The sequence below is a fragment of the Mesoplodon bidens genome, assembly GCF_964165515.1.
Source record: "Mesoplodon bidens genome assembly, chromosome: 13".
Classification (NCBI taxonomy): Eukaryota; Metazoa; Chordata; class Mammalia; order Artiodactyla; family Ziphiidae; genus Mesoplodon; species Mesoplodon bidens.
The window spans coordinates 57,863,048-57,935,136 of NC_138169.1; the positions used below are offsets into that span (position 1 = coordinate 57,863,048).

Consider the following 72,089-nt stretch of genomic DNA (forward strand, 5'->3'; position numbering starts at 1 on the left):
TATAACAAAGTGAATCAGCTATACATATACATATATCCCCATATCTCCTCCCTCTTGTGTCCCCTCCCTCCCACCCTCCCTATCCCACCCTTCTAGGTGGTCACAAAGCACTGAGTTGATCTCCCTGTGCTATGCGGCTGCTTCCCACTAGCTGTTTTATATTTGATAGTGTATATATGTGCATGCCACTCTCTCAGTTCATCCCAGCTTCCTCTTCCCCTTCCCTGTGTCCTCAGGGCCATTCTGTACATCTGCATCTTTATTCCTGTCCTGTCCCTAGGTTCTTCAGAACCTTTTTTTTTTTTATATTCCATATATGTGTGTTAGCATATGGTATTTGTTTTTCTCTTTCTGACTTACTTCACTCTGTATGACAGACTTTAGGTCCATCCACCTGACTACAAATAACTCAATATCATTTCTTTTTTATGGCTAAGTAATATTCTATTGCATATATGTGCCACATCTTTTTTATCCATTCATCTGTCAATGGACACTTAGATTGCTTTCATGTCCTGGCTATTGTAAATAGAGTTGCAATGAACATTGTGGTACATGACTCTTTTTGAATTATGCTTTTCTCAGGGTATATGCCCATTAGTGGGATTGCTGGGTCGTATGGTAGTTCTATTTTTACTTTTTAAGGAACCTCCATACTGTTCTCCATAGTGACTGTATCAATTTACCTTCCCACCAACAGTGCAAGAGGGTCCTCTTTTCTCCACACCCTCTCCAGCATTTATGGAGATTTAGATTTTTTGATGATGGTCATTCTGACTGGTGTGAGATGATATCTCATTGTAGTTTTGATTTGCATTTCTCTGATGATTAGTGATGTTGAGCATCCTTTCATGTGTTTGTTGGCAATCTGTGTATCTTCCTTGGAGAAATGTCTATTTAGGTTTTCTGCCCATTTTTGGAATGGGTTGTTTGCTTTTTGATATTGAGCTGCATGAGCTGCTTGTAAATTTTGGAGATTAATCCTTTGTCAGTTGCTTCACTTGCAAATATTTTCTCCCATGCTGAGGGTTGTCTTTTGGTCTTGTTTATGGTTTCCTTTGCTGTGCAAAAGCTTTGAAGTTTCATTAGGTCCCATTTGTTTATTTTTGTTTTTATTTCCATCTCTCTAGGAGGTGGGTCTAAAAGGATCTTGCTGTGATTTATGTCATAGAGTGTTCTGCCTATGTTTTCCTCTAAGAGTTTGATAGTGTCTGGCCTTACCTGTAATCCAGGTCTGTAATCCACTTTCAGTTTATTTTTGTGTATGGTGTTAGGGAGTGTTCTAATTTCATTCTTCTACATGTAGCTGTCCAGTTTTCCCAGCACCACTTATTGAAGAGGCTGTCTTTTCTCTGTTGTATATTTTTGCCTCCTTTATCAAAGATAAGGCGACCATATGTACTCGGGTTTATCTCAGGTCTTTCTATCCTATTCCATTGATCTATCTTTCTGTTTTTGTGCCAGAACCATACTCTCTTGATTACTGTAGCTTTATAGTATAGTCTAAAGTCTGGTAGTCTGATTCCTCCAGCTCTGTTTTTCTTTCTCAAGATTGCTTTGGCTATTCAGGGTCTTTTTTGTTTCCAGACAAATTGTGAAATTTTTTGTTCTAGTTCTGTGAAAAATGCCAGTGGTAGTTTGATAGGGATTGGATTGAATCTGTAGATTGCTTTGGGTTGTATAGTCACTTTTAAAATGTTGATTCTTACAATCGAAGAACATGGTATATCTCTCCATCTGTTTGTATCATCTTTAATTTCTTTCATCAGTGTCTTATAATTTTCTGCATACAGGTCTTTTGTCTCCTTAGGTAGTTTTATTCCTAGGTATTTTATTCTTTTTGTTGCAATGGTAAATGGGAGTGTTTCCTTAATTTCTCTTTCAGATTTTTCATCATTAGTGTATACGAATACAAGAGATTTCTGTGCATTAATTTTGTATCCTGTTACTTTACCAAATTCATTGATTTGCTCTAGTAGTTTTCTGGTAGCATCTTTAGGATTCTGTATGTATAGTATCATGTCATCTGCAAACAATGACAGCTTTACTTCTTTTTCGATTTGGATTCTTTTTATTTCTTTTTCTTCTCTGATTACTGTGGGAAAAACTTCTGAAACAATGTTGAATAAGAGTGGTGAGAGTGGGTAACCTTGTCTTGTTCCTGATCTTAATGGAAATGGTTTCAGTTTTTCACCATTGAGAATGTTGTTGGCTGTGGGTTTGTCATATATGGCCTTTCTTATGTTAAGATAAGTTCCCTCTATGCCTACTTTCTGCAGGGTTTTTTATCATAAATCGATGTTGAATTTTGTCAAAAGCTTTTTCTGCATCTATTGAGATGATCACATGGTGTTTATTCTTCAATTTTTTAATATGGTGTATCACATTGGTTGATTTGTGTATATTGAAGAATCCTTGCATTCCTGGGAGAAACCCCACTTGATCATGGTGTATGAACCTTTTAATGTGCTGTTGGTTTCTGTTTGCTAGTATTTTCTTGAGGATTTTTGCATCTATGTTCATCAGTGACATTGGTCTGTAGTTTTTTTTACTTTGTGACATCTTTGTCTGGTTTTGGTATCAAGGTGATGGTGGCCTTGTAGAATGAGTTTGGGAGTTTTCCTCCCTCTGCTATATTTTGGAAGAGTTTGGGAAGGATAGGTATTAGCTCTTCTCTAAATATTTGATAGAATTCGATTTTTGCTGTTCTTTATATTGTTTTGCCTGTCTGCATTTTCTGATATTTTTGTAATGATTATGTGTGCTCAATTTTTTAATAAGAACATGATGAGAAACACAGGCATTAGAAAATATGAAAATGGAAGAAAACTGAACACAAACAACACAGCAAGTAGGAAGGGCTGGGTTAATGAAGGGTAAACATGGAAGGGCACAGGCAGACATAGGATGTGGAAGTGTCACAGGCAGAGATAGGACGTGGAAGTGGCACAGGCAGAGATCTGGGCACTGGGGCAAGGGTGGGGAGCATCTTGTGTTGGGTGTTTAGGAGGAAGGAGAAGCAATGAGCAGGACTTTTTCTGTTATACCTGTTTTGGGTCATCAGCATTTTAAATAGTAAAATTAATTTTATTTTGAAAGGAATTTTTAAATGAAGATATATCAGTAAAAAGGCAGTGACTTGGGCTAAGAGGGGTTAGGACAGGTTGAGACTACAAGAAAAGGTCATAGACTGAGGTGGACGTTACCCCTTGAGTGGAGGCCACTTCCTTTGTCACCTTGCTCTTGACTTTGAGAGAAATACAAAACCCAGTGACAAATTGAAAGAAATCATTTAGAATGAGAGACTGAGAATCAGGAGCCACAACAAAAGGGGTGGAAGCTCTACCAGGGGTTTGTTAGGAAAACAGATCAATCGCCGAGTCTCCAGAGCTTAAACAACGACTTGGATTGCTGGAAAGGAAGTGCGTCTCTTTGAATGTGACTGATGGAAGGGATCAACAGCAAGAGTTACCAGAGGTTTGTGAATCTAAATAACCTGCTGAATGTTGTTGAATACCAGAAAAAAACCCAAACCAAAAAACAACCACAAAACCTATTTTAAGCTTGTTTCTTAAAAGTTCAAATAGAGAAGAAAGGCAAATTAGCCAGGACAAGTTTCTGTGGACTGAATAAGAGCATGCTAACAGTGATGGGAAGAACTGAAGTCTTGGCAATAAAATTCTCTATGTAAGATTAGAAAAAAAAAAAAAAGGAAAATTAAAAGCTTAAAATGTTGGAACAGCCTTTGAATGTATATCCCTTGGAACTGGTGATTATGCAAACCATGTTGTAAAATCTACAAATTATCTGTCAATAGTAGAATTTCATAAAATGTTTACTTTGGGGTCGCTTCTCTAATTGTGGGTTAGGAAAAGCACAGGAGTGCTTAACTGAAGAGAAAACAGAATTTGAGATTCAAAAGTGTTAAGTGAAGAGTCTGTGATATCAGACTGTTAAATGAGAAGATACTATAACGTTTCTTAGCACTGCACAATTCCATAGTCAGGACAAATCCCTGCTGAGTTAACAAGGTTGGAATCTATGTAACTCTTGATGGGACCCAGAATTCCCTTCCTCCAGCTACTGCCCCACCCTTCATTTTCTATGACTCAGACTTAAGTCCAAGCCCTTGTACTTGTGCCTACTCTTGGGAGACAGTACTACTGCTCCACTCATTTGCCCTCTTCAGACCCTGTTATGCGAGACACTGTTTTTGTCAAGGGACACCTGTGGTCACGCCCCTCTCAGTGCAGTTCAGCCTATCAGGTTCTCAGCTGGCTGCCCAGAGACTCTGTATTTTACTCCACAACAAAGGACCTCCACATGCGGACAAGAATGCTCTTGCTCAAATGTCCACTGTTGTATTCTGAGTACTTGTTCAGATCAAACTGCTGTTGTTTGCTGGCTGTCAGGGGTTTTTAAGACCCAGAGAGCATGTTTTTCTGTTTCGTTTTCTCTAAAGCAGATCAGGAATTTCCCCTTTTTCCTTTCTTACACTCTCTTCTGCCCATCACACCTCAAGAGACAAAGTTCTGGAGTCACAGCTTTCACCTCCTTCCTCCCTTCGGTACATGATCCAAATCTCCCATCTAGTTGGTTGCATCTGTAACCAGTGCAGCCTGTTGCACCCTCAGGCAGAGAAACCCCATAATGGCACTAAGAATTTTGCTCTTTCATGCCCATCAGAACCTTAAACCTGGTGGTTAGGTGGTTAGGTGTGGACCAAACAGCTGACATCCCTGTAAGTAGAGAGATTCTCTAATTCAGCCAAAAATGGTGTGGAAATGGCGGAATCTACACTCTGAATAGCAAACGACCTACACCTTATTGAGCATAGTTGATATTTAAGAAATTATAAAGGGCCCTACTGGAACAGGTGATAACCCTGAATAGGTGTGTCTGAGGGAGCAGTTTTTGATATGTTTATTTTCCTTTGTAAATTCATGATGCTCTTATCATACTACTTATTGCTTTAGGGACTTGTACCCTTGCTAAAAATATAGCGCTTAAACACTGGTTCTCTCAGGTCACTTCTAGGGAGGTTTTGCTTTTTTCACCGTGCTTCTCAGAGTGCTGGCTGCAATTGTGGGGTACACGGTGTTTCGTTTTCCCCCCTCCCTAGCTCCCTCCCTCCACGCCCCGGGGTAATTCCCACCCTCTCTCCCTAGGACAAATGTTCTCTGCAGTTGTGTTATCTTTGCTATGATATTTACCTTCTGATAGTCTGATAGAACCTGATAGCCAGGAAGAGGACAGTTGGAGGGATCCTTATCCATCTTCTCTATACACCTCTCTTATCCCCACTTGCTAAAATATGTTTTGAACCCTTCCAAGGTAGGTAAATGGGGAGGGAACAGAGTCAAGAGCCCGGGAAGTCATTACTTGAATGATCCTGCCCTGAGAGAGCTTTGTGATTGGTGGGCCCGTAAGTGGTTTTTTTTTTGTTTTTTAACAACTTTATTGGAGTATAATTGCTTCACAATGGTGTATTAGTTTCCGCTTTATAACAAAGTGAATCAGTTATACATATACATCTGTTCCCATATCCCTTCTCTCTTGCGTCTCCCTCCCTCCCACCCTCCCTATCCCACCCCTCCAGTCGGTTACAAAGCACCGAGCTGATCTCCCTGTGTTATGCGGCTGCTTCCCACTAGCTATCTACCTTACGTTTGGTAGTGTATATATGTCCATGCCTCTTTCTCACTTTGTCACAGCTTACCCTTCCCCCTCCCCATATCCTCAAGTCCATTCTCAAGTAGGTCTGTGTCTTTATTCCTATTTTACCCCTAAGTTCTTCATGACAGTTTTTTTTTCTTTAATTCCATATATATGTGTTAGCATACGGTATTTGTCTTTTTCTTTCTGACTTACTTCACTCTGTATGAAAGACTCTAGGTCCATCCACCTCATTACAAATAGCTCAATTTTGTTTCTTTTTATGGCTGAGTAATATTCCATTGTATATATGTGCCACATCTTCTTTATCCATTCATCAGATGATGGACACTTAGGTTGTTTCCATCTCCGGGCTATTGTAAATAGAGCTGCAATGAACATTTTGGTACATGACTCTTTTTGAATTATGGCTTTCTCGGGGTATATGCCCAGTAGTGGGATTGCTGTGTCATATGGTAGTTCTATTTTTAGTTTTTTAAGGAACCTCCATACTGTTCTCCATAGTGGCTGTACCAATTCACATTCCCACCAGCAGTGCAAGAGTGTTCCCTTTTCTCCACACCCTCTCCAGCATTTATTGTTTCTAGATTTTTTGAGGATGGCCATTCTGACTGGTGTGAGATGATATCTCATTGTAGTTTTGATTTGCATTTCTCTAATGATTAATGATGTTGAGCATTCTTTCATGTGTTTGTTGGCAGTCTGTTTATCTTCTTTGGATAAATGTCTATTTAGGTCCTCTGCCCATTTTTGGATTGGGTTGTTTGTTTTTTTGCTATTGAGCTGCATGAGCTGCTTATAAATTTTGGAGATTAATCCTTTGTCAGTTGCTTCATTTGCAAATGTTTTCTCCCATTCTGAGGGTTGTCTTTTGGTCTTGTTTATGGTTTCCTTTGCTGTGCAAAAGCTTTGAAGTTTCATTAGGTCCCATATGTTTATTTTTGTTTTTATTTCCACTTCTCTAGGAGGTGGGTCCAAAAGGATCTTGCTGTGATTTATGTCATAGAGTGTTCTGCCTATGTTTTCCTCTAAGAGTTTGATAGTTTCTGGCCTTCCATTTAGATCTTTAATCCATTTTGAGCTTATTTTTGTGTACGGTGTTAGGGAGTGATCTAATCTCATTCTTCTACATGTAGCTGTCCAGTTTTCCCAGCACCACTTATTGAAGAGACTGTCCTTTCTCCACTGTACATTCCTGCCTCCTTTATCAAAGATAAGGTGACCATATGTGTGTGGGTTTATCTCTGGGCTTTCTATCTTATTCCATTGATCTATCTTTCTGTTTTTGTGCCAGTACCATACTGTCTTGATTACTGTAACTTTGTAGTATAGTCTGAAGTCAGGGAGCCTGATTCCTCCAGCTCCGTTTTTTGTTCTCAAGATTGCTTTGGCTATTCAGGGTCTTTTTTGTTTCCATACAAATTGTGAAATTTTTTGTTCTAGTTCTGTGAAAAATGTCAGTGGTAGTTTGATAGGGATTGCATTGAATCTGTAGATTGCTTTGGGTAGTATAGTCATTTTCACAATGTTGGTTCTTCCAATCCAGGAACATGGTATATCTCTCCATCTATTTGTATCATCTTTAATTTCTTTCATCAGTGTCTTATAATTTTCTGCATACAGGTCTTTTGTCTCCTTAAGTAGGTTTATTCCTAGATTTTTTATTCTTTTCCATAGGTGTTTAAGGCTATCTCTTTCTCAGGTGCATGCCTCAGTGGTCTTCTCAGAGGATCCCTTAGGGACCACCCTAATAGTGCCTTCCTCCATCTGCTGCCTTGCCCTCAGCCCTTCTTTCTTGGCAATTTACTTCAAAGACACTCAGTCTGCTGGAACGCATTATCTTTCCTGACTATATTCTTTTGTGGGATTTCACATGGCTCCCAGCCAGCTCTCCTTCCCGTTTGGACCACTTCTGGTCCATGAGAAACTCTTATGCAGCCTTTACCCCAACAAAGCAGTGACTCCCTGTCTCTCTCCCTCCAAAGCTGTGAACTGGCCATATCTCATCCCCTGAGCTTGCTAGAGTCAGACACTAGGCCACTGAGTACTCTTCTTACTGCAGGGGACCCATCAAATTTTTAGTTGTAGTTTCTTCTCCTTAATGCTTAGATACAGGGCTGGACCACAGGAGAAGCTGAGTGAGAAATACAGCTGGGCTCAGAATCTCTTCCTTTCAGTCCTGAGTAAATGTCATTGTACTAAGAGTTTCTTCTCTCCCCTTTCCTGAGACTGTACTTCCCCTGAGCAGGCCACTACAGAGACCCTCTAGACATGTAAAACGAGGATAATAATAGTTCCTACCTCATAGGGTTGTGTGAAGGTTAAATGAGCTAATGTGTTTAAAGCACTTACAGCAGATGCTGGCACATAGTAATTGCCATGTAAGTATCAGCTATTGTCACATTTACAGTGCCATGAGGATGAACCCTCTAGCTCACACCTCTAGTTCTGTGTATCTGAGGCAGAAGGATGGAGCTGGAGGTGGGATAAGCAAGGATTAGTCTTGAACTGGAAGGAGGTTTGGGACTTGGAGTGGGGGACATAAGTACATTAGGTTTATTAGCTGTATAGGAAGTAACTAATTAAAAACATTATTACTGAAATTTCTTCAAGCTAGGCTTCATGAAGAGGAAATGTTGAATAGCCAGACAAGTGAAATATTAAAATTATGCATTTGGCTAGACTGGAAGAAACAGTCGATGGAATATACTGTCTTGTTAAATATATACAGTAATTAACCCTTTACTCAGTGAAGTAGGTGAACTTTTAAAATCCGAGTTTATGTCTCAACAGTATCTACATGATTGGCTGAGATTTCAAAGGGACTCTGGAGCCCAATAGAAATTAAGATACCAACTCATTACCTGTCAGCAGTTGAGTTATCGTCCATTTTAGACCTTGAACAGCTATCATGTTCTGTGTTTTTAGGCTTCTGAAAGGCACAGAGTACGTAGACCCACCCCAAGTACAGTAAGTGCCCTACATACAAACAACTTCCATCCTGAGAGTATGTTCGTTAAGTCCAATGTGTTCGTAAGTCCAACAAAGTTAGCTTAGGTACTGAACTAACACAATCAGCTATATAGCACTGTATTGTAATAGGTTTATAATACTTTTCACACAGATAATGCTTACATAAAAAACAAACAAACACAAAAAATAAAAAAAGCATTTTTAATCTGACAGTACAATACCTTGAAAAGTACAGTAGTACAGTACAACAGCTGGCATACAGGGATTGGCATGAACCTTCACATCTTCGAAACTTTGCAACTTGAAGGTTCGTATGCAGGGGATTTACCGTAATTCAACAAAAGTCCTCCCCTGTTTTAGGAGTCCTATGTTTTCCAAATTTTATAAGATTAGCACATTCTTTACAATCAGATAAAAGACCCCTCCAACCTGAACTAATAAGCACTGTGATCTTTTTTTGTGTGTGTGTGCTGTACGCGGGCCTCTCACTGTTTTGGCCTCTCCCGTTGCGAAGCACAGGCTCCGGACGCGCAGACTCAGCGGCCATGGCTCACGGGCCCAGCCGCTCCGCGGCATGTGGGATCTTCCCAGACCGGGGCACGAACCCGTGTCCCCTGCATTGGCAGGCGAACTCTCAACCACTGCGCCACCAGGGAAGCCCAGCACTGTGATCTTTATCCACCTGCCTTGATTGTTCTTTCTGCTTACTTGCCTGCCTGGGCTCTCTCCAGCTTCTGCTGGCCTCCCTGTCTGCCAGCTTCAGGAGCCTTGCTGACCAGATCAGCCTTCACGTGCTATCAGATCCCGTTGGCTATGTCTCTTCTCTCCCAAGAGCTGCATGTAAAACACGGGATGTTCTGCACATTGACTCCATTGATGTCTTGTCAAATACTCTGAAGCCCACAGCCTCATCAGCCACAGAGGACAGATCAGAGATGGCCCCTCTGGTCTTTCGACCCTGATTATTCTTTCTTTTCATTCTGACTTTCTCTTGGCATTATAGAATTATATGGCAAAGGAAAGCCTGAGGGAGGGGGAAGGAAGGAAATGAGGAGGAGGGAGTAGGAAGTCAGTGCTCACAAAAACACAAGAACAAAAGAACTGCAAATTCGGACTTCTCTACACAGACACCTTCCTTTCAGAAAGTCAGTGTGGACTGTCCATCATCTCCCAGGACTCCCAGCTCAGGGCTCACTTGGACCAAGTGAGAGCTGCCTAGTCAGTTACTCATCAGGGTCCCCTGTGTGCAGTCATCCCACTTTCTTCAGGGGTGCCTCCCACTGCCTTTGGGGGCTTCACATCCCAAATATTTATTAAGGAGACAAAAAGGAATAGTTAATGGAGCCTGTGGTTGGAGAGCAGCAGGTGGCTCAGGGCTGCAGCTGCAGAGTGGGCTCTTGCTTGGCAAATGTTTGACCAGATTTATTTTGCTGTTGTTTTTATTTTGTTTGGATATTTGTCGTTGTTGTTACTGAACACATCAAGAGATGATATGTGCCCTAATTGCACTTCCGGAGTACTTTCTAACAATTCTGATAATCTATTGTTTTCAAAATTCAAGTCTTGGCATTGGAAGTTCCTCTAATATCTGAGTCTGGTTTGTGCATGAAGGTGGGTCAAGACTGAAGAACCTATGAATAATATATGCAATTTGTAACAATCTGTGGAGCTGAAAATGAAATGGATTATGTGTGTGTGTGTGTGTGTGTGTGTGTGTAAAATCTCTGTATTTGCCTCCTGTATTTGGAATTTAGAGTTTTAAGTGAAAGTTGGTGCATTTATCTGACTTGTCAACATTATAGATGATACAGTATATTTATAAAGATATTTGCATATATTTTATCAGACAGATGCTCTTAGATGATTTAGTGTTCTAGCTTATATTTGGAAAAGAAATTAATACATGAAATGAAGATGAAAAGCTCAGGGGATTTGACTCACTCTTAGTCCTACGTTCCTATTGCACTTGGGTTGTGTGACCTTTTGGGCTCAATGCTGGACGTGGGCAAATTAGTGAAATAGGGGTCCTCCCACCTCTTTCTCTTTTGTTACTGCCCACCTGCAGACTACAGTGTATCCTAATCCTCAGAGGTTTATTTTGGGCCTTGCAGTTCACTGGTTATTTAAAATGCACCTCCCTTCTATTGAGTTTTAAATGGACAGTCTTGAAAACCTAAAGTATCAAAGATTAAAAAATTGGAGTTCCTTAAGAACTTCTGCAACAAAAACAAACCTGGTTGAAAAAGTGCTTTTGCCCATATTACCTCATTCTGATTTTTCTTTCACAGTTACAGAAGCCCTATTTGATAAGGACAGTTTTTATTAGGTATGCTGTACAGATGATAAAACTGATATTCAGAGCTGTAAGGCATTTAAAGCCACAATACGCCTCAGCCCCAAGATATGAGGGTTCATCTCCCTTGAAGTGCTTTCCACCCCTATGATATAGCACTGCCTCTGCTCTCTAATGATGGAATTTCAGGCAGTAGGACAGAAGAGGGAGAGAGACTTTGGGTCAGGGAAGTTTACTCATCTCCTTGAGGATTGCCCTCTGTCCTACCTCTTCTGGAAGAATAATATGGTAGAGCAAAATCTACTTAAAATCGGACAGAATTTAGTTCTTAATCCACCTCTGCAACTTGCTAGCTGTGTGATCTGGGCAAAGTATTTAACATCTCTGAGCTCCAATTTTGCATTTTGTAAAATGGAGAAACATTGAAGGATTTGAAATGTGCATATAATATTCCTGATTTATATTGGAAACCAAGGTGATATTTCTGATTAATACCTCACATTTGCTTTCTCCCTTTTGGGAATGAGAAAAACTCAAATAAAAGGACAATTCAAGCTACACATACAAGTGTTTACACACAAGTTGGCTTCAGGTTAAAGAGAAAACTGGTCTAATTCAGATAAGCAATGATTTTTCTATTATCAAATAGTTGATTCCATCGAGTTTGAGTTTCCCAAATGAGTTTTAAGTGGAGATAGAGTCTCATTTCATTGAGTTCTCATACTTGGCCACCTAATATGCTCATCTGGAGGACTCATTTTGGGGGTTAGAACACAAACTCGAAGCAACCATGTCAACAAATGTGAGGGGTCTGAGATTTATTCCCCTACTTGCAAGCTAACAGGTTGGTCAACCACAGTTTCATGGGCCCTGGTGGAAGACTCAAGTGTCCTGAGTCAGAGACAAAGGACCTCACTGCTCACAGCACAGCGAGCAGCAGAAGCTTCATGTTAGTGTCCATTCCCCTTGGCCTCAAGTTCTAAAGCAACGCTGGCAGCCCAGGAGGTGCTACACAGATAGCGGTAGGCATCATGGCTGAAAACTCCCAAATTTAGGAAACCACACATTTTATAATGGGCTGCAAGTAAATCTTTTCAACTTTTACCTCAGTGGCAGTTATTATCTTTATTATACTGGGCAGCAAGCAAACCTGCCCTTAACTCTGGAGGAAGAGATCTTCTAAGGCTAGTTGTTATACAAACATCCTTAAAAAGATAATCCTGGTGTGTGTGGGGACAAATTAGGAGTATGGAATTAACAGATACAAACTACTATACATAAAATAGATAAACAACAAGGATTTACTGTATAGCACAGGGAATTATACTCAATATCTTATAATAACTTATAATGGAACATTATCTGCAAAAAAGTGGAATCACTATGCTGTACAACTGAAACTAACACAATAGCGTAACTTAGCTATACTTCAATTAAAAAAAAAGATAGTCTACGACAAGAGAGTCAGTGCCTCTACTTACAAGATATGCAGCAACAAGAAAGACTCATAGAGAGTTGTCTCCCTGAAAATGACATACACATTCATTGCCGATTACACATGTACTAATATCCACTAAGAACACTAAGACACTGCTTGTTTTGTGATGGGTCAGGGAATTGCTTGGAGTCGCAGGGTCCTCCACAACATCTTCCAGAGTTTCTCTGCTTTGAGAACACTGATAGTTTTCTGCATGAGCTCTTTCTCCCTTACTAGTAAACTGGCCACATTTTATATTTTTAAAAGTTACCGCCTCCCCAAGTATTTAAAATATTTGTTACTGAGTGCTTCCTATGTGCCAGGCATTGCCAATGCTTCTCATAAGTTACTCTTATCTCCATTCCACAGATGAAGAAACCGAGGCCCAAATGTTAAGGCAGTTTAACCAGGATCACATGGGTAATCGTGGCAGGGGTTGGACTGAAAGATCTGGTTCTTTGCAATCTCACTAAAATAATAATAGTAATAATAATAATAATGAAGAAAAGCAAAATGTGTCTTATGCAGTTCTTCCTTATTGAAATATACTTGGAGAGAGGGATAGAGAATTAGAAGCAGGAACAGAAAAACTGGGGGAAAAATTCTCTTCACATTTTACAGTCACCATTTAAGTCACTATATATACAGAGAATGCTTGGAGAAACCTGTAAAATAGTGAATAGCATATGGGAGAAACATTTATATTCCAATTGTCTACATTTAAGAAATACTTTGCATATCTGTTCAAGGCTTCCAGGCATGGTTTTGAATATGAATGAGAGAGGAGGAAACAAAGGAGGCCCAGAGGCAAGAAAAGGCAATTAGAGGGCCTCCGACAGGGCACATCAAGGGAGGAAGAGGCTTTGGCCTGACCTCATCACCAAGCTAGGTGAAGTCTGAGTCTGCTTTTGGCTGTTTTCTCACTGAAAATTGGGTCTCCCTTCATGGCCTCCTCTGAGACTTACCTGTGATTACATCAGAAATTGGGCCATAATTTTCCTTCATAAATGGCTTCTGTGGCTGCATGCAATATACAAGTTATTGGACTGTAACCAGTCACTTCATTAATTTTCTGATGCATTGATTAGGTTAATATGTGCCACCATCTTAGAAGGGGAGGAAACTATTAGGCTTCAGCCAAACTTACCTAAATTCATGGGATCTTGATGAGTCTGCTGTTAGAATTAGAGCAAAAATTAACTTTCATCTTTCAAGTGAAGTTATGAACTAGTAATAAAGACCCCGAGGCTTTGCACTACTTTGTATTTTTACCCCTGTAGCCGAGAGAGTAAATAGAGCAGGCATTCTTACCCCAATTTTATGCATGAGATAGGGGACGCAGAGTTAAATGACTACTGAAACCAGCTCATTGCTGGTAAAACCGAACAAAGTCTTTCCACTAGATGGCGCTGCCCACTAAGCTAGAGGCTTGGCGTTGTGCCTGCTGTTCACGGAGCTTGTTTCTCAGTATACAAAACTGCAAGAATTTCTCCCCCACCCCTTAAATAACTGAAAGAAGAAAGCCTCATTAAAAGTTCTGTGGTCTTCCTTAACTTCTCTCTGCTCAGCCATAATTTAGTGTGGTTAGTATTAAGGTGCAGATCTGAACACGGTATTCCTGGAGTAGCAGCGTTTTGGAGGCCACATTTATAAAGCAAATTTCTGAAGATTATATCATTTTTTAAACACTTTGGTTTACATGATTAAAATTGAGATGGGTATAAAGAAAGAAATCTGACATTCCAGACAAAACATGGACATAGAAACAAGGATAAACAATTGAAAATAATACTGCTGGAAGAAAAATCATACCCTTTGGATGAGGCTTTGGCAATAGTAACTTAGAATAAATCATAAAAAGAAATAATGTTTTGAAACTTCATTGTCTCTCATTTATGAATATCCTAGAAAAAATATAATAGTATGTGGAATTCTGGTTTCTTTTGTTCAATTAATATGCTCTATTCCAAATATTCTTTTTTTAAAAAAAGCTATTGTTTATAAATATAAACAAATATTGGCCTGTACTTGGGTTTAGTCTGGGTTACTGCACAGATATCTCTTTGCTGATAGTTTGGATGATAAATATTTCTGTCCTGGTTACCGTTGAGCTAAATTTTTTTTTTAAAAGGATCTTGTTTTTTATATTTAATGGAAATATTTTTAAAGCAATTTTAGGTTTGCAGAAATTTACACAGAAAGTGTAGAGTTCCCATAATCTCCTCTTCCCCCTTTTCCCCTATTATTAACATCTTGTATTAGTGTGGTACATTTGTTACAATTGAGGAACAATACTGATACAAATTATTCTTAACTAAAGTCCATAGTTTAATTAGGGTTCCCTAGTTCTTTGAGTTACATAGTTCTGTAGGGTTTCACGAATGTATAGTGCTATGTATCCACCATTATAGCCTCATGAAGAATAGTTTCAGCATGCATCATAATTCCCTGTGCTCTGTTAGAAAAAACACAATTTAAGAGAATAATTTGAAGATCTAATTGGGTTTATTAGATGATTCATGAGTTGGGCAGCATTCCATCTAACAACTAGAAGAGTGCTCGGAAGGGTTGTACAAAGTGGAAGGTTTTTATAGGAAGAGGGGTGGGGCAAGGAAGCTATTAGCAAAAGAAAAGATTATTTTTTTTAGACCAGGACATCTTTTTGGGGGTGAAGGGAATGACACAGGCTTTATCATGCCTCTTCTTCTTCTGGGGGGGTAGAGAGGGCCCATTTGACAGATTACCTTACTGGTGCTGATTAGAAAATTCCAAACAGTCTGATTAAGATAACATTTCTGGGGAAGGTTGAAACTGCAATTAGTTAGGTATTAAATCTGCATTTGATATACTGGACATTAGACAACTGATGCCATTTTGGGCCTGTGGTTTTCTTTTTAACAGCTCTGTCTATTCATTGCTTTCTCCCTCAGCCACCAACCCTTGGTAATGACTCATTTTTTTTCCCTGTCCTTTTGCCTTTTCCAGAATGTCATATAATTGGAACCATAGAGTTCCAGTTAGCCTTTTTAGACTGACTTTATTTTCCTTAGTAATATGAATTTTAAATTCCTCCATATATTTTTGTGGCTGATAGCTCTTTTATTTTTATTTGCTGAATAATAATGCATGGATGTTTCAGTTTGTTTATCCATTCACCTGTTGAAATAACATCTTCATTTCTTCCAATTTTTGACAACTATGAATAAAGCTACTATAACCATTTGTGTGCAAATTTGTGTTTGGACTATAGCCATTTGTGTGCAACTTTGTGTTTGGACATAAGTTTCCAAGTCATTTGGTAAATACCTAAGAGTGCAATTGTTGGATCACATGATAATGAACGTTTAGCTTTGTAAGAAATTGCTGAACTGTCTTCCAAAGCGGCTGTACCATTTTGCATTCCCACCAGCATTGATGCTGGTTCCTGATGCTCCACATCCTTGTAAGAAGGCCATTCTAATAGGGGGGTAGTGTTATCTTATTATTGTATCTTACTGTTGTTTTAGTTTGCAGTTGAGCATCTTTTCATTTTTATTTGCCACCTGCTATCTTCTTTGGTGCGGTGTCTGTACTGATCTTTTGACCATTTTTTTATTTGAATTATTTTCTTACTGTTGAGTGTTAAGAGTTCTTTGTTTTATATATACAAATATCAAAAATATATATGTTAAAAATATATATATATTAAAGTTATATTTATAAAATTAAATATTAAAAATTAAAATTAAGCATATATATAAAATATATGTATATATATATGTTGTTGTTTTTTCAGCTGCACCACGTGCCTTGCAGGGTCTCAGTTCCCTGACCAGGGATTGAACCTGGGCCATGGCAGTAAAAGCCCGAATCCTAACTACTAGGCCACCAGCGAACTCCCTTCTTTATATATTTTGGATACATGTCTTTTTGCAAATATTGTCCCCCAGTTTGTTTTGTCTTTTAATTCTTTTTTAAAAAACATGCTTTTTTTAGGCCTATTTTAAAACTGTCTTACACTAACACAAAAACTTGATTTTTTTTTTTTTTCTCTTCCTTCTTGTAGTCTCCGCATGTATAAGAAGCCTCTGGATTTCAAGGGAGGCTCTGCTTCTAAATAGAGAAAGTCAGCTTTCTCCCTAAGCATCAGTATCCTCATATGTAAATACAAAGCAATTGAATTAGATTGTTCCTAAGGTTGCATGCAGCTTGAGATTATATGATAGAACTATGAATCTGTTTGATGACTACAGATTCTAAACAGCCATAGATTTTTCTGAAGCTCACTTTTTTCCACATGGATGTTCTTATTGGAGACTTTTATGATTCTCTACATATACTGATGTCAGAAATGGAGAACTCATTTTCCTTGGAATGGGTATTGATCCCGTCTTGAAGTGTTTATAATTCTGTAAGGTAAATAGAAGAATGACATTGGAATACAACACACAAACTCACAAAATTAATGACATGGAATCCAAGTTTGTAAGGTTGAAGAAAGAAGAGTGTCAAGAGGGGTAACTTAGGAAACATGGAAGAAAGTCCCTTCTTTCAGATTTTTGCAGGCCTGTCGTTTTTGCTTCTTTTTCCCTTTCTCCTTTTTGGCTCTGTTAGGCTGACTGGCAGTTTCAATATCCATTTTTACTTCTACTACTACTTTGCGAGTTATCCACACGATTTGCATTCTACTGGTGGTTAATCTTACATTTTAAACATGTATAATTTCCCAAAAAAGGTTAAAATTAATTAGTATATTTCCTGCTCTGAAACTCTCCAAAGTTTAATCATCATCTTTTCTCTTTTTAATCCTCAATACATATTTATGTTTCCTAATGTGTTTAACATCTCTTTTCCTTCTTGCATTCTGCTTTTCTCCTGGGTTTAATCTTCTTCTTGTAGAAGTATATCTCTTATATAGTTATTTTATTAAGAATTTTTAAATAGTCAACACTTCCAGTTTCTGTATTTCTGAGAATGTTTTTATTTTGCACTTTACTCTTGAATGATCATTTAGTTCCCTGTCAAAATTTAGTCTGATGGTAATTTCTACATACTTTGAAGATATTAGCGTTTGTCTTCTGGCATCTATTATTGCTTATAAAAGTATTATTAGTCTAATTATCATTCCTTTATAGAGAGATAGTCATTTCTTTTTGGTAGCAGTTGGAATTTCTCTTTTTCTGTTATAGTCTGTAGCTTCACTAGGAAATGCCTAGTATGGATTTATTTTTATTTGTCTTGCTTGAGACCCATTGTGCCTCTCAAATCTCAGAATCCATATCTTTCTACTGCAATCTTTATTACTTCCCTTCTGTTTACATTGTGTTTCATTTATTCTTCTTTTTCTAGTCTTTCAATGGAAGTTAAGGTCTTTAATTTGAGACTTCTGGTTTTTTCTAATATAGGCATCTTGTACTATAAATTTCATTTTAAATACTGCTATAGTTATGTCTCATACAATTTGATATGTTGCTTTTACACTTTCACTCAGTTCAAAATTGATAATTTCTCTCTTGATTTCTTCTTTAATTCATGGGTTATGCAAATAATGGAGTAGTTTCTAAATATCATTCTGTTATCTATTTATAATTTAACTCTAAATGAGGTCGGGGAAATATGTTTCTTTTTATTACTACTTTTGAGAAATTTGATTATGATATACCTTGGTTTAATTTTCTTCATGTTCTTATGTTTGGAATTTGTTGTGCTTCTTGGATCTGTGAGTATATACTTTTCATCAAATTTTGAAAAGTTTCAGTCATTATTTCTTCAAATATTTTTCTGTCTCTCCCCCTAAGGATTCTAATTTTACATCTCTACTTATTTTTTTGAACATCTGGAATATAGCTAACTTTTAAAAGTGTTAGTGCTTAAGCTTGCTATTTTATTGTTTTCTGTTTACTTGTTCTGTTTCTTGTTCTTCTTTTTACCCTACCTTTTCTTCTTGCAAGTTACTTGAACTTATTTTTTTAATTCCATTTTCATTTATTTCTAGTGTTTTTTAAATACAACTGTTTTTTAGTGGTTGCCTCTAGGTATTAAAACATATATATGTAATATATCACAGTCTTTTTGTATCAACATTTTATCACTTTGAATGAAATGTAAAAACTTTATTTTCATTTAGGTTCCTTTATATTTCCCACATTTAGAACGTAAATGTCTCTAGTATCTCCTCTGCACACAATGAGTACTACATCATTGTTATAATGTTATAATGTTATAAACATGTTATAATTTTTGCTTCATCCATCAAATATAATTTTTAAAAACTCACAAGGGAAAGAATAGTGTATTATACTTACCCCAATTTTTATCCATTCCATTGTTCTTTCTTCCTTTCTTAAGTTCACATCCCTTTCTGTTCTGTTAACACTTCCTTTCTGTTTAGAAAAGTTCCTTTGGTCACTATTTAAGAACAGGTTTTTTGGCAAAAAATTCTCTTAGTTTTATTTATTCTGAAAATGACTTTGTTTCCCCTTCATTGCTGAAAAATATTTTCACTAGATAGAGTTCATTGTTGACCGGTCTTTGATTTTAGCACCAAAAACGTTGTGCCGTTTTTTAGTCACTTCTTTATGGTTTCCATGGTTTCAGTGAGAAATCTGCTGTCAGTCGAATAGTTTTTATGCACTATAGGTAAGATTAGCTTCTCTCAAGAGTTTTTCTTGGTCTTAGGTTTTAAGAAGTTTGATTATGGTATGTCTTGGTGTGAATTTCTTTGGCTTTATTCTGTGTACAGTTCACTAATCTTAAATTAGTATGTCTGTGCCTTTCAGTAAATTTGAGATATTTTCAGCCATTATATCTTTGAATATTGTTTCAGCTCCCCACTTTTCCTCTCCTGTAATTCCAGTGATACAAATATTAGATAGTTTGATATTGTTCTAGAGGTCTCTGAAGCTCACTTCAGTTTTTTGTTGTTGTTGTTTGTTTTAATCTCTTTTTCTCTCTGCTGTTCATTTTGGGTAACTTCTATTGATCTTTGAGTTCACTGATATTTTTCCTCTCTTGTCTCCAGTTTACTTTCAAGCCTGGCCAGTGAGGTTTTTTTTTACTTAGGTTACTGTATTTTTAATTTCTACATTTTTTCTTTAGTTATTTTTTATATCTTCTATTTCTTTGCTGAGATTTTCTATTTTTCATTTGTTTCGAGAGTGTTCACAGTTGCTGAAGGAAGATTTTTATAATGGCTTCTTTAAAATCCTTGTCAGATAATTCCAACATCTGAGTCATCTTAGTGTTGCTATCTGTTGATTCTTTTCTCATTCAATTTGTGATTGTCCTTGTTCTTGGTATGAAGAGTAGTTTTCAATTGTAACCTGGAAATTTTTATTAATATGTTGTAAGACTCTGGATCCTATTTAATCTTCTTTTTTTAGCAGGCAGTCACCCTGTGTTTAATTCCCTACTAAACAGCACCCTGACAAAAGAGAAGTGCTTCCTCAGGTGGCCTCACTGCACACGAGTGGGGTGCACAGTAAGCTCTGGTTGTCTCTGCTGACATCTCCCTCGAGGAAATGAAGCAGCAACATGTACCTTCTTGCTGCTGCTGCATAGGCATGTAAGCCCAGCCCCCTGCTTAGTCCTGCTATCACCTCCTTAGTGGGGAATTGGAATACCACCTCCTTTTTCCACTGGGTGGGGGTTGGGTAACCAAATGTCTGCTTGGTTCCACTGAAACTGCAGAAAGGAGGAAATATGAGTGGTTTCTCCATTGGTGTTTATTTTCTATTTTGTTAGGGTTATATTTTCCCAGTCCACTGACCAGAGAGAACAGCTTTTCTTGGAACTTTGTACCCGTTTGGAGTTCTGGAGTTCCAGTTTCTCTAGCATCTTCTCTGGGATATATGGGAGACAGAAAGAAAACCCAGGGAACTCACTGTCATGTTGTTCCTCAAGTCCTTGCATCCTTTCTACCTGCCAGAGTCTTCTTATGGCTGTTTTTTGTGTTATGTCAGGGTTTTCTAGTCATTATAATAACGATTTTAATGTTCTTGTTTGCTAATTGTAACATTTGTGTTAGTTATGGTTTAGTTTCCACTGGGTGATTTTTCTCCTCATTAGGGGTTGTATTTTCTGGCTTCTATGATTGGATGCCAGACATTGTGAGTTTTATATTTTGGGGGGTGGGTTAGATATTTTTGTATTCTTACAAATTTTTTAAACTCTGTTTTAGTGCACAGTTGAATTTCTCAGAAATAGTTTGATCCTTTTGGGTATGACTTTTAAAATCTGTTAGGTGTGATAAGAATAGCATTTTGTCTAGGTATAATTATTCCCCACTAATGAAGCAAGACCATTTCAAGTATTCTACAAATTGTGTCCTGAATTATGAGGATTTCTCAATCTGGCATATGGAAACAGGTACTATTCCCAGCCCCCTATAACTGCTGGGCTCTGTTCTCTCTAATCTTCTCAGATTGTTCTTTCCTTGATGTTCAATCTCTTTAAAATTATTTATACAGTACCATTTTAAAAATTGTTTCAGAAGCGGGAAAAATCTGGTTCCTGTTACTCCATCTTGAGCAGAAGCAGAAGTCCCATGGGCATCTTTAAAAGGGGGAAAAAATCACACACACAAAAATAAGAGAATGCTGTTTGGGGTGGAGGTTTGGGGTGGAGGTGTGAGGAAAGGTTGTATCCTTCTGATACAATCTCACTAGTTTCAAATGACGTTACAGGTGTTCATGATAATCTTTGATAAATACTTATCACCAAACTATATATATATATATATATATTATATTTCTTCTATACCTACTTTCATTCTAGAATTAATACTTAATGCCAATAATGTTAAAAGATACAGCTAGAACAACTGCCCAATGTCTGTTCTTAGCTTTCTCCAAGAGTCAATGGAAATAAATCAGGTCTTCTCTCATTTCCACTAAATCTTACTGCTTTTCCAAAGATAAATTCAACAGCTACTGGAATATTTTTAAAGCTAAACTTCCTTTCTCCTTCATACAATAATACCATGCATGCAATACTCAAAATGCTTAATTTTACTTTCACAGATACAGATAATGTTATTATTAGAAGGATGTTTAGAGATCAAAAATCTCTCATTTTACAAATGGAGAAAGGAAACTGAGGTGCAGATGAAAGTATTAATACAATGCAGTCAAATAACTAAGGAAGATTTTATTCTTCATGTGTCATAGTCCAGGAAAGTCAGGCTCAAAGGGCTCAAATGACTTATTCAATGTTATATGAAGTGATAGAGCTCGGGTCATTTACAGGTAAAGAGTGTTGTGTTTTCATATTTCTAGTCCTTTTTTTGAAAATGGAGCTCTTGTTTTCAGATCCTCAAACCAAGACTCCTTTTGCAGCAGCCCAGGAGTAAACTATAAGTAGTCGAAGAACTATCCGACTCATATAATTCTGAGAAATATTGATATAGTGATATTATGATGTAGAAGCCAGGATGTAAACATAGCCATCTTATCTCTGTTATATAACTTATGAACAAGGCTTATATAAGGAAGAGAAAAACCTTTTCTCCGTTGCAACATTTCACAATTCCTTTCCAATATCAGCTCCTTAATACATTGCAACCACTTGTACTATGTGATCTTAATTCAGAAATAGTTGCACTGGGTGGTTCCTCAATAACATAGTGGGGGAGTGAAGTTTTTCTAGACTTTCTGGTCCAACTATAAGCATTTAGGGCCTCCCTCTCCTGTGTAACATCTGTAGACTTGGCAGATATTGAAATGCATTGATGCCTTATAATTTATATCAATTGTATTGGGGGTGGGGGCAAGATGAAAGAAAACATTCCAAAAGAAAAGAATTGCAGGTTATAATTAGGTGTCTCTGTTTAATAGATTAAGAAAAAATATTAGCAGGGCATGAGAAAAACTACCAATTAAATTGGCTTTTATTCCAGATCCCTAATATTTGAGCAGGGACTTCAGAACTCTCCTAATTCCCACAGTAGCCACCACACTCAACATTTTAGCCCGGTCAAGCACAATGATCTCAGAGAAAATGGTTTGAGAAAAACAGAAAACAGCAAAGAAAAACTTTGAATAATGAAATGATCTTTTAGTATCAATTTATGGTTCCTTTGGTTCAAGGATTCAAAGTTTCAATATATATATATTTTTTCTTTCCAGCTATTCTTTTTTTAAAATTTATTTTATTGAAATATAGTTGATTTACAATGTTGTGCTAATTTCTTCTATACAGCAAGGTTATTTGGTTATAAATATAATATACATTCTTCTTCATATTCTTTTCCATTATGGCTTATCACAGGATATTGAATATAGTTCCCTGTGCTATACAGTAGGACTTTGTTGCTTATTCATTCTATATATACTAATTTGCATCTGTTAATCCCCTTGGCAACCACAAGTCTGTTCTCTATGTCTGTGAGTCTGTTTCTGTTTTGTAGATATGTTCATTTGTGTCATATTTTAGATTCCACATATAAGTTATATCATATGGTATTTGTCTTTCTCTGTCTAGTTTACCTCACTTAGTGTGATAATCTCTAGGTCTACCTATGTTGCTGCAAATGGTATTATTTCATTCTAAAAGTTTCAATAATTTTTTTGGTAATATCTCAAATAACAACATCCCTAAGATAGCTTTTTGGAGTTCATATACCTAGACGTATATTGTCCATGGGATTTAATCATTGACTCCCTCTGTGCCTGATTCAGTGGTATTCACATACTAGGGGCTCAGGCTGTGTTTGTGGTTGATACACATGTCATGGAATGGAGGGTTCTTACTGTCGTATATGAATACTGATCCAAACAACTGATGCTGACTTTTTAGGTCTGTGGTTTGAGCTGTGATGCCTATTCAGAGTGCTCAATGAGATACAGAGCTCAGATGGCTCTGACATAATCCAACTATATGTCTCTGGAACCCCTGGGACTTTATGTACCCATTTAGAGAGGAATATCAGCTTCTTTATTTTTTAAAACAATTTTTAAAATTTCATCAAAGTTACATATGTAACTATTTTGAGAAATAAGATAGTTTCAAAATCTTGTCCCAATTTTCCTCACCAGAAGCAAATGCTTAAGACTCTTAGTTTTCCTTCTAGCTTTGACATTTTCAAAATAATATGTGTGACAAATTATGTTTTTCAAGATGGCCTCAGTAAGATCTCCAACTCATGCACTCTTTTTGCAATGTAACCTTGGTATTTCTCCCATTGAGAGGTAGTGTCTATGTTTTCTTTCCTTGAGTCAGAGTATTCCTGTGGCTATGTTGGAAGTAACACTAAGTGACTTCCATGACTAGGTCATAAAAAATGATCTTGGCTTACACATGACCCTCTTAGGACACTTGAAACCTTGAGCTACCACGTAAAAAGTCTGAGGCCACCACATTATAAAGAAATTCATGGCATATAAAGAGGCTATGTGTGGGTGTTCCAGCCAACAGCCTCAGCTGAGGTCACAACCAACTGGAAGAGTCAACTCCATATATGTGAGAAATAATAAAATGATGGTTGTTATTTTAAACTGCAAAGTTTTGGGGTAATATATTTTACATCAATAAATAACTGAAACATTTATGTACATTGCTATCTTTTGATTCATCAACTGTAGACATTATCTGTTGTCTTTCTTTTAAGGTATCGACAATTTACCTCTCTTGCACCACCAACTCCTTGCTTTCCTCTCCCTATTCTTCTGATACAATCTTATAATTTTTGGTTAAATTAATAATTGTATTTACATTCTTATGCCTACAATATACTCTGATTATTTCCTTTCTTACTTTTTATCTTTTAAGTGATTCAGTAAGTAATTACCTTGATTTTTAGTCTTAGTTTTCTTTATAATAAATGGTTTCCATCTCATTTCAATAACTTCCAGTACAATTTTCCATAAGGGTTTAATAATGACAGCCCTGAATGAGACTATCTGGAATCCAGGTTGGAATATGTATGTGAAAATTTGGGGAACTTTGCATAACTGATAATATCTTTTTTAGAAGTTGACATTAAAAAAAAAAGCAAGGTTTGCTCACAGCAACTTTGCCTAAGTTTGAATGGAAATTTCAGCTTTGGGGTAATTCTGTGAGATGCCATAAATAGGCACATTGATACTAGGTGTATTTCTGGGAACAAACTTAACTTGGACAAGAGAAGTAGAAAAAGGAGTGACCAGCCCCTAGTAGGGAGCCTTGCAAGGATTACTGCTTTCCAGACTAGGGCTGGGAAAGTACATAAACATATTAGTGAGAATAGTGTGTGAAATAAAATTGGAGAAATTGGAACCCTTGTACGTAGCTGGTTGTGATGCAAAATCATTCAGCTGCTGTGGAATACAGCCTGTTATTTTCTCAAAAAGTTATACATGGGAGGTAGAGACAAGATGGTGGAGGAGAAGGATGTGAGCTCACTGCTTTTTATGAAAACACCAAAATCACAACTAACTGCTAAACAGCCATTGACAAAAAAATGCTGAAACCTACCAAAAAAGATCTCCTACATTGAAAGACAAAGAAGAAGCCACAATGAGACCACAGGAAGGGTGCAATCGTGATAAAAAAAAAATCCCATACTCACGTTGAGGGGGGGGTTGACCCACAGACTGGAAAATAATTATGCCACAGAAGTTCTCCCATGGGAGTGAGAGTTCTGAGCCCCACATCAGGCTACCCAGCCTGAGGGTCTGGCAATGGGAGAAGGAACCCCCAGAGTATCTGGCTTTGAAGGCCAGAGGGGTTTGATTGCAGGAATTCCACAGGACTGGGGGAAACAGAAATTCCACTCTTGGAGGGCACACACAAAGTCCCCTGTGTGTGCCAGGACACAGGGAAAAAAGCAGGGACCTCATAAGAGATTAGGCAAGACCTACCTGTTAGTATTGGAGGGTTTCCTGCAGAGGTGGGGGCAGCTGTGTCTCACCTAGGGGACAAAGACACTGGCGGTGGTAGTTCTGGTGAGTACTCATTGGCATGAGTCCTCCTGGAGGCTGCCATTTTCTTAAGACCCGCCCCCACACAACAGCCTGTGAGCTGCAGTGCTGGGACGCCTCAGGCCAATCAAACCACAGGGTGGGAACACAGCCTCACCCATCAGCAGTCAGGCTCCTTAAAGTTTACTGAGTTCACAGCCTTCTTGACATGCCCCTTGACATGGCTCTACCCTTCAGAGGGACAAGACCCATCTCCACCCACCAGTGGGTGGGAACTAGTCCCTCCCACCAGGAAGCCTGCATAAGCCTCTTAGAGAGCCTCATTCATCAGGGGGCAGACAGCAGAAAAAAGAAAAACTACAACACTGCAGTCTGCAGAATGGAAACCACAATCACAGAAAGTTAGACAAAATGAGGTGGCAGAGGAATATGTCCCAGATGAAGGAAGAAGATAAAACCCCAGAAGAACAACTAACTGAAGTGGAGATAGGCAATTTACCTAAAAAAAAATTCAGAGTAATGATAGTAAAGGTGATCCAAGATCTCAGAAAAAGAATGGAGGCACAGATCAAGAAGATATAAGAAATATTTAACAAAGACTTAAAAGAATTAAAGAACAAACAAATAGAGATGAACAGTACAATAACTGAAATGAAAAATACACTAGAAGAAATCAATAACTGAATGACTGAGGCAGAAGAATAGATAAGTGAACTAGAAGACAGAGTGGTGAAAATTACTGCCATGGAACAGAATGAAGAAAAAAGAATGAAAAGAATTGAGGACAGTATAAGAGACCTCTGGGACAATGTCAAACACAAAAACATTTGCATTATATGGGTCCCAGGAGGACAAGAGAGAGAGAAAAGACCTGAGAAAATATTGCAAGAGATAATAGCTGAAAACTTCCCTAACATGGGAAAGGAAACAGTTACCAAGTCCAGGAAGTGCAGAGAGTCCCAGACAGGATAAACCCAAGGAGGAATATGCTGAGACACACAGTACTCAAACTGACAAAAATTAAAGCCAAAAAGAAATTAAAAGCAACAAGGGAAAAGCAACAAATAACATACAAGGGAATCCCCATAAGGTTATCAGCTGATTTCTCAGCAGAAACTCTGCAGGCCAGAAGGGAGTGGAACAATATATTTACAGTGATGAAAGGGAAGAACCTACAACCAAGAGCACTCTACTCATCAAGGCTCTAATTTGGATTCAACAGAAAAACCAAAGCTTCACAGACAAGCAAAAGCTAAGATAATTCAGTATCACCAGACCAGCTTTGTATGCTAAAGGAACTCCTCTAGGTGAAAAAGAAAAGCCCAAAACTAGAAATGAGAAAAGTCCTAATGGGAAAGCTCTTCAGTAAAGGCAAACACACAGTAAAGGTAGGAAATCATCTTCACACAGATATATCAAAACCAGCAATTGTGAGAAGAGGAGACCACAAGTGCAGGATATTGGAAATGCATTTCAAATTAAAAGACCAGCATCTTAAAGCAATCTTGTTTATATATAGAATGCTATATCAAATCCACATGGTAACCACAAACCAAAAATCTACAATAGATACACACAAAAATAAGAAAAAGGAATCCAAACACAACACTAAAGTTAGTTATCAAATCACAAGAGAAGAGAACAAAAGAGGAAGAGAAGAAAAATACCTTCAAACAAATCCAAAGCAATTAACAAAATGGCAGTAAGAACATACATATCAATAATTACCTTAAAGGTAAATGGACTACATGCTCCAACCAAAAGACATAGACTGGCTGAATGGATACAAAAACAAGACCCACATATATGTTGTCTACAGGAGAGCCACTTCAGATCTAGGGACACATACAGACTGAAAGTGAAGTGATTGAAAAAGGTATTCCATACAAATGGAAATCAAAAGAAAGCAATACTCATATCAAACAATATAGACTTTAAAATAAAGACAATTACAAGAGACAAAGAAGAACACTACATAATGATCAAGGAATCAATCCAAGAAGAAGATATAACAACTGTAAATATATATGCACCCAACATAGGAGCACCTCAATATATAAGGCAAATGCTATCAGCCATAAAAGGAGAAATGGAACAGTAACACAATAATAGTGGGGTCTTTTCATACCCCAATTTCATCAATGTAGAGATCATCTAGACAGAAAATCAGTAAGGAAAACACAGGCCTTAAATGATACATTAGACTAGATGGACTTAACTGATATTTATAGAGCATTCCATCCCAAAGCAGCAGAATACAGGTTCTTCTCAAGTGCACATGCAACATTCCTCAGGATTGATCACATGCTGGGCCACAAAGTGAGACTCAGTAAATTCAAGAAAATTGAAATCATATCAAGCACCTTTTCTGACCACAGTGTTATGAGATTAGAAATCAGTGACAAGAAAAAACTGTAAAAAACACAAACACGTGGAGGCTAAACAATATGCCACAAAACAGCCAATGGATCACTGAAGAAATCAAAGAGGAAATCAAAAAATACCTAGAGACAAATGAAAATGAAAGCACAATGATCCAAAACCTATGGGATGCAGCAAAAGCAGTTCTAAGAGGGAAGTTTATAGCAATACAGTCTTACCTCAGGAAACACGAAAAATCACAAACAGTCTAACCTTGCTCCTAAATCAATCAGAGAAAGAAGAACAAACAAAACCCAAAGTTAGTAGAAGGAAAGAAATCATAAATATCAGAGCAGGAATAAATGATATAGAGACAAAGAAAACAATAGAAAAGATCAATGATACAAAAAGCTGGTTCTTTGAAAAGATAAACAAAGTTGATAAACCTTTAGCCAGACTCATCAAGAAAAAAAGGGAGAGGGCTCAAATCAGTAAAATTAGAAGGAAGAAAGGAGAAGTTACAACAGACACCACAGAAATACAAAAGGTCATAAGAGACTACAAAACTATATGCCAATAAAACGGACAGCCGAGAAGAAATGGACAAATTCCTAGGAAGGAAAAATCTCTGAAGACTGAATCGGAAGAAATAGAAAATTTGAACAGACCAATCACAAGTACTAAAATTGAAATTGTGATTAAAAAACTCCCAACAAACAAAACTGCAGGACCAGATGGTTTCACAGGTGAATTCTATCAAAGTTAACACCTATCCTTCTGAAGCTATTCCAAAAAATTGCAGAGGTAGGAACACTTCCAAGCTCATTCTATGAGGCCACCATTGCCCTGATACCAAAACCAGACAAAGATACTACGAAAAAGAAAATTACAGGATTGTAATAACACTGATGAACACAGATGCAAAAATCCTCAACAAAATACTAGGAATCCAAATCCAACCATACACTAAAAGGATCATACACCACGAGCAAGTGGGATTTATCCCAGGGATGCAAGGATTTTTCAGTATCTGCAAATCAATCAGTGTGATACACCACATCAACAAACTGAATAATAAAAACCATATGATCATCTCAATAGATGCAGAAAAAGCTTTTGACAAAATTCAACACACATTTGTGATAAAAATTCTACAGAGAATGGGCATAGAGGGAACATACCTCAACATAATGAAGGCCATACATGACAAACCCAGAGCTAACATCATACTCAATGGTGAAAAGCTGAAAGCATTTCCTCTAAGATCAGGAAGAAGACAAGGATATCCATTCTCGCCACTTTTATTCAATATAATTTTGCAGGTCTTAGCCAAGGCAGTCAGAAAAGAAAAAGAAGTAAAAGCAATCCAAATTGGAAAGGAAATAAAATTGTCACTGTTTGCAGATGAAATGATACTATACATAGGAAATTCCAAAGATGCTACCAGAAAACTACTAGAGCTCATCAATGAATTCGGTTAAGTTGCAGGATACAAAATGAACACACAGAAATCTCTTGCATTTCTATACACTAACAACTAAGAAATTAAAGAAACAATCCCATTTACCATCACATCAAAAAGAATAAAATACTTAGAAAGATAAGCTTATCTAAGAAGCCAAAAACCTGTACACTGAAAAATATAAGATGCTGATTAAAGAAATTGAAGGTGACACATGGAAAGATATACCATGTTCTTAGATTGGATGAATCAGTATTGTCAAAATGGCTATACTACCCAAGGCAATCTACAGATTCAATGCGATCTCTATTAAATTACCAATGGCATTTTTAACAAAACTAGAACAAAAAATTTTAAAATGTGTATGGAGACACAAAAGACCCTGAAAAGCCAAAACAATCTTGGGAATCAGGCTCCCTGACTTCATATTATACTACAAAACTACAGTCATGAAAACAGTATGTTACTAGCACAAAAATAGAAATATAGATCAATGGAACAGGATAGAAAACCCAGAAATAAACCCACACACCTATGGTCAATTAATCTATGACAAACGAGGCAAGACTATACAATGGAAAAAAGACAGTCTTTTTAATAAATAGTGCTGGGGAAACTGGATAGTTACATGTAAAAAAATGAAATTAGAACATTCTTTAACACCATACACAAAAATAAACTCAAAATGGACTAAAGACCTAAATGTAAGTCTGGATACTATAAAACTCTTAGAGGAAAATATAGGCAGAACACTCTTTGTGACATAAATCACATCAAAATCTTTTTTGACCCATCTCCTAGAATAATGGAAATAAAAACAAAAATAAACAAATGGGACCTAATTAAACTCAAAAGCTGTTGCACAGCAAAGGAAACCATAAACAAAATGAAAAGACAACCCACAGAATGGGAGGAAATATTTGCAAACGATGCAACCAACAAGGGATTAATCTCTAAAATTTATAAACAGCTCATGCAGCTCAATATCAAAAAAACAAACAGCCCAATCAAAAAATGGGCAGAAGACTTGAATAGAAATTTCTCCAAAGAAGACATAGAGATGGCCAAGAGGTACATGAAAAGATGCTCAACATCACTAAGTATTAGAGAAATGTAAATCAAAGCTACAATGAGATATCACCTAACAACAATCAGAATGACCATCATCAAAATGTCTACAAACAACAAATGCTGGAGAGGGTGTGGAGAAAAGGGAACCCTCCTACACTGTTGTTGGGAATGTAAATTGGTATAGCCTCTATGGGAATAGTATGGAGGTTCCTTAAAAAAATAAAAATAGAGTTATTATATGATCCAGCCATCCCACTCCTGGGCATATATCCAGAGAAAAACATGGTTCGAAAGGCTAGATGCACCGCAGTGTTCATTGCACCACTGTTTACAATAGCCAGGACATGGAGGCAACATAAATATCCATTGACAGATCAATGGATAAAGAAGATGTGGTACATATATACAATGGCATATTACTCAGCCATTGAAAGAATGAAATAATGCCATTTGCAGCAACATGGATGGATCTGGAGATTATTATCCTAAGTGAAGTAAATCAGACAGAGAAAGACAAATATCATATGATATTACTTATATGCAGAATCTAAAAAAGTGATACAAATGAACTTATCTACAAAACAGAAACACTCACAGGCTTAGAGAACAAACTTATGATTACCAGGGGAAAGGGTGGGGGGAGGGATTGATTGGGAGTTTTGGATTGACATGTACACACTACTATATTTAAAATATATAACCAACAAGGACCTACTGCATAGTACAGAGAATTCTGCTCAATATTCTGTAGTAACCTAAATGGAAAAAGAATTTGAGAAAGAATAATTACTCGTAAATGTATAACTGAATCACTTCGCTGTACACCTGGAACTAACACAGCATTATAAATCAACTATATCCCGATATAAAGTGAAAATTAAAAAAAAAACAAGCTCTGTAGAAAAAAAATGTTAAACATAAAATTATCATATGATCCATCAATTCCACTTCTAGGTATTTACCTCAAAAAATTGAAAACGAGTGTTCAAATAAATACTTGTACACAAATGTTCATAGCAGCACTATTCACAGTAGTCAAAAAATTGAAAACAACCCATGTCCATCAATGGATTAAAAAAAATTGGTATATCCACACAATGAAATATTATTCAGCCTTCAAAAGGAATGAAGTACTGATACACACTACAATGTGGATGAACCTCATAAACTCTGATCTAAGTAAACGGAGCCAGACACAAAAGGTCACATGTTATGACTCCATTTACCTGACATATATAAAATCGGTAAATCCATAGGGACAGAACGCAGACTGGTGGTTGCCAGTGGCTGGAGTAGGGAGTAATGAGGAGTAATTGCATAATGGTATGGGGTTTTATTTTGGGATGATGAAAATGTTTGGGAACTAGATAGCAGTGGTGGTTGCACAACATTGTTAATATGCTAAATGCTACTCAATCATTCACTTTAAAATGCCTAATTTTGTGTTATGTGACTTTCACAAGCTCAATTTGGACAAAGGAAGTAGGATGAGGAGTGCCTTATCCCAAAAAATTAAATTGTAGGGAGGATTATTATTTTCTAGATTGGAGACTTAGCACATAAATATATTTGTGAGAATTGTGTGTAAAATAAAGTGTGTGTATATATGTATATGTATGTAGTATGTATATATGACATCTATTTTGTCTAGAAAACTGTTTTACTTCTTAATGCTTTTATATAATATAATGTTTTGGGTGCAACAATATTATAGAAAGACGAATTCTGGCTAGATAAGTTGTAACTGAGCCATGTAAGTATATTATGTGGTAATAATCTAAAAATTCATGACCAAGTGAGAGGGAATATGTGGGGAAAAAAATGACATTTAAAAATGTTAAGTCCAAAATAATATCCAGGGATTTCTACACTTAAGATAATATTTGCCAAATGATTTTAAAAGATTCTTAAAATAAAAGGAGGTGGGAAAAGCAATAAGGTGAAGAAGAACCTCATCTTAGAGGGCCTCCCTCTGGGCAGCTGGAGGACTCTGGCCTCTGAGTGCATTTATGTGCAGGAGTGAATGTTGCTCTTCTAGAAACACAGAATGAGTGAAGGCTTGCCAAGAAGCCCAGCCCAGCCAGCAGCAGAGCTGTTATTAAGCTGTAGCCCTACAGCCTCCCAGTTTTATTTTATTGTTTCTGGGTTGAGAGTGCATGTTGTTCTTAGGCAACTTTCTTTCCAAGCAATTAAGTCTCCCATCTCCCCATCCCAGAAGGCACAAAAAGGAAGTAAATAAGAAGGGGGAGGCAGAGCCTTGGTGGGGGCTTCCAGGTTATTTATTACTTTAATAAATCCGGGCTCCTCTCAGCCTGCCTCGGACTCCTGTTTCTGTCAAGCTTGCGAGGACAAACGATCGCTTAATTGTAGGGTTTGTGGGCCAAGGTGGGGCCAAGCACAGTTTATTGTCAGGAAAAGACTGTTAAGTAAGACAATGTGATAGTGTTCTGGCCAATAAGTCATTAAACAGAAATTAAAAGCAGAAAACTTGCAAGGCGCTGCTCTCTAACTTGCATTTATTAACCTCTTCGGTTGTGTTTGGAGCCCAGGGGAAAGTGGGAGAAGGTTTAGTCAGAGGGGCAGGAGAGCAGAAGGGGCTTTGGAATGAGAGTCACTGGAGTGTCCTGCTGCTTTGAGGACGTGGCCCTAACCTGTTCTGTCACTGCCTGGGGACCAGAGGCTGCCCAACACCTGGCAACACGTTCTCTTCTGTCACTTTACTCGATCTTATTCTCTCCTTTCATTATACGGGCACATTACTATTGCCACAGGAGAAGATGGCCAGGGGCCTTGGGACTGGCTCAGGTCACATCGTTGGGTGAAGTCCTGGCCGGGTCTGCCACATGGCCACCCCTTCTCAGCTGCTAAGTTTCCCTGGGAGCAGAAACTTCTTACCTTAGGGAATCAGTCTGGGACTCCAGCTAGAGTTCATTCAGGCAGCATGGCATTCCCTTATGGATTAGATAATTTCTCCCCTCTGGGTTAATAGACTAACTGAAGAACTTTGAATGATGGTCAGTAACTGACCACTGCTTCTAACAACGAGACAAAGAAATCCACAGAGCAAATGAATCATCATGGAATGGAGATTTCAACTTGCTTTTAATTCTCAACTGCCATGTCTTTGCCTATACCTTCCCACTTTGCTCTTTTAACCTCATGTCTTTTTAAATCTCTTCTGTATGATGCTCCTCCTTGTTTGGGACTTTTCCTGATTCCCACTGTCTCAACTGTTCCCTTCCAATGTTCCTCCTAACCTTTGGTTTTGTTTCTTTGGTTCCTGTCTGGTAGTTTACTCATGTTTCTTCTTTCTACTCTCTTTTACATTTCTTTGTCTTTTCCTACCTTTCTGTCCCTTTCTTCCATTGCAACCTGCATAAACATGAAATTGAAGGGTCAAATATATTTTCAGCACATATTGGTTGTATTAAACATATTAGCTAGCTCTTAATTAAAAATAGCAAATGTTGAGCATTTTATATTTCTCTAAGGAAAACAGCACCAAATAAATGAAATTCCTTTTTGTATGTAGCTCTTGATTTATTTTTTTCCATGGAATCAGTAATTCTCAAAAGTGATTTCCTACCACATTATTAATCTGTTTGTAACCTACCCACAAGGCTTTTGAACAAATAGAAAAAAATTGATTCTCAACATATTTCTAATCCTGTAAAAATTATCTGCTAAATCCTATATTTCTTAGATTGCAAATGAACCCTATCTTCTCTTATTCAGTCCATAGCTGAGAGTGTTGTTTTTCTCCTAATAGTACACTTGAGTGCATGACACTGTCATCCCAGCTCTTCCTTCAGTTTTAATGATGTTTGTTTCCACTATCTCTCTCTACTTATGTTCTGCCTTTGTTAAGGAGAATTATCCGAAACTTGAAATAAGGCAGAAAGAATCCTGCATGCCCTTTCAATGTCAAACTGGAACATTTTATAACAAATCCACCCAAGGGCCATCTCATACTCTGGAGAAAGATAACTTTGTTTGGCTTATTATTTATTATTTTTTTAGGGCTCAGATCTCTAAAGTTGGATGCTAAATGATGGAAGATTTATATGTTACAATATGTTACAAGTGATTTATATTGGATAGAAAAGATATCTCCAAGGGCTATGGTTTCATTGTCCTGTAGGATATTAACCAGATTTCAATCTAAGTTTGTTCTTTTTTTTTTTTGCGGTACGCGGGCCTCTCACTATTGTGGCCTCTCCCGTTGCGGAGCACAGGCTCCGGACAGGCAGGCTCAGCGGCCATGGCTCACAGGCCCAGGCGCTCCGCGGCATGTGGGATCTTCCCGGACCTGGGCACAAACTCGCGTCCCCTGCATCGGCAGGCGGACTCTCAACCACTGCGCCACAAGAGAAGCCCTAAGTTTGTTCTTTTATTCTTTTTTTTCCCACTGACATATATCATTTTTTTGTGTGTGAAAACTAAGAGCAGTTTTATTTCTGTTTTCGTCTTAAACATGTATGAAATGGTTAAGCATCCGAGGAGGTGACTATATTATATATTCAATTTCATTTAGCCTTTAGGGAACTAGTTTATTTAAAATTTTTAATTTATTTTTATTTTTTTACTTGAATAGAATTTTATTTTTTATCTATTTTGGTTGAGTATAGCTGATTTACAATGTTGTGTTAATTTCAGGTGTACAGTACAGTGATTCAGTTATACTTGTACATATATTCATTCTTTTTTAGATCCTTTTCTCATATAGGTTATCAGAGAATATTGAGTAGAGTTCCCTGTGCTACACAGAAGGTCCTTGTTGGTTATATATTTTAAATATAGTAATATATTATGTGTATGTGTGTTCATCCCATATGTGTGTTCATCCCAGGCTTCTGATTTATCCCTCCCCACCTCATTTTCTCAACTCCTCTTTCAAATCAGCTTTGCCATCCTGCTGGTTCTTCATTAAAGTGTTAAATACATCTTTGACTCATCTCTCTGAACTCATATGACAGTGAATTTATTGAAAAATGTTCTGATACCTTCAAATTTAGCTCTAGTGACACCTTATGCAGAGACCTTCCCTTATTACTTCTGCAACATCTATCTCACCTTTCACAGAGTTTTTGTAATTGATTTAAGTTAGTTAATATCTCTTTATTTACAAAAAATGTACTAGTTTAGAGACAGAATCTGTGTTGTATACTCTTCTATACCCAATTCTTATCTACCAATGGAAACAGAGAGAGCCTCCTTAAATGCTTATTGGATTGAATAGAATTGGACTGAATCTGTTTCAACTGTCTTCAGCTTTTAGCTGCTAACAATAGCTGCCTGGAAAGAGAGCTTTAACTCTCACAGAATATTAGTTTTTGGAGATCTCCATTATTGTTTCTTGGTAATATTTACACTGGCTACTGTTTGTTCTTGTAGCTGTCCACCTCTGGTCCAGTTTTCGAGCTCTTCTTGGAGTCTCTTTGTAAGCTGCAGAGCATATTTGAGTCATCTTGCTTACTGCCAGTAAAATGTTACTGGGGTTCCACCTCAGGGTGCTGGGCTTAAACTAACTGCATCATTCCTTCCTCATCTAGGAGTTTTATCCACACTGGGCTGGTTGCTGCCTGGAAATTAGAGAAAATGTAACATTTATGCTCTTCTTTTTTTTGTTTTCATATGTTGAAATTAATGTGTCATTGTGAAGATTCTAAACAGATGGGGAAAGGTCAAGATTTCTTTGTTGCTAAGTTTGTTTCCATGGCTACGGTAATATGTATGCAGTTTCAGAAAGCATCATTTGTTTGGCTGTGGCAGCTCATTAGAGGAGGGAGGAGTCCCACATTTATGGTTCTGGGTGGTTTATTTCTCTTTGACTTATTTTATTATTATTTTTTTTTGCGGTACGCGGGCCTCCCACTGCCATCTCTTTTACTTTTCATCTTTCTCTGAGAACCATAGTGATAGGTTGGAACACGAACAAACCTGGTAGCCGTAGGTGGAGAATACACACAACAGCTCAATACCTTCATATAAATAACCCAAACAATCTAACTGAGACAGCTGAGCCCAGATTAAATAAACTCCAGGTAAAATAAAGCAGTGTCCAAACAACCACTTCTCTGGGTTTTGCTTGTCTCAGGGCTCAGCATTTGGCACAGCACCTGCCCTTTCTGTTCTTCTACTTCCTGGTACTTTATTGCCAGTACCCAGGGGAACCCTATTTTATTCTGGGTTTCCTGGGAAATGCTGTCTTCCATAACTGTTGCTTTTGTCCTTTCTCAGGTGGTTTTGCTGGAAGGCATTTCTGGATTGCTGCATGGAGCACGTGAAGATGAGTATCTTGGATCAGACTGTGTTAGGACTAAGGGACCAAGTTAACCCCTAAGGAATCCTCCTGGAGTGAAATGCTTGGATACGAATGTATGGCAAATTGAGATTTAATTCAAGCAGAATTCAAGATTCTGATATGGGTGAAACATAACAGTGAGGGTCGCTGAGCCTAAGGAAGGCTGGAAGTCAGACCCATGGTGGGCTGTCTGTCTGGTTGCAAGTAGCATCCCAGTCAGTGGCTAAAGATTTCAGGGACATGGCCTGGCTGCCAGGGAGAGAAGTTGACAAGGCAGGCTTTGAGGGATCTCAGACAAGGGAGACTGAGGTTCAAATCAACGCTTCAACTTCAGTGAACACATGGAGTTGGCACTGGTGCCATGGATAGCATTCCAGACTTAAAAAGAAACAAAGTAATTCCAGACTCCATTAGCCAGTGGGTCCATGCTGTCCACCTTAGCAAAGTGCTTCCCACCTTGGAAAAAACTCATTTTAGACCTGTCACAGTCCTGGGATTTATTTGTCTCTGCATTCCCAGCATCCAGCAGCAGGACTCTTTCTTAGCAAGGTTCAGTGAGCATTTGTCAGTGAATGTGTGATGTGGGAGGGCTGAGCCTGAGTGGTGAAGGATTTGTACCTCTCACTTTGAGCAACCAAGAGAGCCAAGAACTGAGAGCTGCCACCATCCCTGTCAGGAGCACACCCTCCCTCTCTATCTTGGTCTCTCTGGATGCTAATGGATGGTGGTTTCTAGGCTGAAATGTGACAAGAGGTGCACTAGAGTCACAGGAATGGGGCTTTTCTCCCTTATCTGCTGCCAAGACTGGCTGATTCAGGACAGTCCTTGCTATTTTCTTGCCTCAGTCTCCTCATCGATCCAATTCAGGGCTGGGCTTAAAGCCTCTGTTGTCGATCTTTTTAATGTATGCCAAAATCAACAGGAGAAAATTGTCTGGTATCAGTTTTAACATGAAATAAATCCATCTTAGTTAATATCTCCAACTGATACTATGAAAGTAACTCCATTTACATCTGATAGATGAGAAAAATATGTTTGATCCTTTCCCCTGCCACTCTTTTAGTCTGGCCCATCACCATTTCAGGCCTGGTTTATTAATCAGTCTTCTCTACCTCTGGTTCTTCTTCACCTTGATATGTCCAGCTCACTGCTGCCAGAGTTATAATAGCTGACTATTACTTCTGTGCTCAGAAGAGTATTCTGTGCCCCACTATGCATGGAATAAAGAATAAACTCATTAGCTGTTTATTGAAAGCCATGTGCAAACCATCACCACTAGCATAAAATAGATAGCCTGGGGTTCTTTGCTCTCCCACAAACTGGCCATTTCCCCCCCACCCCCACTCCCCGGCCTGCTACATGCTTTCACATGCCCTCCTGCATACATACAAGCTGGTTTCCTGGTCTGAGGTGATCAATACCTCCCATGACAACTGGCTAACTTCTTATGCATTGATTGGCTCCCCACCAGCACTCTGGGCATGCCTCTCTCATGGAATGTACCATATTACATTGACTTTATCTAGAGGGACAAAACTTATGTCACATTCATCTTGGGTCCCCAGTTCAAGGCATATGCATTTGATCAAACTGAACCAACTACACATCTCTGCTCATATTATTTCTCCTTTGGGAATCTTATTTTCTCTCAGGTCTTCTTTTCTCCCCTAGCCATGCCTCTCTCAACCCTGCTACATTCTGTGACTGGTGAGCTACTTTTTATCTTATACTTGCTGCTTATACATCACCTCTTTTGTGAACCCTCACCTAGGTCTCTCCCACCATTTAACTTCATTGCAAGCAGTTGGAGGAAAGCAGCCAGGCTACTCAGGATCATGTTCCTAGACCTTAGCCCAGGCTCTCAATACACATTTGTGGAATGAATATTATTAGTTTTTGTTTCTAAGTTAATTTAAATTTCATAAAATTCTTTTAGCTAAATCATCTCTTTTTATAAAACAAGGAGATTATATAGGTATGGTAAACAATGTTAACCTTCTTTTAATGCATAAAGAGATTGAGATTCGTACAAAATGGAACCCAGACAAGATCAGAGTTCAAAAGCCAATGTGGGATTCAAACTATTATATTTTACGTAAACTGAGTTTTTGTAGTTGTTGTTTGTTTTCTTTTTTACTATTTCTATAATGAGATAGTCACCAGAGTCCTCTTCTCATGGACTCTGGAGATCCTATCCTCCCAACTGGGATCACCTCAAGCCTTCAACATGATGCTTTCGCACACCCCCAGGCTGTGTGACCTCCTATTTCTCTGTTGGCAGGTCACCTGTGTGACATGTATGGCAAGAGGGGCCTGACATTTGTGGAGTTCCTATGTGGTAGAAATTTCATGTTTACTATGCAGTTCTTACATAAACCCTTTGCTCTACCTAACTATGATCTTTTATTATTTCATGTTGTTATTTTATAAATTCCTCTGTGGGGAGTGTAGGTTTTTGGTTATCATTTGTATCAACCTGCATATAAGAGAAGCCAGACTGAAATTCTTATCTTCTGACTCTGATTCCATGGTATTTTCATCAGACCACACACTGTCTAATTAATGAAAGGTGAGAGTTACAGCCTCTTAGACCTGAGCAGGTCACATTCTTAATAACACACATTTAAAAAATTCCTTGCATTCTCTACCTTAAGAAATTTCCTCTCCTCTTGGAAAATTGACAAGTAACCAACCAAACACAGAAACGAAGCATCATCTTTGGCCCAACTTGCTCTTCATAAAACCAGAAAAAATATGATTTCTTTATCAGAAAGTGCATTTTTTTTTCATTCCAGTGAACAGCTCTATTTCAAAAGTAACTTTCCTTTGCCAGAAGAATGCCTTTGGTGCAAGCACTGTGTTCTTAGATAAAGCCAGACTACCAGGGGCAAAATGACAAGGGAAGAATGGCATCCTCTTGGAAATACCTGGTGGGTGTGTTGTTCTTGAATATACCTTCTGTTATGGGCAGTGGTTTGTTCTGTGAAGTTGAGGTATTAGGGAAAGTGGAATTTGTCTAATGACAAAAGGAGCATAAAATTTGGGGAAAAGGGCAAGGACATTTCAAAGCTATTCAGCATCAGAAATTTCATGGAAGTTAGTAGACAGGATGTGTTAGAAGTAATGTGTGCTGTGGCCAAAATTACTCTGTATGTGGATTTTTCTAGATTTGGAAGGCCAGTTTGACTATTCACATGATTACAAAGGACCCAACATTAAACACAGATTAAGTAATGATCACTTTCTTGGAAAAGCTTGAGAACTGAATGAAATCCTAGAGTGATGGGATCATTGAATTAAAAGGCTGCAGAGGAATCTTAGAGGATATCCTCTAGAATTATGTTTTTTAAATGATTGGTCATAACCCTTTAGTTAGGCATGAAATCAATTTAACAGCATTAAAAAAATTAAAATGGAACTGAACCAAAATAGCATAGGGCAATTCATATAACAAGATAAGATACTGTTTCATGAAAATGACTTTTACTCACATAAGCACACAAACACACACACACACACAGAGTGTTTGATTTAAAATATATTTATACATGTCTTACAGTGAGTGGGTCATGTCAAAATGTTTAAAAATCACTACCCTAGAGCTAACTTCCAGGAGAACAGGGAAGAATCTGTTTTGTTTTGTTTTGTTTTGTTTTTCCCCACCACTGAATGTCCTAGGTCTAGCACAGTACCTGACCCAAACAAGGTAAATATATGTCGACTGGTCTAGACCACCCCTGCTATCATATTACTGTGGCCCAGAAAGGTGAAATGTCTTGCCTAAACTCAAAACTGGTTAGTGAAAGAATCAGGAGTTCTTGGTACTGAGTCATGTTTTACAATGTTTTCTACTCCATCCTTCAAAAAAAAAATTCTTCATAGAATTGTCATTGTATTGGCAGCTTAAACTATTTTCCCTTATAACATGAATCCCTTTTCTAGGAATTTGACCTTTTCCTGATCCCCCCAGTCCTTTCTGGTTCTGCCCATTACACCTGTTCCCCTTTGTCTTGGAATAATTGGCCCTGAGCTTAGCATCTGTCCTCAGACCATTGTCCATCATCTCATCACTCATTTAGCCTAGACTTTTGGTCATAGTGTCCTTCATCTTGGCCCCTGCCATGTTGTCTTAGATCTCAAGCCCCATAACCTGGATCATCATTAACTCATACTATTTTCTATTAATTTTACTTAGTTGCAATGATACTAGTTGCATTCTGCTTTCTTCTACTAATATTTTAAATGATAAAGTGTTTAATGAGGATAAGGGTCCTTTTCTTTTTTTTGTCCACACTGTATGGCTTGCAGGATCCCTGACCAGGGATAGAACCCGGGCTCCCTGCAGTGGAAGCACAGAGTCCTAAGCACTGGACCACCAGGTGATTACCTGTAAGGGCCTTTCAAACTCTGATATATTATGATAATTGCAGGGAAAACATGCAGGTATTAGGCAAAGCACTATTTTAATTGTACCAGAAGTACAACTCAAACTAGAATAAGGAAAAATAAAAGGAAGATATTTAATGGCTCCAGCCTTCAGGGCTCCACAGTTTGAATTTTGTTTCCTCCTGTGGTTTGATCTTATATTCTCCTTGATGAAGTTTGACTTCCCATATGTGCCAAGGGAAGTTGGCAGGTCTGGATTCACCTACTTCAGATTCCCCAGTGGAAAAGAGAGCTGCCTCCTTTTAGTGTCTGTATATCAACTCCAGAGATCAGCTCTAACTGGTCTTGCTTGGATCATTCTGTCACCTTCTTGGTGTGCTGGGTTATATGATTGACAGTCTTACTATATCTCTCTTCTCTAGAACTTGCTGTTGGGAGCAGAACCTGATTGACTGCCTCTAGTTACCACATCACTGAATCACACCAGGCCACATTTTCACTGAGTTGCTCCCAGCCAATGACCAAGCACAGTGGGAATACTCAAACCAGACCATTTCTGTCTCCTGAGGGATTCCTCTAATGGGCTTTACTGAGTTCAGAGACCCCCTCCCCCCACCCCACATTGGCCTGGCTGAGACTCTCTCAGAACTGCACTGTAGTCTGATGTCCTTCTACCCAATTCTTCCCTCCCTTTCTCCTTTTATAGAAGTCAAACCTGCATCATGGTCTACACGAAGTTTCTCCCTGCCTATTTCTACTGTCTCCTTCTTCGTCTTTCACAAATGTTTCCTCCAATAAACCCCTTGCTTTCTAATCCTGACTTGCTGTCTACTTCAGGGAGGATGTGAACTGATTCAGTTTCGAATCACATAGAATGGGAATGAGATGATTCACCTAAGGAAGAGATGTCGGGTGTACAAAAGAAAACACATGCGCACTACAGGCTGCATCTTTGGGTGTCTGTCGAGTATGGATCATGATTTAGATAAGATATAGAGTAAGTGCCAAGGTCAGAGCAATTAGGCCAGTTTCAAGCCCTCAGGTGTCTTGTAGAGGAGATGATATTCCTAAGGGACAGTGAAGTCTCTAAGGATCAAGATAAAGACATCACGTCTTGGTTTTTGAATTTGTTAAAAGGGATTACTCTAGATGCTCATTCAGACTTGTTACATGTGTTACTCTGAGCCCTGAACAGACATTAGCCATACAGCCACTTGTGTTACTAACATTGCACTACCCACCTGATGTTTCCAGAGCCTGTTTTGCTTATTTTTTTAATTAAAAAAACAATAACAGAGAAGTAAGACATCCATCTACACATCATTTGGAATTGACAAAAGCTAATGTTTTGTTATATGTGCTTCATATTTGTTTTTCAGTTGTTGTGCAATGATTCTACTTTTTAAGGGAAACTTTATCAGGACCAAGAAATGCAGGGTTTTTGGTGGTGAGTAAATATAATTTTTCCACTACTTAGCCTCAGGATATCCACCCTGTAATGTCATTGATTTTCTTGGTGATAATCCATTTGGCATTCATTATTTCTTTCTTTTGGTAAAATTATTTAAGAGCCTACTATTATTTTTTTTTATTTTGTTAAATGATTTTATTTTTTTACATGTTTATTGGAGTATAATTGCTTTACAATGGTGTGTTAGTTTCCGCTTTATAACAAAGTGAATCAGTTATACATACACATATGTTCCCATATCTCTTCCCTCTTGCATCTCCCTCCCTCCCACCCTCCCTATCCCACCCCTCTAGGTGGTCACAAAGCACCGAGCTGATCTCCCTGTGTTATGTGGCTGCTTCCCACTAGCTATCTATTTTACGTTTGGTAGTGTATATATCTCCCTGCCACTCTCTCACTCTGTCACAGCTTACCCCTCCCCCTCCCATATCCTCAAGTCCATTCTCTAGTAGGTCTGTGTCTTTATTCCTGTCTTACCCCTAGGTTCTTCATGACATTTTTTCCCTTAAATCCCATATATATGTGTTAGCATACGATATTTGTCTTTCTCTTTCTGACTTACTTCACTCTGTATGACAGACTCTAGGTCCATCCACCTCATTACAAATAGCTCAATTTCGTTTCTTTTTGTGGCTGAGTAGTATTCCATTGTATATATGTGCTACATCTTCTTTATCCATTCATCCGATGATGGACATTTAGGTTGTTTCCATCTCTGGGCTATTGTAAATAGAGCTGCAATGAACATTTTGGTACATGACTCTTTTTGAGCTCTGGTTTTCTCAGGGTATATGCCCAGCAGTGGGACCACTGGGTCATATGGTAGTTCCATTTGCAGTTTTTTAAGGAACTGCCATACTGTTCTCCATAGTGGCCGTACCAATTCACATTTCCACCAGCAGTGCAAGAGTGTTCTCTTATCTCCACACCCTCTCCAGCATTTATTGTTTTTATATTTTTTGATGATGGCCATTCTGACTAGTGTGAGATGATATCTCATTGTAGTTTTGATTTGTATTTCTCTAATGATTAATGATGTTGAGCATTTATTCATGTGTTTGTTGGCAGTATGTATATCTTCTTTGGAGAAATGTCTATTTAGGTCTTCTGCCCATTTTTGGATTGGGTTGTTGTTTTTTTGTTATTGAGTTGCATGAGCTGCTTGTAAATTTTGGAGGTTCATCCTTTGTCAGTTGCTTCATTGGCAAATATTTTCTCCCATTCTGAGGGTTGTCTTTTGGTCTTGTTTATGGTTTCATTTACTGTGTAAAAGCTTCGAAGTTTCATTAGCTCGCATTTGTTTATTTGTCTGTTTATTTCCATTTCTCTAGAAGGTGGGTCAAAAAAGAATCTTGCTGTATTTATGTCATAGAGTGTTCTGCCTATGCTTTGCTCTAAGAGTTTGATAGTTTCTGGCATTCCATTTAGGTCTTTAATCCATTTTGAGCTTATTTTTGTGTATGGTGTTAGGGAGTGATCTAATCTCATACTTTTACAAGTCCCTGTCCAGTTTTCCCAGCATCACTTATTGAAGAGGCTGTCCTTTCTCCACTGTACATTCTTGCCTCCTTTATCAAAGATAAGGTGACCGTATGTGCATGGGTTTATCTACGGGCTTTCTATCCTGTTCCATTGATCTATATTTCTGGTTTTGTGCCAGTACCATACTGTCTTGATTATTGTAGCTTTGTAGTATAGTCTGAAGTCAGGGAGCCTGATTCCTCCAGCTCAGTTTTTCGTTCTCAAGATTGCTTTGGCTACTTGGGATCTTTTGGGTTTCCATACAAATTGTGAATTTTTTGTTCTGGTTCTGTGAAAAATGCCAGTGGTAGTTTGATAGGGATTTCATTGAATCTGTAGATTGCTTTGGGTAGTAGAGTCATTTTCACAGTGTTGATTCTTCCACTTCAAGAACATGGTATATCTCTCCATCTATTTGTATCATCTTTAATTTCTTTCATCAGTGTCTTATAATTTTCTGCATACAGGTCTTTTGTCTCCTTAGGTAGGTTTATTCCTAGATATTTTATTCTTTTTGTTGCGATGGTAAATGGGGGTGTTTTTTTGATTTCCCTTTCAGATTTTTCATCACTAGTGTATAGGAATGCCAGAGGTTTCTGTGCATTAATTTTGTATCCTGCTACTTAACCAAATTCATTGACTAGCTCTAGTAGTTTTCTGGTAGCATTCTTAGGATTCTCTATGTATAGTATCATGTCATCTGCAAACAGTGACAATTTTACTTCTTCTTTTCTGATTTGGATTCCTTTTATTTCTTTTTCTTCTCTGATTGCTGTGGCTAAAAGTTCCAAAACTATGTTGAATAAGAGTGGTGAGAGTGGGCAACCTTGTCTTGTTCCGGATCTTAGTGGAAATGGTTTCAGTTTTTCACCATTAAGGATGATGTTGACTGTGGGTTTGTCATATATAGCCTTTATTATGTTGAGGAAAGTTCCCTCTATGTCTACTTTCTGCAGGGTTTTTATCATAAATGGGCGTTGAATTTTGTCGAAAGCTTTCTCTGCATCTATTGAGATGATCATATGGTTTTTCTCCTTCAATTTGTTAATATGGTGTATCACATTGATTGATTTGCATATATTGAAGAATCCTTGCATTCGTGGAATAAACCCTACTTGATCATGGTGTATGATACTTTTAATATGCTGTTGGATTCTGCTTTCTAGTGTTTTGTTGAAGATTTTTGCATCTATGTTCATCAGTGATATTGGCCTGCAGTTTTCATTCTTTGTGACATCCTTGTCTGTTTTGGTATCAGGGTGATGGTGGCTTCTTAGAATGAGTTTTGGAGTGCTCCTCCCTCTGCTATATTTTGGAAGAGTTTGAGAAGGATAGGTGTTAGCTGTTCTCTAAATGTTTGAAAGATTTCGCTTGTGAAGTCATCTGGTCCTGGGCTTTTGTTTGTTGGAAGATTTTTAATCACAGTTTCAATTTCAGTGCTTGTGATTGGTCTGTTCATATTTTTTATTTTTCCTGATTCATTCTTGGTAGGTTGTGCATTTCTATGAATTTGTCCATTTCTTCCAGGTTGTCCATTTTACTGGCATAGAGTTGCTTGTAGTAATCTCTCATGATCTTTTGTATTTCTGCAGTGTCAGTTGTGACTTCTCCTTTTTCATTTTTAATTCTATTGATCTGAGTCTTCTCCCTTTTTTCCTTGATGAGTCTGGCTAATGGTTTATCATTTTTGTTTATCTTCTCAAAGAACCAGCTTTTAGTTTTATTGATCTTTGTTATTGTTTCCTTCATTTCTTTTTCATTTATTACTTTTTTTATTACACTTTTTTTTTGCTTTATAACAAATTTATTGTTATACATATACATATGTTCCCATATCCCCTCCCTTTTGCGTCTCCCTCCCACCCTCCCTATCTCACCCCTCCAGGCAGTCACAGAGCACCGAGCTGATCTCCCTGTGCTATGTGGCTGCTTCCCACTAGCTATCTACCTTACATTTGGTAGTGTATATATGTCCATGCCACTCTTTCACTTTGTCACAGCTTACCCTTCCCCCTCCCCATATCCTCAAGTCCATTCTTTAGTAGGTCTGTGTCTTTATTCCTGTCTTACCCCTATGTACTTCATGACATTTTTTTCCTTAAATTCCATATATATGTGTCAGCATACAGTATTTGTCTTTCTCTTTCTGACTTACTTCACTTTGTATGACAGACTCTAGGTCCATCCACCTATTTACAAATAGCTCAATTTCATTTCTTTTTATGGCTGAGTAATATTCCATTGTATATATGTGCCACATCTTCTTTACCCATTCATCCGATGATGGACACTAAGGTTGTTTCCATCTCTGGGCTATTGTAAATAGGGCTGCTATGAACATTTTGGTACATGTCTCTTTTTGAATTATGGTTTTCTCAGGGTAGATGCCCAGTAGTGGGATTGCTGGGTCATATGGTAGTTCTATTTGTAGTTTTTTAAGGAATCTCCATACCGTTATCCATAGTGGCTGTACCAATTCACATTCCCACCAGCAGTGCAAGAGGGTTCCCTTTTTTCCACACCCTCTCCAGCATTTATTGTTTCTAGATTTTTTGATGATGGCCATTCTGACTGGTGTGAGATGATATTTCATTGTAGTTTTGATTTGCATTTCTCTAATGATTAAAGATGTTGAGCATCCTTTCATGTGTTTGCTGGCAGTCTGTATATCTTCTGTGGAGAAATGTCAGTTTAGGTCTTCAGCCCATTTTTGGATTGGGTTGTTTGTTTTTTTGCTATTGAGCTGCATGAGCTGCTTATAAATTTTGCAGATTAATCCTTTGTCAGTTGCTTCATTGGCAAATATTTTCTCCCATTCTGAGGGTTCTCTTTTGGTCTTGTTTATGGTTTCCTTTACTGTGCAAAAGCTTTTAAGTTTCATTAGGTCCCATGTGTTTATTTTTGTTTTTATTTCCATTTCTCTAGGAGGTGGGTCCAAAAGGATCTTGCTGTGATTTATGTCATAGAGTGTTCTGCCTATGTTTTCCTCTAAGAGTTTGATAGTGTCTGGCCTTACATTTAGGTCTTTAATCCATTTTGAGCTTATTTTTGTGTATGGTGTTAGGGAGTGATCTAAACTCATACTTTTACATGTCCCTGTCCAGTTTTCCCAGCACCACTTCTTGAGGAGACTGTCCTTTGTCCACTGTACATTCCTGCCTCCTGTATCAAAGATAAGATGACCATATGTCCGTGGGTTTATCTCTGGGCGTTCTATCCTGTTCCATTGATCTATCTTTCTGTTTTTGTGCCAGTACCATACTGTCTTGATTACTGTAGCTTTGTAGTATAGTCTGAAGTCAGGGAGCCTGATTCCTCCAGCTCCATTTTTCTTTCTCATGATTGCTTTGGCTATTCGGGGTCTTTTGTGTTTCCATACAAATTGTGAAATTTTTTGTTCTAGTTCTGTGAAAAATGCCAGTGGTAGTTTGATAGGGATTTCATTGAATCTGTAGATTGCTTTGGGTAGTAGAGTCATTTTCACAAAGTTGATTCTTCCAATCCAAGAACATGGTACATCTCTCTATCTATTTGTATCATCTTTAATTTCTTTCATCAGTGTCTTATAATTTTCTGCATACAGGTCTTTTGTCTCCTTAGGTAGGTTTATTCCTAGATATTTTATTCTTTTTGTTGCAATGGTAAATGGGAGTGTTTCCTTGATTCCACTTTCAGATTCTTCATCATTAGTATATAGGATTGCCAGAGATTTCTGTGCATTAATTTTGTATCCTTCAACTTTACCAAATTGATTGATTAGCTCTAGTAGTTTTCTGGTAGCATCTTTAGGATTCTCTATGTATAGTATCATGTCATCTGCAAACAGTGACAGCTTTACTTCTTCTTTTCTGATTTGGATTCCTTTTAGTTCCTTTTCTTCTCTGTTTGCTGTGGCTAAAATTTCCAAAACTATGTTGAATAAGAGTGGTGAGAGTGGGCAACCTTGTCTTGTCTCTGATCTTAGTGGAAATGGTTTCAGTTTTTCACCTTTGAGAATAATATTGGCTGTGGGTTTGTCATATATGGCCTTTATTATGTTGAGGAAAGTTCCCTCTATGCCTACTTTCTGCAGGGTTTTTATCATAAATGGGTGTTGAATTTTGTCGTAAGCTTTCTCTGCATCTATTGAGATGATCATATGGTTTTTCTCCTTCAATTTGTTAATATGGTGTATCACGTTGATTGATTTGCGTATATTGAAGAATCCTTGCATTCCTGGAATAAACCCCACTTGATCATGCTGTATGATCCTTTTAATGTGCTCTTGGATTCTGTTTGCTAGTATTTTGTTGAGGATTTTTGCATCTATGTTCATCAGTGATATTGGCCTGTTGTTTTCTTTCTTTGTGACATCCTTGTCTGGTTTTGGTATCAAGGTGATGGTGGCCTCGTAGAATGAGTTTGGGAGTGTTCTTTCCTCTGATATTGTTGGGAAGAGTTTGAGAAGGATGGGTGTTAGCTCTTCTCTAAATGTTTGATAGAATTCACCTGTGAAGCCATCTGGTCCTGGGCTTTTGTTTGTTGGAAGATTTTTTATCACAGTTTCAATTTCAGTGCTTGTGATTGGTCTGTTCATATTTTCTATTTCTTCCTGATTCAGTCTTGGCAGGTTGTGCATTTCTAAGAATTTGTCCATTTCTTCCAGGTTGTCCGATTTATTGGCATAGAGTTGCTTCTAGTAATCTCTCATGATCTTTTGTATTTCTGCAGTGTCAGTTGTTACTTCTCCTTTTTCATTTCTAATTCTATTGATTTGAGTCTTCCCCCTTTTTTTCTTGATGAGTCTGGCTAATGGTTTATCAATTTTGTTTATCTTCTCAAAGAACCAGCTTTTAGTTTTATTGATCTTTGCTATCGTTTCCTTCTTTTCTTTTTCATTTATTTCTGATCTGATCTTTATGATTTCTTTCCTTCTGCTAACTTTGGGATGTTTTTGTTCTTCTTTCTCTAATTGCTTTAGGTGCAAGTTTAGGTTGTTTATTCGAGATGTTTCCTGTTTCTTAAGGTGGGATTGTATTGCTATAAATTTCCCTCTTAGAACTCCTTTTGCTGCATCCCATAGGTTTTGGGTCATCGTGTCTCCATTGTCATTTGTTTCCAGGTATTTTTTAATTTCCTCTTTGATTTCTTCAGTGATCACTTTGTTATTAAGTAGTGTATTGTTTAGCCTCCATGTTTTTGTATTTTTTACAGATCTTTTCCTGTAATTGATATCTAGTCTCATAGCATTGTGGTCGGAAAAGATACTTGATACAATTTCAATTTTCTTAAATTTACCAAGGCTTGATTTGTGGCCCAAGATATGATCTATCCTGGAGAATGTTCCATGAGCACTTGAGAAAAATGTGTATTCTGTTGTTTTTGGATGGAATGTCCTATAAATATCAATTAAGTCCATCTTGTTTAATGTATCATTTAAAGCTTGTGTTTCCTTATTTATTTTCATTTTGGAAGATCTGTCCATTGGTGAAAGTGGGGTGTTAAAGTCCCGTACTATGATTGTGTTACTGTCGATTTCTCCTTTTATGGCTGTTAGTATTTGCCTTATGTATTGAGGTGCTCCTATGTTTGGTGCATAAATATTTACAATTGTTATATCTTCTTCTTGGATCGATCCCTTGATCATTATGTAGTGTCCTTCTTTGTCTCTTCTAGTAGTCTTTATTTTAAAGTCTATTTTGTCTGATATGAGAATTGCTACTCCAGCTTTCTTTTGGTTTCCATTTGCATGGAATATCTTTTTCCATCCCCTTACTTTCAGTCTGTATGTGTCTCTATGTCTGAAGTGGGTCTCTTGTAGACAGCATATATATGGGTCTTGTTTTTGTATCCATTCAGCCAATCTGTGTCTTTTGGTGGGAGCGTGTAGTCCATTTACATTTAAGGTAATTATCGATATGTATGTTCCTATTCCCATTTTCTTAATTGTTTTGGGTTCGTTATTGTAGGTCTTTTCCTTCTGTTGTGTTTCTTGCCTAGAGAAGTTCCTTTAGCATTTGTTGTAAAGCTGGTTTGGTGGTGCTGAACTCTCTCAGCTTTTGCTTGTCTGTAAACCTTTTAATTTCTCCATCAAATCTGAATGAGATCCTTGCTGGGTAGAGTAATCTTGGTTGCAGGTTTTTCTCTTTCATCACTTTAATTATGTCCTGCCACTCCCTTCTGGCTTGTAGAGTTTCTGCTGAGAGATCAGCTGTTATCCTGATGGGGATTCCCTTGTGTGTTATTTGTTTTTTTTCCCTTGCTGCTTTTAATATGATTTCTTTGTGTTTAATTTTTGACAGTTTGATTAATATGTGTCTTGGTGTAGTTCTCCTTGGATTTATTCTGTATGGGACTCTCTGTGCCTCCTGGACTTGATTAACTATTTCCTTTCCCATATTGGGGAAGTTTTCAACTATAATCTCTTCAAATATTTTCTCAGTCCCTTTCTTTTTCTCTTTTTCTCTGGAACCCCTATAATTCGAATGTTGGTGCGTTTAATGTTGTCCCAGAGGTCTCTGAGACTGTCCTCTCTTCTTTTCATTCTTTTTTCTTTATTTTGCTCTGCAGCAGTTATTTCCACTATTTTATCTTCCACCTCACTTATCCGTTCTTCTGCCTCAGTTACTCTGCTATTGATCCCATCTAGAGTATTTTTTATTTTATGTATTGTGTTTTTAATCGATGCTTGATTCATCTTTAGTTCTTCTAGGTCCTTTTTAACTGTTTCTTGCATTTTGTCTATTCTATTTCCAAGATTTTGGATCTGGGAAATAGAATCTTGGATCATCTTTACCATCATTATTCTGAATTCTTTTTCAGGTAGACTGCCTATTACCTCTTCATTTGTTAGGTCTGGTGGGTTTTTATCTTGCTCCTTCTCCTGCTGTGTGTTTTTCTGTCTTCTCATTTTGCTTATCTTACTGTGTTTGGGGTCTCCTTTTTACAGGCTGCAGGTTCGTAGTTCCCGTTGTTTTTGGTGTCTGTCCCCAGTGGCTAAGGTTGGTTTAGTGGGTTGTGTAGGCTTCCTGGTGGAGGGGACTAGTGCCTGTGTTCTGGTGGATGAGGCTGGATCTTGTCTTTCTGGTTGGCAGGTCCACGTCTGGTGGTGTGTTTTGGGGTGTCTGCAGACTTTTTATGATTTTAGGCCACCTCTCTGCTAATGGGTGGCGTTGTGTTCCTGTCTTGCTAGTTGTTTGGCATAGGGTGTCCAGCACTGTAGCTTGCTGGTCGTTGAGTGAAGCTGGGTGCTGGTGTTGAGATGGAGATCTCTGGAAGATTTTCACCGTTTGATATTATGTGGAGCTGGGAGGTCTCTTGTGGACCAGTGTCCTGAAGTTGGCTCTCCCACCTCAGAGGCACAGCACTGACTCCTGGCTCCTCAATTTGGGATGATGTTTTGTCCATTCATGTATTCCACAGATGCAGGGTACATCAAGTTGATTGTGGAGCTTTAATCCGCTGCTTCTGAGGCTGCTGGGAGAGGTTTCCCTTTCTCTTCTTTGTTCTCACAGCTCCTGGGTCTCAGCTTTGGATTTGGCCCCGCCTCTGCGTGTAGGTCGCCGGAGGGCGTCTGTTCTTCGCTCAGACAGGACAGGGTTAAAGGAGCAGCCGCTTCGGGGACTCTGGCTCACTCAGGCCGGGCGGGAGGGAGGGGCACGGAGTGCGGGGCGAGCCTGCAGCGGCAGAGGTCGGCGTGACGTTGCACCAGCCCGAGGCGCGCCGTGCGTTCTCCCAGGGAAGCCGCCCCTGGATCCTGGGACCCCGGCAGTGGCGGGCTGCACGGGCTCCTGGAAGGGCGGTGTGGACAGCGACCTGCGCTCGCACACAGGCTTCTTGGCGGCGGCAGCAGCAGCCCCAGCGTCCCACGCCCGTCACTGGGCTCCGCGCTTTCAGTCGTGACTCGGGCCCGTCTGTGGAGCCCCTTTAAGCAGCGCTCTTAATCACGTCTCCTCGCGCACCAGGAAACCAAGAGGGAAGAAAAAGTCTCTTGCCTCTTCGGCAGCTCCAGAGTTTTCCCGTACTCCCTGCCGGCTAGCTGTGGCACATTAGCCCCCTTCAGGCTGAGTTATCGCCGCCAGCCCCAGGCCTCTCCCTGCGCTCTGACCGAAGCCCGAGCCTCAGCTTCCAGCACCGCCCGCCCTGGTGGGCGAGCAGACAAGCCTCTCGGGCTGGTTAGTGCCGCTGGGCACCGATCCTCTGTGCGGGAATCTCTCCACTTTGCCCTACCCAGGTACGTGATGAGTTTCTTGCCTTTTGGGAGGTCTGGGGTCTTCTGCCAGCGTTCAGTAGGTGTTCTGTAGGAGCTGTTCCACGTGTAGCTGTATTTCTGGTGTATCCGTGGGGAGGAAGGTGATCACCGCGTCTTACTCTTCCGCCATCTTACCCGGAAGTCCTGTATGATCCTTTTAATGTGCTGTTGGATTCTGTTTGCTAGTATTTTTTTGAGGATTTTTGCATCTATGTTCATCAGTGATATTGGCCTGCAGTTTTCTTTCTTTGTGACATCCTTGCCTGGTTTTGGTATCAGGGTGATGGTGGCTTCTTAGAATGAGTTTTGGAGTGTTCCTCCCTCTGCTATATTTTGGAAGAGTTTGAGAAGAATAGGTGTTTGCTGTTCTCTAAATGTTTGAAGGAATTCGCCTGTGAAGTCATCTGGTCCTGGGCTTTTGTTTGTTGGAAGATTTTTAATCACAGTTTCAATTTCAGTGCTTGTGATTGGTCTGTTCATATTTTTTTTTTTTTAGCTTTTCCTGATTTATGTAAACAGCAGCCTATGAGAACACATGGAATGTTTCACAAAAATCTTTATCAGCCCATTAACCTATTTACAAGGGTAAAGTGAGTATTTTTTAAGGGATAAAGTTTGCCCGCCCTTACACTTATTTAAATGATGTTGCTAAGAGGTATTAACTGAGAATAAGATTAAAATATGTATATAACAAAACCTTAAAATCTTAAGTGAAAGCCATTTAACTAATATTTAAAACCTCTGCAATTATTAGTTTATTAGTATCATCCAGGACTCAGATGTTCAGTATTCCTCCTGAAATTACATAAAACAAATGCAAATGGAAAGAATCCAAGTCAAAATTATATAACAAAACATCACTCCATCACAAAAGCGTGTAAAATTACAAGAACGCTATTTTAAAACACTGGCACTTTAAGAGAACTATAATCTCAAAAACCACAAAATTGCCAAATTGTTCCCTAAACTGTTAAGCAGATAAACATATGACCCTGATGAATGAGCTTGAGTTTTGTAAAGAAAAATTTAAATAAATCAGGTAATTCATACTGAAATACAAAGTTTGTCTTCTTCCCTCATGTCTATTTATAAAGGGGCAAACCATAATATAGGAAAATATACCTGATTTAAAATGTGGTATACAATTTAAAAAGTTGGCCCAATTAATTAAAAATACCTTTAATGGAGGATCTCAAGTTTCCTAAACAATCCATATTTAGATAAATAGGAGAAGACATTTACAGCCAGCACTTTTTCTCCAGAGCCTTTGTTGGGACTAATAACAACAAAAAAAACATAATATGGTAGTCCTGTATTTTAAGCTCACGCTTTTGGGGATACATTCTCAGTCTTAAATGTGGGAACTGCAAATATAACTGCCATTACATGGTAATGGGAGTTAAAAGATGTAGAGTCCTCATGTAAAGATTAGAACATACTTTTCTATTAGTCTTTCAAGGACAGACTTTCAAAATGTTTGATTCTAATAATCCCGTGCTGTGAGTAGATTGGTTACTCTTCACTTTGTAAATGAACCTGGGCTATGTGAAATCTGGTATCAACCGATCAAGATTTGAGTTTCAGTTATGGATGAAAACTGTCTCAATTAAACTTTTATTACCCTCATCATGAGTATGCAGGGTGTGTACACAAAAGCTTTTTATCAGCTAACTATATGAAAGATAAACACTGTAATAATTTGTGTGATCCAAAATGGGCAAAAGCAAAAGACTAGCTTCCCCTTAAGAAGAAAATTTTCAGACCTATGAAAAGGACAACAATACTAATAAAAAAAATTGTATTTACTTAGAAGCATTCAGAATGTCAACAAAACAGCTGCAACTTTTTTTTCTTTTTTTTGCAATTACAGAGTGGTATTCAGTTAACAGAACAACAATTATTTCATATAAGCTGCATCAGAGACAACTGAAGATGAAAAAACTACCATCCCCATATATAACTAATTTGTGCTGTGCACCAACAAGAACCTGCTTTAAATTTCCATGCCAATTTACAACCCCCATACTGTACCAGGCAAGGTTAGTGGCTATTGAAAATACCACCAGGACAGGGCTGTCTAAAGACACATTCGGTAGTGTGTTAACTATACAAAAATAGACACTGTACAGTTTAAAAACAAATCTTACACAGCCTTACATTTCAATTTTTTTCTTTAAAAGGAGTGAGTTGTGTACAGGGGGGTTAAATGCTTTATAGACAAGAAAAAAAAAACTGCGCTAGAACCAACTTATTCATCATCATCATCTTCCTCCTCCTCTTCATCCTCTTCATCTTCCTCCTCCTCCTCATCCTCTTCATCTTCCTCATCTTCCTCCTGTTCCTTCTTTTTCTTGCTTTTTTCAGCCTTGACGACTCCCTTTTTTGCTGCATCAGGCTTCCCTTTAGCTCGGTATGCAGCAATATCCTTTTCGTACTTTTCCTTCAGTTTAGCAGCCTTCTTCTCATAAGGCTGCTTGTCATCTGCAGCAGTGTTATTCCACATCTCTCCCAGTTTCTTTGCAACATCACCAATGGATAGGCCAGGATGTTCTCCTTTGATTTTTGGACGATACTCAGAACAAAACAAGAAAAAGGCCGAAGGAGGCCTCTTGGGTGCATTGGGATCCTTGAACTTCTTTTTTGTTTCCCCTTTAGGAGGGATATAAGTTTTCATTTCTCTTTCATAACGGGCCTTGTCCGCCTTTGCCATGTCTTCAAACTTTCCTTTCTCTTTAGCAGACATGGTCCTCCACCTCTCTGAGCACTTCTTAGAAAACTCTGAGAAGTTGACGGAAGCATCTGGGTGCTTCTTCTTGTGCTCCTCCCGGCAAGTTTGCACAAAGAATGCATATGATGACATTTTGCCTCTCGGCTTCTTAGGACCTCCTTTGCCCATGCTTAATTATTTTTCCTCCGCGAGGCACAGAGTCGCCCAGTGCCCGTCCGGCTCTCACTTGCCCCGGCGCTGTCTCTATGGAGCTCAATGTCGGTCTGTTCATATTTTTTATTTCTTCCTGATTCAGTCTTGGTAGGTTGTGCATTTCTATGAATTTGTCCATTTCTTCCAGGTTGTCCATTTTATTGGCATAGTGTTGCTTGTAGTAATCTCTCATGATCTTTTGTATTTCTGCAGTGTCAGCTGTGACTTCTCCTTTTTCATTTCTAATTCTATTGATCTGAGTCTTCTCCCTTTTTTCCTTGATGAGTCTGGCTAATGGTTTATCATTTTTGTTTATCTTCTCAAAGAACCAGCTTTTAGTTTTATTGATCTTTGTTATTGTTTCCTTCATTTCTTTTTCATTTATTTCTGATCTGATCTTTATGATTTCTTTCCTTCTTTTAACTTTGGGGTATTTTTGTTCTTCTTTCTGTAATTGCTTTAGGTGCAAGGTTAGGTTGTTTATTTGAGATGTTTCCTGTTTCTGAAGGTAGAATTGTATTGATATAAACTTCCCTCTTAGAACTCCTTTTGCTGCATCCCATAGGTTTTGGGTCATCATGTCTCCATTGTCATTTGTTTCTAGGTATTTTTTGATTTCCTCTTTGATTTCTTCAGTGACCACTTCGTTATTAAGTAGTGTATTGTTTAGCCTCCATGTGTTTGTATTTGTTACAGATCTTTTCCTGTAATTGATGTCTAGTCTCAGAGTGTTGTGGTCGGAAAAGATACTTGATACAATTTCAATCTTCTTAAATTTACCAAGGCTTGATTTGTGACCCAAGATATGATCTACCCTGGAGAGTGTTCCATGAGCACTTGAGAAAAATGTGTATTCTGTTGTTTTTGGATAGAATGTCCTACAAATATCAATTAAGTTCATGTTGTTTAATGTATCATTTAAAGCTTGTGCTTCCTTATTTATTTTCATTTTGGATGATCTGTCCATTGGTGAAAGTGGGGTGTTAAAGTCCCCCACTATGAATGTGTTACTGTCAATTTCCCCTTTTATGGCTGTTAGTATTTGCCTTATGTATTGAGGTGCTCCTATGTTTGGTGCATAAATATTTACAATTGTTATATCTTCTTCTTGGATCAATCCCTTGATCATTATGTAGTGCCCTTCTTTGTCTCTTCTAATAGTCTTTACTTTAAAGTCTATTTCTTCTGGTATGAGAATTGCTACTCCAACTTTCTTTGGTTTCCATTTGCATGGATTATGTTTTTCCATCCCCTCACTTTCTGTCTGTATGTGTCTCTAGGTCTGAAGTGGGTCTCTTGTAGACTGCATATATATGGGTCTTGGTTTTGTATCCATTAAGCCAGTCTGTGTCTTTTGGTGGGAGCATTTAGTCCATTTACATTTAAGATAATTATCGATATGTATGTTCCTATTCCCATTTTCTTAATTATTTTGGTTTTGTTATTATAGGTCTTCTCCTTCTCTTGTGTTTCTTGCCTAGAGAAGATCCTTTAGCATTTGTTGTAAAGCTGGTTTGGTGGTGCTGAACTCTCTCAGCTTTTGCTTGTCTGTAAAGATTTTAATTTCTCCATCAAATCTGAATGAGATCCTTGCTGGGTAGAGTAATTTTGGTTGTAGGTTTTTCTCCTTCATCCCTTTAAATATATCCTGCCAGTCCCTTCTGGCTTGCAGAGTTTGCTGAAAGTTCAGCTGTTAACTTTATGGGGATTCCCTTGTGTGTTATTTGTTGTTTTTCCCTTGCTGCTTTTAATATGTTTTCTTTGTATTTAATTTTTGACAGTTTAATTAATATGTGTCTTTGCATATTTCTCCTTGGATTTTTCCTGTATGGGACTCTCTGTGCTTCCTGGACTTATTAACTATTTCCTTTCCCATATTAGGGAAGTTTTCAACTATAATCTCTTCAAATATTTTCTCAATCCCTTTCTTTTTCTCTTCTTCTTCTGGAACCCCTATAATTCGAATGTTGGCACGTTTAGTGTTGTCCCAGAGGTCTCTGAGACTGTCCTCAGTTGTTTTCATTCTTTTTTCTTTATTCTGCTCTGCAGTAGTTATTTCCACTATTTTATCTTCCAGGTCACTTATCTGTTCTTCTGCCTCAGTTATTCTGCTATTGATCTCTTCTAGAGTATTTTTAATTTCAATTATTGTGTTGTTCATCATTGCTTGTTTCATCTTTAGTTCTTCTTGGTCCTTGTTAAATGTTTCTTGCATTTTCTCTCTTCCATTTCCAGATTTTGGATCATCTTTACTATCATTCTTTTTCAGGTAGACTGCCTATTTCCTCTTCATTTATTCGGTCTGGTGGGTTTTTATCTTGTTCCTTCATGTGCTGTGTGTTTTTCTGTCTTCTCATTTTGCTTATCTTACTGTGTTTGGGGTCTCCTTTTTGCAGGCTGCATGTTCATAGTTCCTGTTGTTTTTGGTGTCTGTCCCCAGTGGCTAAAGTTGGTTCAGTGGGTTGAGTAGGCTTCCTGGTGGAGGGGACTAGTGCCTGTGTTCTGGTGGATGAGGCTGGATCTTGTCTTTCTCATGGGCAGGTCCACATCTGGTGGTGTGTTTTGTGGTGTCTGTGGACTTATGATTTTAAGCAGCCTCTCTGATAATGGGTGGGGTTTTGTTCCTGTCTTGCTAGTTGTTTGGCATATGTTGTCCAGCACTGTAGCTTGCTGGTCGTTGAGTGAAGCTGGGTGCTGGTGTTGAGATGGAGATCTCTGGGTGATTTTCGCCATTTGATATTACGTGGAGCTGGGAGGTCTCTTTTGGACCAGTGTCCTGAATTTGGCTCTCCCACCTCAGAGGCACAGAACTGACTCCTGCCTGGAGCACCAAGAGCCTTTCATCCACACGGCTCAGAATAAAAGGGAGAAAAAGTAGAAAGAAAGAAAGAAAGAGGGTAAAAGAAAATAATATAAAATAAGGTAAAATAAAATAAAGTTATTAAAATAAAAAAATAATTATTAGGAAAAAAAAATTTTTAAGTAAAAAAAAAAAAATGGATGGATAGAACCCTAGGACAAATGGTGAAAGCAAAGCTATACAGACAAAATCTCACACAGAAGCATACACATACACACTCACAAAAAGAGGAAAAGGGGAAAAAATCATAAATCTTGCTCTCAAAGTCCACCTCCTCAATTTGGGATGATTCGTTATCTACTCAGGTATTCCACAGATGCAGGGTACATCAAGTTGATTGTGGAGCTTTAATCCGCTGCTCCTGAGGCTGCTGGGAGAGATTTCCCTTTGTTTTTTTGTTAGCACAGCTCCCAGGGCTCAGCTTTGGATTTGGCCCCGACTCTGCGTATAGGTCGCCAGAGGGCGTCTGTTCTTCTCTCAGACAGGGCAGGGTTAAAGGAGCCGCTGATCTGGGGACTCTGGCTCACTCAAGCTGGGGCGAGGGAGGGGTACGGATGTGACGCGAGCCTGCGGCGGCAGAGGCCAGCGTGACGTTGCACCAGCCTGTGGCGCGCCGTGCGTTCTCCCGGGGAAGTTGTCCCTGGATCCCGGGACCCTGGCAGTGGCGGGCTGCTCAGACTCCCCGGAAGGGAGGTATGAAAAGTGACCTGTGCTCGGACACAGGCATGTTGGTGGCGGCAGCAGCAGCCTTAGCGTCTCATGCCTGTCTCTGAGGTCCGCGCTGTTAGCCGCGGCTCATGCCCGTCTCTGGAGCTCCTTTAAGCAGTGCTCTTAATCCCCTCTCCTTGCGCACAGGAAACAAAGAGGGAAGAAAAAGTCTCCTGCCTCTTCCGCAGGTCCAGACTTTTTCCTGGACTCCCTCCCCGCTAGCCGTGGTGTACTAGCCCCTTCAGGCTGTGTTCACGCCGCCAATCCCCGTCCTCTCCCTGCGATCGGACTGAAGCCCGAGCCTCAGGTCCCAGCCCCGCCCTCCCCGGTGGGTGAGCAGACAAGCCTCTCGGGCTGGTGAGTGCTGGTGGGCACCGATCCTCTGTGCGGGAATCTCTCCGCTTTGCCCTCCGCACCCCTGTTGCTGAGCTCTCCTCCGCAGCTCCGAAGCTCCCCACCTCCGCCACCCGCAGTCTCCCCCCGCGAAGGGGCTTCCTAGTGTGTGGAAACCTCTCCTCCTTCACGGCTCCCTCCCACTTGTGCAGGTCCCGTCCCTATCCTTTTGTCTCTGTTTATTCTTTTTTCTTTTGCCCTACCCAGGTAAGTGGGGAGTTTCTTGCCTTTTGGGAGGTCTGAGGTCTTCTGCTAGTGTTCAGTAGGTGTTCTGTAGGAGTTGTTCCACGTGTAGCTGTATTTCTGATGTATCTGTGAGGAGGAAGGTGATCTCTGCGTCTTACTCTTCCTCCATCTTCCCCCTCTCCCTGTAGAAATTCTAATACTTTCTGAATATAAGAGCCTATTATTATTATTATTATTATTTTTTTTTTTTGCGGTACGTGGGCCTCTCACTGTTGTGGCCTCTCCCGTTGCGGAGCACAGGCTCCGGACGCGCAGGCTCAGTGGCCATGGCTCAGGGGCCCAGCCGCTCCGCGGCACGTGGGATCCCCCCAGACCGGGGCACGAACCCGCGTCCCCCGCATCGGCAGGCGGACCCCCAACCACTGCGCCACCAGGGAAGCCCAAGAGCCTATTATTAACATGCTAGTATTCTTGAGAGGAGTTACCTTTAACTTTGGTCATTTTTTATAATCTCTTCCATGTGAGCTACTGATTGGCTCTGATTTCCAACTGACCACTTGCTGAGAGCAACACAAGGAAGGGACAGTTCACTTTCAGTGAATCTGGAGGTTAAGAGCAGAGATGTTTGTACCACAGTGTGCTGTCTCCACAGACTGGCTTTGAGGGCCACAATGTCATGGGTGTGAACTCTGGAGGCCACTGGAGGGACACCATGAGGGGAGGGAATGGGGAGATTGAAGAAGAAATGAGGGAAGCAGAGGTTTTTTTGCTTTGCAGTTTTGACAAGGACCTGGCTTGGACTCTGTTTGCCTTTGCAGGAAAATCTGCAAGAAGTAGTGACATCCGGAGCAGGACAGGTGGTCACAACTTCCCCTGCTTCTCTCTAGCCAGAAGGAGGCTAATGTCCAGCCCCTGGTGAGGCCCACTTGATTCACCAGTTAGAGCATGATGATCTGAGGATCTGTGCCAACTCTCCTGCCAGGTCAAGCTGTGAGACCAACTGTTCCTTATTTTCTAAGCACTGAGCCGTTTATGGACTTTGCTCTTTTGTTTAGAAATTGTGTCCAATCCCTCTCCTCTGGATTTGCTGGATCTCCAAGCCTGAAGTCAAGCCAGCATTGGCTATTACCTATTCCTCCAATCATACATTTAATAACCATAATAACCACACCACAGTTACAGCTTCCCTTCTTGTTTTCAAGGGGTTTCTACATATTCTACCTGATTTGATACTAGAAGGCAGATGTTGTCACCTGTTTGGCAGGTGTAGGCCTGAGGTCCAGAGAAGTTAATATAAAGCCAGTGTCAGAGCCAGTAGCCCACCTTCAACATCTTTACCTATAGTTCAGGGATACCAATGCATTACCTCTTGGGAAGAAAATGCACATTCCTACTTCCTACTGGACAAAATTTAAACTCTTATAGGACTTTTATTTTTAGTTCTTTGTTCTCAAGGAGCCAAATGAAGGAAAAGATGTGTTGGGGAGGGGGGTATTTCTTCCTCTACTCCTCTTGAGGTCTTGGGGCTAGGCTAATAATAAAATTGAGATATGACAGATTAACAGGAGAAAAAGAAAAAAATTTATTTTGTGCACACAGAGGTCTCATAGAAATGGGGCTCAAAAAGTGGCCAAAGCTGGCAGCTTTTATACTTTTTGGACAAAGAAATAATAAATTTGTGAGGAATTCACAGGACAAAGAAACTTAGGTTTGAGGTGTTCAATTAGTGAAGCATCTAAACCGAGTTTGGGCTTGAGGTAGTAAATTTAAAAAGTAACATGTTTTGTTCATATAGATTTCTCGGCCTGAATTCCCTATTCTAGTGATGAGGGTGTCCTTTTACCTCCAGATGCAGGGAATTCACCTTTCACAGGGGAGATTTATTTCCTGCTTTCAGGGAGACATAAAGGAGGGTCAGAGTGTCCCTCTTGTGTTGTCTGTTTCTTAAGTAACTTTAATTCAAAATAATCAATATGTCTTTGAGGCATATTATGGGGTGGGTGGCCCGCCCTCATCCCCAAGAGGGGTACTGGCATCGTGGGGCCCAAGGCTATCCACTTGACAAGGCAAAAGTAGGAACTTGTAGGAGTAGATGGTGTGTCTGTGATTTAACATGAGGAATATAAGAGGAGAAATGAGAAAATTTGAGTTTTAATCCTTACTTTTCAGTGAATGAGCTCTGTGACATTTGTTAAACTCAACCTCTCTGAGATTTGCTCCTGTCATGAGCAAGAGTTTACATCCCATAGAGTTGATATCAGATGAAACATAAAACTGTATTTTAAATTGTAAAGCAAATTCAAATAGAGACATATTTTTAGCGTTGTTTTAAATTATTTTTGCATAGAAGGACTAAATAAATATCTCTTGGAAGAACGAATGAAGAAATGAATGAATGCCTTGGCTCTTTTGAATACTCTGCATCTTCATGAGCCCTTGCAGACTGTTAGCTTCTCCAATCCCTCCTTCTTCCCAGTGCCCCATTGACTGAGGGTAGATTGTCTTTTCCCCTTTTCCTTTAACTGGATATCAGTCTGCTAGGCACCTTGATCCCCAAAGTGTGTGTATAGTCACCAACCAGTGTTCATGATATCAGTGACAGCCCCTCCCATGCCCTAAAATACAGGGAGAATACTTTCTGAACCAACTGGCCTCACCTCCCACTCCTGTTCTTCCCTCTACTGAGCAGTGTCTAAGAAGTTGTCACCAAGTTTAGCTAATGATAAAACTCTTAGACACTACAGGGGAATAGACTTATTGATTCAAAGAACCTTAGAGCTAAAAGGGTACTGAGAGACCATCTTAACCATTCTCTTTGTTCTACAGTTGTAAATGCTGAGGTTTACAAAGATGAAAGGGCTGCATTGGGCCCACTCAACTAGTTAACACAAGAACCATTAAATCCAAGACTCTGGACTTCCCAGTACAGTGGTCTTTCCACTATATAATTCTGAAAGGAGGCTGCAGAAAGAGAAAGCCAAATCTGCACTTGAGGCTTTCTTTAGATAGAAGAGTCAATTTCAAAGATATGTCTCTGTTGCTCTCACCTCCCAGTTTTGAAGATACCTCTTTAAAAACTTCTTCAGCCTGTGCAGTGCTCTTCAGTGCTGTATCCTGCTGAAGCTAACTGTTCTAGGCAGTATTGTTTTTCTGATTTATACTTTAGAGGACTCAAGACTTAGTGCTCACCATCTTGTTGTTTGTATACTTTTTAAGTTTTATTTCATTAGAGAGTGAATTCAGTTGATGACAACCTGGAGAGCTTATTGGGGAAAATCCTAAGGGGTTGATCCCAACTTTGTTGAGTAATTTGGAAACTAAGGGGATTTCCAACCTGGAGCAGGCTGGAAAAAATCTCAGTGGTCATTTTTTTTTTTTTTGGAGGGTGTCTATTTTTTTTAATTGAGGTATAATTGACATACAACATTATATTAGTTTCAGGTGTACAACATAATGATTCAACATTTGTATTCGTTGCAAAATGATCACTACAACAAATCTAGCCTACATCCATCGCCATATACAGCCACATAATTTTTTTTTCTTGTGATGAGAACTTTTAAAATCTACTCTTCTTGACAACTTTCAAAGATGTAATATGGTATTATTAACTAACTACAGTCACCATGCTGTACATCAGCAGTCCCCAACATTTTTGGCACCAGGGACCAGTTTTGTGGAAGACAATTTTTCCACGGACGGTGGGGGGCAGGGGATGGGTCAGGCAGTAATGCGAGTGATGGGGAGCGGCAGATGAAGCTTCGCTCACTTGATGGTCACTGACCTCCTGCTGTGCAGCCCGATTCCTAACAGGCTGCAGACTGGTAGGCGTCAACGGCCCTGGGATTCGGGACCGCTGCTGTACATGACATCCCCATGGCTTATTTATTTTATAGTTGCAGGTTTGTACCTTTTGACTCCCTTCACCCATTTAGCCCACCCTCTACCCCCTGCTGCTGGCAACTACCAATCTGTTCCCTGTATCTATGAGCTTGGTTTCTTTGTTTGTTTGTTTTAGATTCCACATATAAGTGAGATCATATGGACAAATGTCTTTCTTTGTCTGACTTATTTCACTTAGCATATGCCCTCAAGGTCCATTCATGTGGTCACAAATGGCAGGATTTCCTCATGTTTATGGCTTAATAATATTCCATTGTATACATATATCACATTTTCTTTAGACATTAATCTGCCAATAGACACTTAAGTTGTTTCTATATCTTGGCTATTGTAAATAACACTGCAATGAACATGAGGGTGTATATATCTTTTCGAGTTAGTGTATTTGCTTTCTTTAAATAAATACTCAGAAGTGGAATTGTTGGGTCATATAGTAGTTCTATTTTTAATTTTTTGAGGAACCTCCATAATGTTTTCCATAATGGCTGCATTCTCATCAACAGGGCACAAGGGTTCCTCTTTTTCCACATCATTGCCAACACTTGTTTTTTCTTTTCTTTTTGATAATAGCCATTCTAATAGGTATGAAGTGATGTTTTACTGTGGTTTTGGTTTGCATTTCCCTGATGATTAATGATGTTGAACATCTTCTCTGTACCAGTTGGTCAGCTGTATGTCTTCTTTGGAAAAAATGTCTGTTCAGATCCTCTGCTTATTTTTTAATTAGATTTATTTTACTATTGAGTTGTATGAATTCTTTATATATTTTGGATATTAACCCCTTATCAGATATATGATTTGCAAATATTTTATCCCATTCTGTTGGTTGCCTTTTCATTTTGTTGATAGTTTCCTTTTCCTCCAGAATTATACTATGTACTCATAGCATGAGGCAATGAAATAGATAAAAAGATCAAACCTTGGATTTGAATACTGTAGAGTAGCATGTAGCTAGTTGCTAAATTTTTCACTTTTTAACTGTCTGTGTCCATTTTGATTATTTCACTTCCCATGCCATATTGGTTGGTATTTGTGTATCACCTGGTTATAACTCCACCACCAGGCTATACTGTCTTTGTTGTTGTTTTTTAATTTAAAAAAAAAAATTTTCATTGTGCTAAAGTACAGATAACATTACTATATTAACTATTTTATAGTGTACCATTCAATAGTATTAAGTATATTCACATTGTTGTGCAACTCATCTCCAGAACTTTTTTCATCTTGCAAAACTGAGACTCTATACAGATTAAACAACAATTCACCATTCCTCCTTCCCCCACCCCAGCTCCTGGCAAACACCCTTCTACTTTCTGTTCCTATGAATTTTACTATGAGTTACTCTATATAGCTCTTGTAAGTGGAATCATGTAGTGTTTGTTGTCTTTTTGTGACTGGCTTGATTCACTTAGCATAACATCCTCACGATTTATTCATCTTGTAACATGTATCAGAATTTCTTTTCTTTTAAAGTGAATTTCCTGGTGGTCCAGTGATTAGGACTCCACGCTTCTACTGCAGGAGCCACAGGTTCGATCCCTGGTGGGGGTAAGTTCCCGCATGCTGCATGGCCAAAAATAATAATAATAATTTCTTTTAAAGGTTGGATAATATTCCATTGTATGTATACACCACATTTTGTTTATCCATTCATTGATGGGCACTTGGAGTTGTTTCTACCATTTGACTATTGTGAATAAAAGTGAAACATGCATGAAGTTAAAAAGTCAATGCATTTCTAAAGGGCTTATAATGTCCTCATCCTTATCTCTTTGCCCTATAATCACGCTCCCCAAGGCAGCCTTTTTCAACTCTTTTAGTTGTTCTTCTGGGCCTTGAATGCATAATCCTAAATAATATGACCATGCTGTTATTTCTTGATTTATCTGTTTCAGTCATTATTATTTTGTAACTATAGCAAAGGTTTAGCATTCTTCAAACACTCTCTTCTTTTGTTCCTCCCATTCTCCCAATATAGTTATATAAATATGTTTAGTTTATTCAATACAACTAAGTGTCATTTACTTCTGATCTATATATTGTAAATAAGTTATGTTTCTTTCTTCTTTTTCCAGATTTAATAATTGCCTCATTTTAAAGTTTGGCCTATTTTCTATAGATTTTCTATATGTCTATTACTAATTCTTCATATAATCCAATGGCTTCTTAGTACAAGCTTTATTAGAGTCAGCTATATCAGACAGCTCATGATTTCCCTGTTTTCCTGGACATGCTCCTCCTGGAGCCCTCTGTTCTCACACTCTTCCAATCTAGATGCATTGTTTTCTAACAGGCTCCACTGTCTTTGAACTGAAGTAGCTGCTTAACTTTGGGAACAGTGTTGGCCAGAAGTTCAGTTCCTCGCTGGCCCAGGTCTGGTTTATTCATCTTTTGAACTTCTTTTTCAAGTGTACCCAACCCTGGGACCCAACCCTCTAGCTAGGCCTGGAGATGATGGATGAGATAGGTGCCATGGAGAGAACACTGCACAGACCTCAGTTTCCTCATCTCTAAAATTAGAATGATAAAGTTTATTTCACAGAATCCTTCTGAAAATCAATTGACATAAGGTTTATGGAATCACTTAATAAATGGGAGAAGTAAAAGGTGACATTACTTTTATGCAGGAAAGAATAGAACAGTTAATGCATGTGACATCCTACAGTACATGTCGGCAGGTACACTGATCTAAGCTTCTCTTGTGTGGGAGCTGGGTGGGTGCTAGTCAATGTTACATTTTTGGTTCCCTGCATTGTGTCTGACACATGATGTATGTTTGAAGAAAATAAATTATTTTAGTAAGAAAATAAGAAGTCAGTGCCAAAAGACATGAACCGAAAATAAGTCCTATGGAAGTTCACAGAAGTGACAAAATTCAGTTATGTGGAGATATGTTACAGCAATTTTTGTGTAGGCTTAACTTAAGACAGAACTTTCTAAAAATAAAACTATTAATTATGAAATGAATTGTCATAAGATTATCACAAATGGAGGTAAGTTTCTTACCCTGGAAGTATTCTAGAGAATGCTAGAAAAATGACCTATCAGAAACCTTCTGTACTACATGTAATAAAAATATAATAATCTAGTACTTGTGTATGATACCTACACAATTTAAAAGTAATTTTACATCAATCCTTTCATTTGATTCTTACTATGATTACAATACTGTGAAAATGATAATACATCCTAAGCACTGTTCTACATATATTATTAATATATTATCATATTATATTAATTGTGTATTAATATAATATATGTAAATTCATTTAATCCTCAGAAAACCTTGTGAGGCAGGTCACTATTTTTATCTTTATTAGACAGACAATGAAACTAAGGCAGGAAGAAGTTAAATAACTTCCCTAAGGTCACATAGCTTATAAATGGCAGAGCTGAGATTTGAATACATGCCATAAAAGTCAGTATCTGTGTGCTCTTACTATTACACCTTGTGGCCAAGAAACAAACTCTGATGTCTATCTGGCCCTGGCCTAAGACAGAAATGAGTAACGTAGAAACACCAGAGAGTGATAAGCCCCCCAAAGACTGCAGCCGACCCTCAATGCCAGGTAGTTTTTGTCATGCTGGAATGCATATCTAATGTTGCTAGATTTTTTGAATTTTATAAAGCATCATTTAGTTTTTAAATGTGGCAATTAAGTAAATATGTGCTTTCATATGTGTGTGTGTATTTGTACATATGTACCCATACACCTGTGTATAAATGTATGTATATGTATATCATGTATATTAACAGTGTTCACACTGAACAAACCTGTGGGCTGGGTTTGGCTTCCCTGCTCCACAAGCATGTTACCCCTGACTTCACTGAAACCTAGGGAAATCCCATCTTTCCTGACACTCAAGGAGAGGTTAATTGAATTGTTCAAGGTGTTAGCGGTTAGTTGACTCTGGACATAAGGAATACCTGGCTTTTATCTCATTATCATGTTCATTCTGTACCATACTTACATAAAGAGGAGGTGAAGGAAGGAGTAGCTGAAGTGGGGGTGTCCCTCCTTCATGTGGAATATATCTCAACATTCCTGTGGTAGATTAAAATGGCTTTGTTATTCTTGTCATTGAGAGATGGAGTCTAATTCTGCTCCCCTAGTGACTTGCTTTGCTTGACCCAAAGAATGTGGCAGAGATGATGTTCTGAGACTTCTGAGATTAGTCATAGGAAGCCTTATAGCATCTGCCTGGACCTTTTGGTACATTTGTTGTTGGGAATGAGTTCTCTGGAACCTGGCCACCTGCTGTGAGAAGCCCAAACCACACAGAGAGACCAAATGTCAGCTCTCTGGCTGACAGCCACAGCTGGGCTCCCAATAATCCTCCAGAACCAACTGCCAAGCATCCTGCCCAGACTTCAGAGCTGTAAGCCAAGATACCATATTGGATGTGAACCCTTCTTCCTCAGCTGCCCCATTTGATGCTACATGGTTCAGAGCTCAACTCCCCAGTCCAGTCTCTCCTAAATTCTTGACCCACAATGCATGAGCCAAATAAAATAGTCATTTCAAGCTACTACATTTTGGGGTAGTGTGCTGCACAGCAATGGGTAACCTGAACAATACCTTTAATTAGTCTACTCAGAAAAATACTCCAAAGCTGCCTCCTTCTCTCTGCCCACTTTGCCTTCAAGTTCTATTATAGAAATTGCATTTACTGCTGGGATGTCACACAAGCCTGGTTGTGCAGGGAAGTCATTTTTGTAAAAGATGACTTGGGAGTTTCCATTTTCTTATTGAAAACATTTGTCACTTGGGCACAACTAACAGGTGGAAACCCTCAGATAAAGGGGGTGAATGACATATTAGTGTGTGTTCCTGGCCATAGGATTTATCATCCCATCTCTTGTGGGCCTTTGGAAGACGAGTAGAGTTGGGAGGATGAAATGACTCCAGACCCTCTTAGGATCCCACCTGATTCACAGTGTTGATTAGAAGCGACTGTTGTGGGAGGAGAGAACAAAATGTGGTCCCAGGATTGCTGTGTCTGACAGTCTGACACTTGTGGATGTGCCAGGCAGAATATGTTTGTATCTACCCAGGTGGCCCTTCATTTCATCTCACCATAAACAGTGTGCCAGTGGCTGAAGGTATAAAAATAAACAAATAAGCCTCTTGCCTCAAAAAGCTACAGACTAATAAGGTATGTATGTATACATACATACATACATACATCTCCTTTATACATACACACACATACATACACACACATTTTTTACATATATACATAAAAAATAATATACATTTATTACTTGGGCTGAACTTTGTAGCGTGTAAACAGGAAACGGCTTTGTTATTATCTTACCATTTCCTTCATCATGCTTTGTCTCATTTCCCTTCTTTGCCTCTTGATGACATCTTGGGCAGATTCCATAGCTGTCCAATTCCTTTTACTCCTTTTTGACAGTGTAAAGTCCCTTTCTAACATTCAAAAGCCTAATTCTGTCCCTTTTAAAACTCCAAGGTTTATTTTAGTTTAAAGCTTTTCTTATTCACTCGGAGCATGTTAACTTGTGTCTTGGTGACCAGGGGTGGGTGTGGGGGTTGGCAGTCTGATCTATTCTTTCTCCATCACCTTTCCCTGTTCTGCTTCATGTTCCTCCAGGGTTGGGGGTGGAGTCCAGGAGAGGTAAGATCAGGTTTAGACATTGCAAAGATAAGGGAAGCAACAACCACATGGCTGATGGTTTGTAAGGCCAACATCCATGCCCTTAGTTGTAGCAGATGTCCCAATGCTGCGGGAGGCACGGTGTAGGTTGTTCACAGGAACTGCTGCCCAGTGCCACCACCCCACTTCCAACATGGGGATTTCTTCAGTGTGGTTTCCGAATACAGGGGCCACACTCTCTGGATGACCCTTGGCAACTCCTTTCTAACACCAATCCCTCTGAGGTGAATCTATAGGCATGCAGCCCTCTTGGGCAGGATATCATCCAGTTGCCTCCCACTTGGCCATCCTCTCAGCCTTGCACTTGGTTCTCAGGAAACTCTCATACACTTGTCATGCCCAACACTTTTCTGATGTGCCTGCTGCCCTCTCACTGTCAGCCTGGGCTGCTCTGGGTATCCCGATGTCAGAGTCCTCCAGGGTGGGAAGCAGGTTTCAGTCTCTGTCTCCACAGATGTCCCCAACTCAATCTCTCCCAAGAAAGCTTACTCTGTGTTTCACTTGGATCCCTGGCTGCCATGATGCCTGTGATTCTGTGACAAGTTAAGCATCCTCCTGGGGAAGAGGGTTCCAGCCTCCCCTTCCTGCAACTACACCCAAGATCTATAAATAATGCTGTTCGAGCCCTTCCTTCAGCCCATTGGTTGAGAAAAGCCAACAACTTTCTATTTGTTTACTGAAACTCTTTCACATTTCTAGAGTTCTTTTACAGCCTGGATGGTTTAGTGGTCTTCAGCTTCTCTTTAGAATGTGTGAGTACTTCTTTGTTGTCCTCAGTTTTAGCCTAGATTCTGGGACAACAGGACACACCCCATTAAATACAAAGTATTCTGAACCACATTGATATCTGTTAATGGAGCCAGACAATAAACCAGTTCAAGGGGAGGAATGGCAGGAGGGTCTCAGGCATCCAGGCATCCAGGAGGAGTGACCTCTGGAAGGACAGTGAGGAGGAAACTCTAGGCAGGGGGGTGAGAAAAAGCCTGATGACAGAGCGTTTGGTGAACTCAAAGCACAGCAAGTTGGCAAGTCAGGTCTGTGGGGAAGGGAAGGGGCGTCAGGGCTGCAAAGCTACCTGGAGCCAGAGTGTAGGGACATGGGGCCACTGAAGAACCATAGGAAGGGGGGTGATGTGATATCCTTGCTAGTCAGAAGGTGCCTAGGATGGAGAGCAGGAAGAACAGTTAAGAGACTTGTGCCAGGCCAGATGAGCAATAACAAAGGTCTGCTTTAGGCAGGATAGACGTGGAGAGGAGGGCTGGTTGGAGAAAGAGGTTCAGTTATCATCTGGAAATTGGCTGTGTGGAACTCAGGGCCGTTAGTGGAGGTAAAACCTTGTCCAGGCCCCTCAGGTGATCTTATTTACCTTCAAAATTTTACTCTCTTACATCTTCCTTAGTTATCCTGTTGTCTTGTGTTCTTGAATCTCTTCACCTTCTATGTTCCCCTCTAGAGGGGTAACAGACAGTGGTAAATAGTTGGCAAACTATTTATTTGATGGTGGTGGTGGAGCAGGTTCACATCCTATAGTAAGAGTGAAGCAGGTATCTGAAAATGCTCTATAAAGCTCTAACATGAGGAAATGCAGGGAGCTCTTATTTTTAAACAGATATTGTTTGTAACTCATTTGACAATAATCATGAACTATCTGTGACATTTCTTCTCTTGTTATCTTGAATTGTTATTTAAGTCTATGAATCCACTTGCCCCATCCCTTGGGGCTCTGCTCATCAGTTTCCAAGGTGACAGCTAGCTAGCTAGCAGGTAGATTAACTCATGCTAAGCCATTAGTTACTACCATAGCAGATAACTCTGAGTAATGCCATGCATTCTGAAACCTAGTAATATTCAGGCTTCTTTTAGAAGGAGAAAATAATTCAGACCCAAAGTATTGACCTAGATAATTTTAAATTATAACATTAATTAAATAAGTATGTAGACTATTTGAGTGTGACAGATATGTTCCTTTATTTTATGTACTTTAGTTCAGATTGAATAAGACCCTCATCCTGCCAGGCCAACAGGAAATTGAAACTTAGTCTTATTAGGGCTCCTTGTGGCTCAGCTTACACATCTACTAAAGGCTGTGAAAAGGTCTTGGGAGCATCTTAGGCAGTGACAAAGCATGTAAGCCATTGGCCTTATTAGAAATCAATGAGATGGCCTCATCCAAGTTCTCAAGGCAACTTAAAGTCTACTGCTCTGCTCCCTCTAGACCATATTTGGGGCCCAGGAATTGGATCCCAGATTCCTAGTATCCAAATCTCCAAGGTACACCAAGCCTTGTCCTGAGAAGGAGTAGAACATGTATCCCACTACTTGAGGGACCCTCAGAGACTTATGTCCTCCCAAACTTGGGTAAATCTGCCATCATTTTCTCTACATCCTCCTCTATCCCTGGTGAGAAACTTTGCCTCCTTCCTTACCCTGCTGGTGTACTCAGCCTATCTCCTAACTAAGTGAGGTCTTTACAAAAATCCCTGTATGATGTGGTCTTCTAGTAGCTCCACTTTGGGCCCCACAAATGTTCCTGATGTGAGAGAACACAACGCACCTGAATAACCTCTGGAACAAAAGTGGTGGGTAACGTAGACTGCAAACAACTTAACACCTTGATAAATTCTCCTACCTCTTGTAGATAAAAGTAGATACGTTTTTTAATGTCTCTAGTTTTTAGCAAAATAATAAACATAATAAAGTTTTTAGTTAAAGAGAAACAAATACACACTCTAATAAAACTTACATTAACAATATTACTCATATGTGATGATGTTTGAATAAAGGTTTTTCTGGGCATCACTATGTCTCTGACTGCTAAGGCACACTCCTTTTGAAGTCAGCATGAGTGTACTATTATGTGTTGTGTGATGATGACTCAGTTTGCCCACAGTTCCTCTGTTTCAGCTATTGTGACATTTTTTCATAAAAACAGCTGTGATGCTATTTGGAATTCACATAGTGCCAAAATTATTATTTACATAATAAATATGCTATACTCTTTTTCCATTACTCTGGGACAATTAAAAATTAAAGAAGTACCAATTGGTACCAACTCCATCACCAACACAACACAAACTTGAACACAGAAATCATGGGGTAATGTTTGGTTATTAGATGGTCATTAAGATAAGCCTATGAATATTCATCATTTTAAAAACAACTGAAATGTAAATAGACAATTCAGAATTTTTTGGATTGAATGCTTTGAATTCTGGGCATCTGTCTGTGAATCCCAGTCCCATGGAAGTCAGTTTGAAAATACTGCTATAGTGGCATGAGTATGAGCTCTGAAGTCAGAGCTGAATTTGAATTCTGCTTCAGTTTCTACATCTGCAAC

At 38.9% G+C, this 72,089-nt stretch overlaps 1 protein-coding gene across 1 annotated transcript; it reads right to left on the minus strand.

Moving 5' to 3' along the window:
- Window positions 1-53,884: 53,884 nt before the first annotated feature.
- LOC308626787 (high mobility group protein B1-like) lies at window positions 53,885-55,082 on the minus strand. The gene has a single exon (XM_081252235.1). It carries the CDS (start codon window positions 54,994-54,996, stop codon window positions 54,349-54,351), a length of 648 nt encoding a protein of 215 aa, XP_081108361.1. The 5' UTR covers window positions 54,997-55,082; the 3' UTR covers window positions 53,885-54,348.
- Window positions 55,083-72,089: the final 17,007 nt, after the last annotated feature.

Bases quoted from the DNA above. Each gene is read 5' to 3' on its own strand.
- LOC308626787 (XM_081252235.1), bottom strand. From the start codon at position 54,996: ATGGGCAAAGGAGGTCCTAAGAAGCCGAGAGGCAAAATGTCATCATAT.